Source organism: Erythrolamprus reginae, chromosome 9 (genome assembly GCF_031021105.1).
Source record: "Erythrolamprus reginae isolate rEryReg1 chromosome 9, rEryReg1.hap1, whole genome shotgun sequence".
NCBI lineage: Eukaryota > Metazoa > Chordata > Lepidosauria > Squamata > Dipsadidae > Erythrolamprus > Erythrolamprus reginae.
The window spans coordinates 51,417,877-51,489,965 of record NC_091958.1 but is presented as its reverse complement, the minus strand read 5'-3'; positions in this window follow the sequence as shown (position 1 = coordinate 51,489,965).

Below are 72,089 nucleotides of genomic sequence, written 5' to 3'. Positions count from 1 at the left end.
AACCAGTCATTAAGTACTTAGCTAGCAGCTGTGAAGAAACTTCACATCCCTTCTTCTTCCAACGAAGGGAGACACACACACACACATGCTGCTCTGCTTTGGTTTCAAAGGCATGAAAAAGCAACAAAGTCCAGCACACAAGATTCCTGACGAAACTGCAACAGATATTCTTCCACAATGGCCAAACCCACATGCTGCTATTTATAGCAGCAGCCCTAATTACTGGAGCCCCACCCAAACACAGGTGGCCTCCCTTATTTCCTGTAATATGTTCTTACTTGGTCTCTTCTACGCATAATTCTGCGCTTGTGTGGATCCAACATGTCATCATCTGAAGCTATAGAAGATAAGGAAGATTGACTGCCTTGGCTGTGTGCCAAGCCCTCCTCTGCTGAGTCACTCCCATCTTCTTCTTCGTCCGAGGAAACTAAACTCTGAACTGATTCTGTCGGCAATAACACAGGCCTGTGACCTGTTGAATTTTCCCCTGCATCCACCTCCCCATTCCCTGGGGCAGGAGTTGGGCCAGAGCCAACCACAACACCCCCCACAAAAAAAATTATAAACCCAACATTATCTCTACAGTACTTTAAAGTGCCCCCCCCCCGAAAGCTTACAGAGGTAGATAAGAGCGAGACTGGGATTAGCTCAAAATTTTGCTGCGTGTCCCATATGAAATATTAGATGCCTGGACTTTGCAGATGTGGGTTTTGATGAAAAGAGCCCAAACTGGGCCTTGTAGCTGGTTTTTTGAGCCAGGGGGGATGAAAGCGAGGAAAGAGGGGCATCAAACATTGCATCTCATGCATGGCGGTATTGAAAGGCGCAAGCGTTCATAAAATGTGTCCGTCAGAAACGTTGCTGTCAGATGCCTGATTTATCTTATTTGCTACCCTAGAAGAATGCAGCTCCTTTTCTACCACGTCTGGGATGAAAGCCAGGGATGCTTTTCCTTTGATGAAGAAAGTCTTCCGTGTGGAATGTGGAAGACTCTCTCAAGAGTTTTTCCGTCCGAATCTTTTGCTCAGGCGTGGAGATCTGAAGATTGAAGGTTATCGCTTTGCTCAAGATTCCCTTTAGGTTATAGATGGGAGGGAGGGAAGGGAGGGAGGGAAGGAAGGAAGGAAGGAAGGAAGGAAGGAAGGAAGGAAGGAGAGGAGAAAATATAGGAAGAATAGGAAGAAAAGATGAATAGAAGGGAAAGGAAGGGAAGGGATGGAGGTCATTGGAGGGGGGAAGGAAAGAAGAAAGGAAGGGAAGGAGGGAGGAGGAGAGAGAGGAAGGAAGGAAGGAAGGAAGGAAGGAGAGAGGAAGGAGAGAAGCAGGGAGGGAGCAAGGAGGGAGAGGAAGGAAGGAAGGAAGGAGAGGGGGGAAACATAGAAAATAGAAGATTGACGGCAGAAAACGACCTCATGGTCCATCTAGTCTGCCCTTATATTATTTCCTGTATTTTATTTTAGGATGAATATATGTTTATCCCAGGCATGTTTAAAATCAGTTCCTGTGGATTTACCAACCATCTCTGCTGGGAATTTGTTCCAAGCATCTACGACTCTCTCACTCAAATAATATTTTCTCATGTTGCTTCTGATCTTTCCTCCAACTAACCTCAGATTGTGCGCCTTGTTCTTGTGTTCACTTTTCTATTAAAAGGGGAGGGGAGGGAGGGAGGGAGGAAGGAAGGAAGAGGAAGGAAGGAAGGGAGGGACGGAGGGAGGAAGGGAGGGAGGAGGAGAGAGAGGAAGGAAGGGAAAGGAAGGGAGGGAGGAAGGATGGAGGGAGGGAGGGAGCGAGGGAGGGAAAGGAAGGGAGGAAGGAAGGGAGGGGAGGAAGGAGAGGGAGGGAGGAGAGAGGTAGGGAGGGAAAGGAAGGGAGGAAGGAAGGGAGGAGGGAGGGAGGGAGGAGGAAGGAAGGAAGGAAGGAAGGAAGGAAGGAGGAAGGAAGGAAGGAAGGAAGGAAGGAAGGAAGGAAGGAAGGAACCATCATAGGTTTCTCAAAGCTTTGGATTGGCCAATGTGGCTTATACCCAGGAGAGGTTTCCTTAACTATGAAAGAAATATAATGTGACATATTTCTGGGCAAATCTTACTTGGGAAGGCAGCTCCCTTTGGGATTTGTATCTATTGTCTCGTACGACAAAGAAAGTCATTAATGATACCAAGACCCCCCTATAGGGTGCTGATAAGAAAAAATTATTTGGAGCCGGTCTGGTCCTGGCGAGAGAAAAAACCTCAACGATAATGTCGGAACAAGGCATAGCGAGAACTTCTAAATGAGACGATGGGCACCGTGCCCAATTTATTAAGGGACTCCCAAGGGCTCTGTCCCCTGTAATTAATGAAGAACATTAATCTATCAGGGAGACCATGATGGGCCAGAAGAAAGGGATAATTATGAAGGGGTTTTTTTTCCCCCTCTCCCTGCCAGAGAAAACATTCAATTTCTAGTGATAATTGCCCTGGGATTTAACCTTATTGGTTGTCCAGGAGATTGTAAGCCACCAAGGGTCCATGCAGGAACTTCAGTAAGGAAGGATCAAGCTATTGAATCGGTCCTTGACTTATGGACACAATCGAGCCCAAAATTTTATTTATTTTATTCATTTATTGGATTTGTATGCCGCCCCTCTCCGTAGACTCGGGGCGGCTAACAACAATAATAAAAGCAGCATGCAAATCCAATACTACAACAACTAAAAATGTAGGTCGCCAAGCCAGAAATGTGTTTAGTTTTGCCCCAATTTATAAACCTCCTTGTTTAACTCCTCCCATTAAACCGCTCGGAGTCTTCGGAGAGGGGCAGCATACAAATCTAATAAATAATAAATAATAAATAATAAATAATAAATAATAAATAATAAATAATAAATAATAAATAATAAATAATAAATAATAAATAATAAATAATAAATAATAAATAATAAATAATAAATAATAAATAATAAATAATAAATAATAAATAATAAATAATAAATAATAAATAATAAATAATAAATAATAAATAATAAATAATAAATAATAAATAATAAATAATAAATAATAAATAATAAATAATAAATAATAAATAATAAATAATAACATAATAAATAATAAATAATAAATAATAAATAATAAATAATAAATAATAAATAAATAATAATAATAATAATAATAATAATAATAATAATAATAATAATAATAATAATAATAATAATAATAAACAAATCCTATGTTCAGTGAAGGGCTGCAAAAAAATTTACTACCATGCCATGGGCGTGGCTTGTTTTGTGGGTGTGGCTTGCTGGAAACGTGACCAGGTGGGAGTGGCTTGAGGATCATGTGACCAGGAGGATGGCTTAAAGGTCATGTGACTGGCTAAAAGGTGATCAACTTGATGTCACTCACGTCAAGGGTTTGGGTTAGGGTTCCTGGCCTCTCCTCGCCTCAAAGAGACACAATTTCCTTCTCTATTTACTATTAATGAACATCCAAAATATACTATTTAATTCTATGTACATATGCCATATGTGTACATACATATTACACACAGGCACACAAAAATACACACACACACAGAGCTCCTCTAAAATTACAGTGATCCCTCGATCATCGCGAGGGTTCCGTTCCAGGACCCCTCGCGATGATCGATTTGTCGCGAAGTAGCGGTGCGGAAGTAAAAACACCATCTGCGCATGCGCAGATGGTGTTTTTATTTCCACCGCAGCAGCGAGGAGCCGAAGATTGGGTTTCCCCGCCGCCTCGCTGCTGCTGCTTGTCCGCGCGCGTGCCGCCCGCCCCCCCCGCGCTGTTGCTGGGGCCGCTTCTTAGCTGAGAAGCGGCCCTGGGGTTTCCCCGCGCGCGCAGCGCTTGCCGCCCGCCCCCCCCGCGCTGTTGCTGGGGCCGCTTCTCAGCTGAGAAGCGGCCCTGGGGTTTCCCCGCGCGCGCGCGCGTGCCGCCCGCTCCCCCCTGCGCTGTTGCTGGGGCCGCTTCTCAGCTGAGAAGCGGCCCTGGGGTTTCCCCGCGCGCGCGCGTGCCGCCCCGCCCCCCCGCGCTGTTGCTGGGGCCGCTTCTCAGCTGAGAAGCGGCCCTGGGGTTTCCCCGCGCGCGCGCGTGCCGCCCGCCCCCCCCGCGCTGTTGCTGGGGCCGCTTCTCAGCTGAGAAGCGGCCCTGGGGTTTCCCCCGCGCGTGTGCCGCCCACCCGCCCACGCCGTTGCTCGCGCCTTACCGGGGCAAGAGGGGGAAGACCCAGGGAAGCTTCTGCCCGGCGGGGAAACTCCACCATCTACGCATGCGTGGAAGGGCACGCATGCGCAGATGGTGGAGTTTACTTCCGGGTTGAAAACTCGCGATATAGCGTTTCGCAATAGGTGAGATCGCGAAACTCGAGGGACCACTGTATACACATTCAACCACATTTACTGAGATAGGAAAAACATACCCAGAGCCCAGAAGGGGGAAAAAGAAGAAAAATTCAAAAGTTTTCTACCAGTTCTGCGTACCTGACCATACCTGTAGGAGCCCATATTTCTCACCAGCTGGGAAGATTACCAATGGTGACCCCCTCACTTGAACCCAGGACCATCTTCAATACATGTTGGTTTCCCTGAACCTTCCAGAGTGCAAAAAATATCACAACGGCAAACCGGAAGAGCCTTTTCCAAACTCCCAGTTTGTCTGTTGGGCAATATATTTTTTTTTTTTTTGCCTCCAGGGAAGCGTCCGGAGGGTGAAACGGCCTTTTCCAAGGCTGAAAATCAGCTAGCCAGTGCACGAGTGCGCGCCCGAGTGGACACAGGGCAAAGTCTCGTGTGCCCTCCAATATTGCTCTGTGTGCCACCCTCTCTCCCTCTCTCTTCCTCCCTCACCCTCTGTCCCATCCTTATCCTCCCTCCCTCTTCCTCCCTCCTTCCCTCTCTCTTCCTCCCTCTCTCAATCTCTCTCTTCCTTCCTCCCTCTCTCTCTCCCTCTTTCTCTCTCCCTCTTTCTCTCTCCCTCTCTCCCTCCCTCTCTCTTCCTCCCTCTCCCTCCCTCCCATCCTTATCCTCCCTCTCTCCCTCTCTTCCTCCCTCACCCTCCATCCCATCCTTATCCTCACTCCCTCTTCCTCCCTCATTCCCTCGCTCTTCCTCCCTCTCTCTCCCTCCCTCTCTCAATCTCTCTCTTCCTCCCTCCCTCTTTCTCTCCCCCTCTCCTCCCCCCGCTCTCTCCCTCCCTCTCTCTTCCTGCTTCTCCCTTCCTTCCTTCCTCCCTCCCTCTCTCCTTCCCTCCTCCTCTCTCTCCCTCTCTTTTCCTCCCAACCCCATCCTCTCTCTCTCCCTCCCTCTCTGTCCCTCCCTCTCTCCCTCTCTCTTCCTCCCTCTCCCTCCCTCTCTCCATCTCTCTCTCCCCCCCCCTCTCTCCCATTTGTTTTTTAATTACAGATTGGCCTATAGAGATGTTTAGCCATGATTATTTGCTCATTCAAGGCAAATTTAGTTTTAAAAGTCTGCGGGGTTGGAGGGGTTTGGGTTTTTTGTTTATTTTTAATCCTTGCCAGACAAAATAACTATGACGGGGATCCTCCAGCCCCTGGATTATGGCGATAACACTATGAAAATGCCATTTGCATTTGCCTTCTTTTCCACGGTGCCACAAACCCACGCATGCAAGGAAATTAAAATTCAAAACTTAATTGGATTTTCATACTCCTTTTAAACAGGTAATATTGTTTCTCTCTCTCTTTCAAAGCATCGCTTCCCAACGCGGGGATTTAAAATCCGGCTTTGTTGAAGGGTTAACATCCTGTGGAACCGAATGCTTCATTTAACTCCATTAAGAACCTATCTCACCCGGCTCTTTTTGGAGCAGATATATTGGCCGCGTTGTGGTATTTCAGTTCCACCCCATAAGGAAAAGGCAAAACCCTCCAGTTCTGATCATTTAATTCCCAGGGACTTATATTTCCAACACAGGCAATTCAGCTGGAAGAGTGGGTGAAGAAAGGATAAAATTAAGAAAAGCTTCCTTTTATGGTTTTTTTTAAAAAGATAGCAACATGTTTTTTTTTAAAAAAGGGTTCATTGATGTTTTCTCTTGCTTCGTTTGTCCAAAGTTATAGCACCAAGTTCAATTGCACTGAATATCTCAGTTGTGTGACTCCACTAAGGCCCTGCAAAAAATGAGCTGTATGAAAACTTACTCTTGGCCATTGGACCAGCTGAGTACCAGATTTGAAATGTATCTGGACAACAATATTGTTTCTTGTTGTACATACTCCTGATCAGTTGGAGGATGATGAAGATATTGAGGACTCGGATTCAGATAGTGTTTATGAAGTATTTATTTATTTTATTGTATTTTATTTATTTATTATTTAGATTTGTATGCCGCCCCTCTCCGCAGACTCGGGGCGGCTCACAACAAAGTGAAAACAATTTACAACAAATCTAAATTACTGTTTAAAAATATTTTAAGTAGTGGGGGCCCCGGGGTTACAGATAGTAGAACAGGTGGGAGGCCAGCCACAGGATGGGGCTATGAGTTCAGGATCTAGCGAGGGAGAATCATACGCTCGCTGGGTTAACCCTAAATTCTGAAGGGCCCAAAAACGTAGAGAACAGGTGTCTGGAAGAAGATATTAAGGAGAGGAATGGGTTAAATATTGTAGTGATGTATTCGGCATGTCAGGGGGTCAGTGGAGAAGAAGGGTGGAGTTTCAACATTGCTGAAAAGAATAATGGATGTGTTTTTACCACGCTAAAGTACAGGAGAGCAGAGAAATAAACGGAGTTGCTTTATTCATGAAATGATGCATTTAACAAGAGTTATTTGTAATTACTAAATTTCTACCAGATACCAGAACAGTTTCTCGGACTGGCTTAGGCTGCCTTCATCCAGCTCTCACTGAGCATTTGACTCACATTGCTGTCTGCTATGACCTAGCTAAAATTAATAATAATAATTGTTGTGGTTAGCTCTGCCCCAGCTCCTGCCCCAAGGAACGTGCAGGTGGATGTGGGGGAAACATCCACATGCCGCAGGGCTGTTTTGCTCCCGATGGAATCTGCTGATGAAGCCTCCTCTGACCAAGGCAGCATGAGTGACAGGGAAGAGGGGAGTTTGACAGACAGCCCAGGAGGAGATCAATCATCTGTATCATCCCTGGATTCTGAACAAGAATTAATGACACATCCACGCATGCGTAGAGTGATGCATAGGAGACAACAACTGAAGGATTATTGAAGTTGAAGCTTCTAGGTGTTGGCCATGTTGGCTAGAAGTGGTGAACCACCGAACATTTGGATGACGTCCTGATCCTGGATCAAAACTGGAGCCTCCTCAGGTTTTCTGACTAATGTGTTTTTCAGAAGACCTATTTTCCTGAAGCTCAAGTCTTTGTTTCTTGTCTTGACTTCTGGAAAAACACTGAACTTCTACATGACAGATACCTGAAGACAGCTATCCGATTCTCATCATAATGTTCTCAGGTTCTCCAGGCTAAGTAGACACAAAGTCCCCAAGACCTTCAGGGGATGTTCCCTGGACACTTTCAGGTTTGCCAATGTCCTTCCTAAAATAAACAATGCCTACAATATTCTAGAGGCCATCTGACCTAGATGCAGTCTCAGATGCTGCTTCCTCCTCCTCCTCTTTCTCCTCTTTCTCCTCCTCCCCTTTCTCCTTCTCCTCTTTCTCCTCCTCTTTCTCATCTTTATCCTCTTTCTTCTCCTCTTTCTTCTCCTCCTCCTCCTCTTCTTTCTCCTCATCTTTCTCCTGTTTCGCTTTCTCCTGTTTCTCTTTCTCCTACTCCTCTTGTCTCCTCCTCCTCTTTCTCTTTCTCTTTCTCCTACTCCTCTTTCTCCTTCTCCTCTTTCTTCTTCTCCTCTTTCTCATCTTGCTCCTCTTCCTCTTCCTCTTCCTCCTCCTCCTCCTCTTTCTCCTCTTTCTCGTTTCTCCTATTTCTCTTTCTCCTCCTCCTCTTTTGTCTCCTCCTTCTCCTCCTCCTCCTTTTTCTCCTCTTTCTCTTTCTTCTCCTCCTCTTTCTCCTCCTCCATTTCCTCCTCCTCTTTCTACTCCTCCTCTTTCGTCTTCTGCTTCTCCTCTTTCTCTTCCTCCTCCTCCTCCTCTTTCTCTTTCTTCTCCTCCTCTTCTTCCTCCTCTTTCTACTCCTCCTCTTTCTCCTCCTTCTCTTTCATCTTCTTCTGCTCCTCCTCTTTATCTTCTTCCCCCTTCTCCTCCTCCTCCTCTTCCTCTTTCTCTTTCTTCTCCTCCTCTTTCTTCTCCTCCTCTTCTTCCTCCTCTTTCTACTCCTCCTCTTTCTACTCCTCCTCTTTCTCCTTCTCTTTCATCTTCTTCTGCTCCTCCTCTTTATCTTCTTCCCCCTTCTCCTCCTCCTCCTCTTCCTCTTTCTGCTTCTCCTCTTTCTTCTCCTCCTTCTCTTTCTCCTCCTCCTCTTTCTCCTCCTTCTCTTTCGTCTTCTTCTGCTCCTCCTCTTTCTCTTTTTCCTCCTCATCCGCTTCCTCTTTCTCTTTTTTCTCTTTCTCCTTCTCCTCTTTCTCCTCCTCCTCTTTCTCCTTCTCCTCTTTCTTCTCCTCCTTCTCTTTCTCCTCCTTCTCTTTTGTCTTCTTCTGCTCCTCCTCTTTCTCTTCTTCCTCCTCCTCTTCCTCTTCCTCCTCTTTCGTCTTCTTCTGCTCTTCCTCTTTCTCTTCCTCTTCCTCCTCCCCATTCATATCTATTATACTAGGAAAAATATTTGTCTATTTATGAATTACATTTCCAAGGGGGTGTGCAGAAGGGGTTTACATTACATTTCTTCATGGATGGCTTCGTGCAGTGTGCTGAATTACCAAAACACAATTGCTGTATTCTAATATGATACTATGTGTGCAACCAATAAACCATATTATGACTTAATGGAGTGGCTCATACACGACTTTCCACAAGAGAACGAGCCACAAAACGCCAAAACCCACCGTGGCCCATAATAGACTGTTTTACGTGCGTGCACCACGAAAGGGGGTGGTGGTGTTTGAGATGAGATGGAAAAAAAGGATCAAATAGAATGGAGTTGTCTTTATACTCTAACTTTTAATTGCCCTATTTACATAATTCCATTAAGCATGAAATGATATTTATAACTTTATCAGGCAAGTTGAAAATGGAAGGTTAGATCATAAATCCTGACAGAATTTTTCTAACACTATTAATTATATTCCACCACAAGATTAGAGATAATATTAACAATTTATATATTAGGATAAAACAGATGGTATTGTGCCTGAGTTAAGAAACACTCCTTTTCAATAGGGAAAACGCTTGTTTTGAAGAAGTAGGTGAAAATGTGAGAAGGGGAGGTGGAGAAGGAGGAAGAGGGGATGAAGATAAGAAGGAGAAGGAAGAAGGGAAAGGAAAGAGGGAGGAGGGAGGAAGCTGCAGGGTATCAATAGGGAGAAAATCCCATTTCCTTTCTAGTACTGATGGTGTTAACTAGTTGGGTAGTGAAACATCTGCCAAGCTCAGAGATCATTAAGGACCTCACGTATGAGAATAGAATAGAATAGAATAGAATAATAGAATAGAATTCTTTCTTGGCCAAATATGATTGGATACACAAGGAATTTGTCTTGGTGCAGATGCTCTCAGTGTACATAAAATAAAATATACATTTGTCAAGAATCATGGGGTATAACACTTAATGATTGTCACAGTGGTCAAATAAGCAATCAGGAAACAATCCATATTAATATAAATCTTAGGATATAAGCAACAAGTTACAACAAGTTGAGAGATAATAATAATAATAAATAATAATAATAATAATAATAAATGTATTGTCATTGTCAAAAACAACGAATTGTCATTGGCAACGAAAGTCGTGTGACACCCAGAGACCAGTCCCAACATACATAAAATCAGAATAGGTAAATTTAAAAATAGAATTAAAAATAGAATAAATGTCCACCCACTACAACTTCCCCACCCTGAACCACTCAACCATCTACATGACAAACCGAGTAATATTGTCCAACAGTTCACTGATGGTGACCCTTTAGTTCGTTGTTAAGTACAAGTATAGCTCTGGGATAAAAACTATTCAGGAAACATGTGGTCCGAGTTCTAGTTGTTCTATCTAGTTGATTACCAAGAATCCCACAGATTAACATTCACAGATTACCCACGCAATCTGTCGCCATTTGCAATCCTTTCGGCGGGACCCCAGCCTCATTGCCTCACTAAGGCTGGACCTGTACAACTACTCTTTGTATTTATTTTACCAGTAGCGTTTCCATCATGTTGTGGTTGGCTCTGGCCCAGCTCCTGCCCCAGGGAATGGGGAGGTGGATGCAGGGGAAAATTCAACATGTCACAGGCCTGTGTTATTGCCGACAGAATCAGATCAGAGTTTAATTTCCTCGGACGAAGAAGAAGGTGGGAGTGACTCGGCAGAGGAGGGCTTGGCACACAGCCAAGGCAGTCAATCTTCCTTATCTTCTATAGCTTCAGATGATGACATTTTGGACCCACGCAAGCGCAGAATTATGCGTAGAAGAGACCAAGTGAGAACATATTACAGGAAATACTGTGTTTCCATATTACAAGGCCACCTGTGTTTGGGTGGGGCTCCAGTAATTAGGGCTGCTGCTATAAACAGCAACATGTGGGTTTGGCCATTGTGGAAGAATATCTGTTGCAGTTTCGTCAGGAATCTTGTGTGCTGGACTTTGTTGCTTTTTCATGCCTTGGAAACCAAAGCAGAGCAGTGTGTGTGTGTGTGTGTGTGTGTGTGTGTGTGTGTGTCTCCCTTCGTTGGAAGAAGAAGGGGTGTGAAGTTTCTCCCCAGCTGTGGGCTAAGTACTTAATGACTGCTTAAGGGAAATTGTACAGACTACCTGGTTGTTTTGGAAAGAGTGCTCTTTGCAATACAAAAAGAGTGCTTAGTTTATTTTGACTTTTGTGATAAAGAACATTGTTTTGAATTTTCAAACCTGTGTGTGTGTCTGAAATTTGTACCGTTGAATTTTCAGGAGGGTCCTATCAGAGAGCCCGGCAGAACACATCCCTACTCCGTGTACCAGCGGTACTTAAAATGGACCTTCCGTCGCCTCGGCGAGAGATGACTTCATTGCTCTTCAAGCATCTGCAGAGATTTTGCAAACCTTGAGAGAATCCCCCGCTGTTCTAAACAAAGTGAGACAACTTCTTTTAACATTCTGTTTCAAATCCATCTATGAGAAGAGAAAAGGGTTGTTGGGGTTGTTTTTTGTTCTTAATAACTGGCATTTATCTGGTTATTCCTGCTCTTCTTGCCTTCTGTCCTTCTTGGACATCTTTGATTTAATGTATGCATGAAAGGCTGTTTTAAGGAGCTTAGCTTAAACCAAAAAATAAGATACAGAGTTGAGGAAGAATATTTTGACTTATTGTTCTGCCGGGCTCACGGCACGAGCCCCCAATTAAGAGCAAAGGTAGAAAAAGCAGACACACACACACACGTGAAAAGTCAAGAACACTGTTTTTATCCAAAGGAAAATAGAAGCAAATCACCCATTGGGTAGTCAAAGGGCTCACCTTCAAAGCAACAGACTTGAATGCGGTGAAAAACAATAAACAAACACAAAGCAATTAACAAGTAGCTGTGAAGACGTCACAGCCACTCTCCTTCAAACGTTTTCAAACTCACATGTTTGACTATGATTTAAGTTCAGAGTCGTGGTATCAAAGCAAAGAGAGTCCTGGGAGAATCCTGAGATGAAAGCCACTTCCGCTGTCACCGAACAGATAAACTCCCACACTCTGAAGCCAAAACGCTGCCAATTTAATGGCAACCCCAATTAGTTGAACCACACCCAACCACAGGTGAAACTCCCTTATCATCCTGAAATATTTCCGCAGCTGCTCTTTCCTAGTTATTGCCCTACGGCTGCGTACGTCAATGAATGCCTCTCCATCTGAATCCAGTGAGGATAAGGAGGAGGATGAATTGCTCCCTAATGGGCTGTCTGCCATGACCCCCTCTGCGGGTCCCATTTCAAAGTCACACCCTGCTTCCGACTCTTAGCTGTCCGCAGCAGTCGGCAGTAAAACAGGCCTCTGACACTGGGAGGATTCACCCACATCCACCCCACAGTCCTTGGGCAGGAGCTGGCCCAGAGCCAACCACAACACCTATTTCACAAATGTATCTCACCATCAAGCTAGCTAACAAAATGAAATTCAATGGTTAAAAAAAGTAAGGCGCTACATTTAGGCAAGAAAACCAAAATGCACTGATATAGTATATGTTGTACCTTGCTCAACAGTGTTGTGGTTAGCTCTGGCCCAGCTCCTGCCCCAAAGACTGTGGATGTGGGGGAGACATCCACATGCTGCAGGCCTGTTTTGCCCCCGGTGGAATCTGCTGATGAAGGCTCCTCTGAACAAGAAGACATGAGTGACAGGGAGGAGGAGAGTGGGGCAGACAGCTCAGAAGGAGATCAATTATCTAACTCCTCCTTGGATTCAGAACAAGAGTTAATGATACAGCCACGCATGCGGAGAGCGATGCATAGGCAACAACAACTGAGAGATTATTATCAAAGAAAATGAGGCCACCTGTGGTTGGGTGGGGCTGTGGTAATTAGTGAGGCTGCTATAAATAGCAGCCTGTGGGTTTGGCCATTGAGGAGGATTATCTGATCGTTGTGTTTCGTGACTGCTTTACTGACTTTGACCTTTTGTGTGCTGATTTTTCCCCGCTTTGAAACTAAACCAGGGCAAAGTGTGTTTCACTTTGTGAAAGAAGAAGGACTGTGAATTGCCTCCCAGCTGCAAGCGAAGTATCACAGAACTGATAAGGGACTTGTACAAATTACCAGTTTGTTTGGAGACGAGTGCTCTTTGCTATACCAAAAGAGGGCTTGGTTTAAGTGAATTTTCATTATAAAGAACATTGTTTTGAATTTTCAAACGTGTGTGTGTCTGAAATTTGTACCTGTGAATTTTCGGGAGGATTCTACCAAAGAGCCCAACAGAACAAACAGTAGTAACTGTTCCCATACGATTTAACCAACTTGTGTTTTGGCTCCTTTTGGGAAGTAAAACCATTTTCAATCAGGACCTGGTAGTCTTCCCTACGCTCTGCCAATACAGCTGTTTAAAAAGGCTAAATTTCGATACTATTCAAGTTTCCCTTTCGCAGAGGTTATTATTTCTTTGGCTGGAATCCAAGAATTAAAATGTACTTAAGCAGTGTTGTTAAGTACCCTGACAGCAACTGTGCAAACATATTTTAATGGCAAGCGCCCTAAACTGATTATTAAAATTTTAAAAGCTGCTCTTTAAGTGCCGAAAACCCATCAACCCAAATTGATCTGTCACCTTCAGAAAGACTGAAGGATAAGAACTGTCGTTTCTCTTTGTAAGGGAGACTTCTCAAATTCTCCTCTCAATTTCTGAACCGAGCTAGCCGTCCCCAATCGCTAGGCTGCGTTTCAGTTCCGCCGTAATTCCTTTCTTTAAACAAGTGCACTTTTTATCTCTTCAACAGTAGAGACCTTCAAATTTCTATCATATCTCAAGACCTAAAATGGTCACCTAACATCAAAAACATCATCAAAAAAGCACAACAAAAAAGGTTCTTTCTGCGCCAGCTCAGGAAGCTCAAACTGCCCAAGGAGCTGCTGATACAGTTCTACAGAGGAATCATTGAGTCTGTCGTCTGCACCTCTATAACTGTCTGGTTTGGTGCTGCAACCCAACAGGACCGACACAGACTTCAGAGGAGAATCAGAACTGCAGAAAAAACAATTGCTGCCAACCTGCCTTCCATTGAGGACCTGTATACTGCATGAGTTACAGGACACAAATTGTTTCAACTCCTACCCTCAAAACGTCGCTACAGAGCACTGCACACCAAGACAACTAGACACAAGAACAGTTTTTTTCCGAACGCCATCACTCTACTAAACAAATAATTCCCTCAACACTGTCAGACTTTCTACTAAACCTGCACTTCTATTCTACTAGTTTTTCTCATCATTCCTTTCACCCATTTCCTCCCATGTTGACTGTATGACTGTAATGTGTTCCTTATATCCTAAGATTTTTATTAATATTGCTTCTTCATTGCTTATTTGACCCCTATGACAATCATTAAGTGTTGTACCACATGATTCTTGACAAATGTATATTTTATTTTATGTACGCTGAGAGCATATGCACCAAGACAAATTCCTTGTGTGTCCAATCACACTTGGCCAATAAAAATCTATCTAACTATCTATCTTCATCTTTCAGTTTGCGAATCGCTATAATCTTATGATTCGAATGGACAATAGTTCCCAGGATTCCTTGTGACAAAGCCATTGTGGGGAATTCTGGGAGTTGAAGTCCACCCATTTGGAAGGGGTCCAGTTTGGAAAAGGTGGGATGTCGAATCTTCATTTGTCTTCATCTCAGTTAAGCCTCCAGCCCTGAATCACGGGCTAAGATGGTTCAAGTTTTAGACTGACCTTTTTCTAACAAGATTCTCCTGTTGTGGAGCCACAAGAATGGATTATCAACCACTAAGCTGGAGGTCTAAGGAGATTCTTGGTGCTTTTGAAGCTTTTTTCAAAAGGTGAAGATTAGAATAGAATAGAATAACAGAGTTGGAAGGGATCTTGGGGGTCTTCTAGTCCAACCCCCTGCTTAGGCAGGAAGCCCTACACCACTCCGGACAAAGGGTTACCCAATATCTTCTTAAACACTTCCAGTGTTGGAGCATTCACAACTTCTGGAGGCAAGGTGTTCCATGAATTAATTGTTTTAACTGTCAGGAAATTTCTCCTTAGTTCACATCTAACTTCTCACCTAAGAAATGATGAAGCTTTTTGGATGAGAACCAAAATGTTTTCTTCTTTCTTTCCCCTGGCTCAGCTGATAAGGGAAGAGAATTTTTTTCGTAGATTTTCATGGGTACAGGTATGACGGTCTTGGTATATTCGGGTTTCTTCCTGTGTAGGATTTGGAAATTTCTGGCGACGTTTCGACGAGGTCCCACTCGTCATCTTCAGGCTGGTGTTTCTGTCCTTGTTCTAAAGCGAACACTGGGAGACCTGAGCTGCCTTCCTTCTATAAATACTGGTGGCTGGGTGTGGTTTGATGGCTCAGCAATTGCCTGCTGTGTAGAAACTTCCTGGTGAGTCAGTGGGGTAACACCTGGGGTCGTTGATTTAACTGAGGTATGCTGATTAATGATTGTGGATTAGGGGTGATATCCTGAGTAGTTGGACCTTGCAGGCTACTCCCCAAAATATGAACAAGCGGGATGATATCTCCCGCCTACCAGACATCTGGAAACCAGCCCTCATTAACAAACATATCCCAGCCATAGAAACTGAAACCAGACTCACATTGCAAAACAACCAAGTAGCCTGCAAGCTCCCACTAGAACTACCCAGCCACCAGTATTTATAGAAGGAAGGCAGCTCAGGTCTTGCTGTGTTTGCCCTAGAACAAGGACAGAAGCACCAGCCTGAAGATGATGAGTGGGACCTCGTTGAAACTTCGCCAGAAATTTCTAAATCCTACACAGGAAGAAACCTGAATATACAGTCATATCTCTCTCTCTCTCTCTCTCTCTCTCTCTATATATATATATATATATATATATATATATATATATATATATATATATATATATATATATATTTTCATTCCCCATCTTCAAGCAGCTACAAATATGAACTTTGCACCAAGTTAACAGTCTGACAATGAGATTAGAATGAAGGAAACTGCAAAGCAATTACATATCTAGGTATTATGCTAATACAATTACTGAAACTGCTAGCCCAAAACTGTTGATAAATTAGATAAGCAAAGGAGGCTGACCTGAAACTGTATTTTAAATAATGCCATATCAACCATTCTGTCTGGCGTAATTGCTCTCCTGTGACCCAGGTTCCATTAAAAGTAAATTCCTTCTCAGAAAAGAAAAATATATGTTCGGCACACAATGATTAATATAACAATACCTGCTCTTCTCTGCTGGCAACAATGTTATATCAAACACACAAATAAAGAAAATGAACTTGCCCAAGAAGGTGCTAAAAACTTACCAGGTGCTGTCATTTTAATAAATTGCATTATAAAATGTTAAAAGTTCAGAATCCTCGGTTGACCTTTTCGATAAAACATTTCCTACACATTTACCATCCGCCGAGAGAAAGGATGCAAGTATTATTAATACTCTTCCCAACCAAACAAGACTACGGTATTTCAGGTTTTCAGAAATGCGTTTTCTGCTTGAAACCCATTGAAGGATTCCAGGAGCTGATGATTTGAAGACCAATGTAAATAATTGGAGAAGGGGGTCCATTGATATGTTTGACAAAGGTTACTTTCTCTCTTGCTGAGGCTCCAAGCCAAAGCTTAAGAAAGATGGTTTCCTCCTTGGGATTATAGACCAAAGAAAAAATAGATAAAAATAAATATTATTTATTAATACATGTATTGACTGCAACTAGGATGGCAATAGCCCAACATTGGAAACAACCCAAAACTCCTGATGATGCCTTGATATTAAAAAAAAAAATTAGACTGCAGAATCGGGTGCATTAACGCTCAAATTAAAAAATAAAGAAGACTCTGACCATGATAAAACTTGGAAATGCTTTTATGATTGGTTTAAGAGAAGAAACGAAAACATACATTGAAATACAATAATAATAATACTTTCGTTCCTTTTTTTTGATATAACAAATTACAAAGTAATTTTTCAGGAAAAATTTGTATGAACTTAAATAAACTAAATATGAATGTACGAAGGCGGTTAAGAAAGTAAAAATAATGAAAAATATATGGATAACCAAAAGGAAAAAATAGTGGATACCGATGAGGATATACTTCACCAGAAGATAATTTGAAACTATAAGATGACTTATAACCTTCCCCCTCACAAGGGAATTTAAATTTAAATAATATATATTATGTTTATTGTTATTGTTATTATTGTTTAGTGTATTTAAATAAGTAAATAACTATATTACTAGGATTATTATTTTTTGTTGTTTGTTTGTATGTGTTAGTTTCGTTTTGTTTCAATTTATGAATCATCTTATATTTCTGTAAATGTGTATACTGTACAGTAGCCCCTCACCTATCGCTGGTGTTACGTTCCAGACCCGACCGCGATAGGTGAAATCCGCGATGGGGAATTTATCGACTGATAGTACTTATTTAAGTATTTATATTGTAATTGTTTGTATTTAAATACAGTATTTACAATTTTAGATTTTTTTTTTTTTTTTAAAACCTGCCGATTGAGTTCGGCGGGCTGTTTAAATCTGCCGATCGACTTCCTCAGAAACCTGCGAACCAGTGAAGATCCGCGAATGATTTTTCTCATTAATATTTCTTGAAAACCCGCGATGAAGTGAAGCCGCAGTAGCTGAAGCGCGGTATAGCGAGGGACTACTGTATATGTATTTTAAATTAATAAAAATATTTTTTTTAAAAAGAAAAAAAAGAAAGATGGTTTGCCTTCTAAAAGTCCAACTTCTGAAGCTAAGAGTATCTACTGGAGATTTCTTTTGAAAACAGAATTGTAACACAGTGGTACCTCTGCTTAAGAACGCCTCTACTTAAGAGCATTTCTAGATAAGAACCGGGTGTTCAAGATTTTTTTGCCTCTTCTTAAGAACCATTTTCTACTTAAAAACCCAATCCCGGAAAAATTTCCCAGGAAATTTGAGAGCGGTACAAAGGCCCGGCCAGTTTCCTGCCATTCCCCCTTTAATCCCGGCCATCTTGGGCTTTTCTGGGCTGCCAGAGGAGCCTTTCGGTGGCGCTTAAGGAGGCTTTGGCAGCCCAGAGCAAACGAAGCATTTTCCTTTCTCTGGGCGCTTGGAGAGGGAATAAACCTCTGCCAGCAACCAGAGAAAAGAAACGCTCCCTTCGCTCTGGGCAGCGACTGTTCTCCTCGTCCTCTTCCTCCTCCGCCTCCCACCCAAATTCCAAGCTTTTATTTCTTTCCTAATGGGTTTGCACGCATTATTTGCTTTTACATAGATTCCTATGGGAAAAATTGCTTCTACTTACAAACCTTTCTACTTAAGAACTTGGTCACGGAACGAATTAAGTTCTTAAGTAGAGGGACCACTGTACAAGACAACAAGTATAGTATAAACATAAATATGAACGTAGTAAAAGGGTACGAAAAATTGAGACAGTAAGACAGGGACGGTAGGCACGCTGGTGTACTTATGCACGCTCCTTACAGACCTCTTTAGAATGGGGTGATATCAACAGTAGACAGTTTAAGGTTAAAGTTATGGGTTTGGGGGATGTAACAACAGAGTCGGGTAGTGCATTCAGGCATTGGCCACTTTGTCTTATTTGCGTTCTTCCTGCCTACCTGATGTTCTGTCGGTCTCTCTGGTAGACTCCTCCCACAAATTCACAGGTACAAATTTCAGACACATACACGTTTGAAAATTCAAACCAATGTTCTTTATAATGAAAATTCACTTAAACCAAGCCCTCTTTTGGTATAGCAAAGAGCACTCGTCTCCAAACAAACTGGTAATTGGTACAAGTCCCTTATCAGTTCTGTGATACTTAGCTTGCAGCTGTGAGGCAGTTCACAGTCCTTCTTCTTTCACAAAGTGAAACACACTTTGCTCTGGTTTAGTTTCAAAGTGGGGGAAAATCAGCACACAAAAAGTCAAAGTCAGTAAAGCAGTCACGAAACACAACGATCAGATAATCCTCCACAATGGCCAAACCCACAGGCTGCTCATTATAGCAGCCTCACTAATGACCACAGCCCCACCCAACCACAGGTGGCCTCATTTTCTTTGATAATAATCTCTCAGTTGTTGTTGCCTATGCATCGCTCTCCGCATCCGTGGCTGTATCATTAACTCTTGTTCCGAATCCAAGGAGGAGCTAGATAATTGATCTCCTTCTGAGCTGTCTGCCCCACTCTCCTCCTCCCTGTCACTCATGTCTTCTTGGTCAGATGAGCCTTCATCATCAGATTCCACCGGGGGCAAAACAGGCCTGCAGCATGTGGATGTCTCCCCCACATCCACAGTCCTTGGGGCAGGAGCAGGGCCAGAGCTAACCACAACACCTGATATTCCAAGTTCCATTGAAGGGAATCTTTCAGGATTTGAACTATGGGGACTTTGGTGCTCTCTGATTTTGGCTCTTTCCTTGCTGATGTTTTATGACCCTACTTGGTAACATCACCAGTGCTAAAAGGAAGTGAAGTTTGCAGAGTGTGGAAAGGAGGAGGAAGAGGAGGAGAAAGAGATGGAGGAGATAGAGGAGGACTGTGGGACCCTTGACATTTACTGAGCTCGGTAATTCTCTTAGACATTTCATTACCCTACTAGACAACACCATCAGTGCTGAAAGGGAGTAGGGTTTGCTCTTACTGTTTGCTCCACCAATGTTGCTCTTGATTAGGCTGTTGCTTACTATTAGCTTGCTTGTCTGTATTGAAGTTCCTTGATTGGGACTTTGTTCCCTTGATTGTTGGTTTAGTGTTTTTCTTGGGGTTAATCTCTGCTCATAGGGGTGTTGATTGCTCCATATCCTCTGCTTCTCAGAGGATTGCTCCTGGGACTCCAGACTACAATCCACCACAGCCATCAACAAAAGGGAGTATTAGTGGACTTTTCCCAAGATAAGATATTGGCCTAAAATTCATCTCTAAACACAGGCTGTACATAATGCAATTCAGCCAGGCAAAACGTGAAGGCCGCTGAAGTGTTTCACCTAAGCTTGATGCGAACAGAGTCAACAGTTCAATATCTGAAGCCGATATTTCATCTCTGGAGGAGTTTGAGCGATAATGCCAAAGATTTTGTTCATCCAGAACTAGTCAGAGAATAGCTCTGTTTCTGTCGAATGCTATTATTTCCCCTAACTTGTCACCACTGGGGTTGCTATGACATTCCTTTTAATAACTTAGTTATTACTGTATTTATAGTCCCTCGGTAAAAATGCCATATGGGTGCTCTCCTCCTCCTCTTCTATCCTTCTCCTTCTTCTCCTTCTCCTATTCTATCCTTCTTCTTCTTCTTCTTCCTCCTCCTCCTCCTCTTCTATCCTCCTCCTTCTCCTTCTCCTATTCTATCCTTCTTCGTCGTCTTCTTCTTCTTCCTCCTCCTCTTCTATCCTTCTCCTTCTTCTCCTTCTCCTTCTCTTATTCTATCCTTCTTCTTCTTCCTCCTCCTCCTCCTTCTCCATCTTCTCCTTCTCCTATTCTATCCTTCTTCTTCTTCTTCCTCCTCCTCCTCTTCTATCCTTCTCCTTCTTCTCCTTCTCCTATTCTATCCTTCTTCTACTTCTTCCTCTTCCTCCTCTCCTTCTTCTTCTTCTTCTTCTTCTTCCTCCTCCTCCTCCTCTTCCCCTTCTATCCTTCTCCTTCTCCTATTCTATCCTTTTTCTTCTTCTTCTTCTTCTTCTTCTTCTTCTTCTTCTTCTTCTTCCTCCTCCTCCTCCTCCTCCTCTTCTATCCTTCTCCTTCTTCTCCTTCTCCTATTCTGTCCTTCTTCTACTTCTTCCTCTTCCTCCTCCTCCTCTTCCTCCTCCTCCTCCTCCTCCTTCTTCTTCCTCCTCCTCCTCCCCTTCTATCCTTCTCCTCCTCCTATTCTATCCTTTTTTTCTTCTTCTTCTTCTTCTTCTTCTTCTTCTTCTTCTTCCTCCTCCTCCTCCTCCTCCTCCTCTTCTATCCTTCTCCTTCTTCTCCTTCTCCTATTCTATTCTTCTTCTACTTCTTCCTCCTCCTCCTCCTCCTCTCCTTCTTCTTCTTCCTCCTCCTCCTCTTCACCTTCTATCCTTCTCCTTCTCCTATTCTATCCTTTTTCTTCTTCTTCTTCTTCCTCCTCTTCTATCCTTCTCCTTCTTCTCCTTCTCCTATTCTATCCTTCTTCTTCTTCTTCTTCCTCCTCCTCTCCTTCTTCTTCTTCTTCTTCTTCTTCCTCCTCCTCCTCTTCCCCTTCTATCCTTCTCCTTCTCCTATTCTATCCTTCTTCTTCTTCTTCTTCCTCCTCTTCCTCCTCCTCCTCTTCTATCCTTCTCCTTCTTCTCCTTCTCCTATTCTATCCTTCTTCTTCATCCTCCTCCTCCTCTTCTTCTTCTTCTTCTTCTTTATCTCCTGCTTCTCCTTCTTCTGCTTCTTCTGCTTCATCTCATTCTCCTCCACCACCTCCTTCTCCTCTTCTATCCTTCTTCTCCTTCTTTTCTTTATCCTTCTCCTTCTTCTCCTTCACCTCTCTGGAATCCCCACTCCCTGCTAATACTGATGATGTTACCTAGTTGGGTAAGAAAATATGTGCAAGAAAACAAACAAGCTCCAAAAGTACCATGGACCCAACCATCCTTCCATTCCTTCTCCTTCTCTTTCTCCTTCTCCTCCTCCTCCTCCTCTTTACTATCCCCATTTTTCTCTTTCCCTATTCCACCTCCTCCTCCTCTTTTCTGATTGCTAAAGTTCTCCTTCTCCTATCATAGGTTCCCTTATCTCTTTGACAGCTTGTGTTTTAAAAGCTGCCTCCCAACTTTGGGTTCAAAGCTCCCACCTCTGAAATCGTTGCTCGTACAGCCTATTACTTTGTCTGTTGTACTCAATATCCAGCAAATAACCTATCAGTTCCCATTACTCCAGGGTACAGAAACAAGTTACTTTTCACCCTTCCTAGGAAATGTATCTGGAAGAAAAAGAAGATCAAAGCAATTCCCCAGAGCTACCAACTCCAGCTTGAAAAGTTACTTTCGAAATTTCTTTTCTTTCTTTATCACCAACGGCCTTAAATTGTTCAATGTTAAGTGCTTCAGCCACAACAATAGAATGAATGAGCTGGAAGGGATCTTGGAGGTCTTCTAGTCCGGTGTTTCCCAACCTTGGCAACTTGAAGATATTTGGACTTCAGTTCCCAGAATTCCCCAGCCAAGGGAAAGCGAAAAACAGCAAAATGGACCAACTGGAAGTCTGGAAATCAAACAGCTGGATAAATAGAAGAAACACAATTCACTGTTTGTTTATCTATTTGATATTTCTCCTGCCTTTACTACGTTAAAATTCCCTTGTTTTTAGACTCACTGCAAAGCTCTTTTGGCTTCTGCCAACATGCCCTCCCAAGTTTAATTTGTGGGATTCTCCTCTACATAACCTCCTCTACATAACCTACCTGTTATTGAACTATTACTTCCTCACTACTTTCCGTTGCAAAGTGCCTTTGAAAAAGCATAGGTTTGCACATGGATCCGGGTTGATGGACAGGCTCGGAAAACGTGAATTTGCCATGTTTGCATTAAACTAAGTGAGTATCTGCCTCTATTCTTTGGCAATTTGATCCTGACGTCAAGTCAAATTGGATGCTTTGCTTATCAATGAAATCGACAATCTGAATCTAATTGATACAGCTCCCTTGAACAGTTCAGCTTGCTATTGCTTTAGAGGTTGGTTGAATGTTCTCTCTCCCTCTTTTCCTCATCATCGTCTTCCTCTTCCTCCTCCTACAACTTCATTTCCATTATTCATTTTCTATCTATCTATCTATCTATCTATCTATCTATCTATCTCTAATTCTATCTCTCTATCTCTCTATCTCTCTATCTCTCTATCTCTCTATCTCTCTATCTATCTATCTATCTATCTATCTATCTATCTATCTATCTGTCTGTCTGTCTGTCTGTCTATCTCTAATCCTATCTATCTATCTCTCTATCTCTCTATCTCTCTCTATCTATCTCTAATCCTATCTATCTACCTGTCTGTCTGTCTATCTATCTATCTATCTATCTATCTATCTATCTATCTATCTATCTATCTATCTATCTATCTCTAATCCTATCTCTATCTATCTATCTATCTATCTATCTCTAATCCTATCTCTATCTATCTATCTATCTATCTCTAATCCTATCTCTCTATCTCTCTATCTCTCTATCTGTCTTTCTGTCTGTCTGTCTATCTATCTATCTATCTATCTATCTATCTATCTCTAATCCTATCTATCTATCTACTATCTCTAATCCTATCTCTCTTTCTCTCTATCTCTCTATCTATCTCTCTATCTCTCTATCTATGTTTCTCTCTATCTATCTATCTATCTATCTATCTATCTATCTCTCTATCTATCTTTCTGTCTGTCTGTCTGTCTGTCTATCTATCTATCTATCTATCTATCTCTAATCCTATCTATCTATCTACTATCTCTAATCCTATCTCTCTCTCTCTCTCTCTCTCTATCTATCTATCTATCTATCTATCTATCTATCTCTAATCATATCTATCTATCTATCTATCTTTCTATCTATCTATCTATCTGTCTGTCTGTCAGTCAGTCAGTCTGTCTGTCTGTCTGTCTGTCTCTAATCCTATCTCTCTCTATCTATCTATCTATCTCTCTCTCTATCTATCTATCTATCTATCTATCTATCTATCTCTAATCCTATATCTCTCTATATATATATATCTCTTTCTATCTTTCTGTCTGTCTGTCTATCTATCTATCTATCTATCTCTCTATCTCTATCTCTCTCTATCTCTTTCTCTCTCTCTCTCTCTCTATCTATCTCTAATCATATCTATCTATCTTTCTATCTATCTCTCTATCTCTAATCCTATCTATCTATCTATCTATCTATCTATCTATCTATCTATCTATCTATCTATCTATCTATCTATCTCAGGCAAGGCAACATGGGCAACAAAATAAAATTAAGAAGCCACCAAACTCACCCCACAATTCTCTGTCCATAGTCCTGCAACATTTCCAAAGGTTGACCAGAAATCCAACTTGATTGTTTCGCAAGAAGCGAAGGACTTATGCTAAGGAAGAGAAGAAGAGAAGTCTTTCTTATAGGCTGAGAATTTCTTCCTTTGCAGTAGTCCCTTCCCTTCCCTTCTTCAAACCTCTCTTTAGTTACATATTATTTTCCAAAACAGCAGAAGTAGCTAAGGCTGACGAGAAGGAAATTACTCTTGTTTCTTCAGTGGCTGCAGGAATATTCCATCAAGAAAAATAATAGCTTCCAGGGTTCCTAATCAGCACTTATTTCATCATTAAATAATTGCCCGTGGTATTTCTGAGATATGCTATATTTGAGATCCGACCTATCTAGGAAAAATGCATAATTGCTGCAGCAGTGGGAGTAGTCGATAATTAAGTTTGAATGGACCAAACTTTTTTTCCTTCAGGGTCATGGCAACCTTTCCATAAATGGGATTTCTGGAGTGTATCAAGCTCTTAGTAGATCTACGCGACACTCCTCTTTTTAGACTTTAGTTCAACATTCAATATTATCATACCGGAGACTCTTCTAAAGAAACAAAATCATTTAGTGGTACCTGAATACACTTGTAAGTGGATCATAAGCTTCCTAATAGTTGCAGCCCTATTTGGACAGGGAGTCACTGCTCACAGTCGCTCATTTATTTATTTTTATTTATTTATTGGATTTGTATGCCGCCCCTCTCCGCAGACTCGGGGTGGCTAACAACAGTAATAAAACAGTATATAACAATAATCCAATACTAAAAACAGTTAAAAACCCATTATATAAACACCAATCATACATACAGACATACCATGCATAAAATTTTAAAGGCCTAGGGGGATAGATAGATAGATGATTGATAGATAGATAGATAGATAGATAGATAGATAGATAGATAGATAGATAGATAGATAGATGATAGATAGATGATAGAGATAACAATTATGTGATTGAATTAATTTATGTCTCCTCCTAACGCATCAAAAACATCAACAAAGCCCCCCCCTCAAACTCAACATAACATTGACTTAAATTTGCTTCCTTTCAATGAAAAAAATGTAAACTTCTCCAGAACTTCCATTCCTGAACAGAAAGCACCATTGTGTTTGTGCAATTCGAACATGGCTTCCACCCAGCTCGTTCATGGATAAACAACACAACCTGGGCCTTTACTTGTTGTGTGTGTGTGTGTGTGGTGTTTGTGTGTTCCTTAAACCCCCTACCTATCGCTACTCAGAAGAAATAAGCAGTTAGCTCAAGAGAAGCTCACTTCTTCCACTCTCAAAACGCAGAGACCCGGAACGCAGCCACTTCGAAAGGTCGAGGGCCAACCTATTTTTGTTATTTAATCTGCAGGGTGTAGTGGAGAAATGATTTCATCGTTCACAACAGGAGATTCCATTCTTGAGAGACTGAGGTAATGCTATGCAACAAAGGCATCCGGCAATTCTTTCACCTCACTTCACGGCCACCTGGTTTGGCTAGATTATATACACAGCCAGCTTTCAAAGAATCAAAATCAGAAATGCGGGCACTGTCTTTGGTTAAAATGAACCCCAAATAATCCCCGAACCCCCAAAAACCTTAACCTTAGATTTTCTACAGTCGACCTCTCCTCGTTTCTAAGAGGTCTGTAAGGGGCGCGCATGTCGCTTGGCGGGACCCAGGGGAAGAGCCTTCTCTGTGGCGGCCCCGGCACTCTGGAACCAACTCCCCCCAGAGATTAGAATTGCCCCCACACTCCTTGCCTTTCATAAGCTGCTTAAAACCCACCTCTGCCGCCACCTACCTGCCTATCTATCTATCTATCTATCTATCTATCTATCTATCTATCTGCCTATCTATCATCTATCTATCTATCTATCTATCTATCTATCTATCTATCTATCTATCTACCTACCTGCCTGTCTATCATCTATCTATATATCATCCATCCATCTATCTATCTATCTATCTATCTATCTATCTATCTATCTATCTATCTATCTAATCTATCTAATCTATCTATCTATCGCTCACTCTCTTTTTCTCAACTGTGTATTAGATAACAGATATAGGTGTAAATATGGTTAATAATACATCAAATAGGCATGAATAGTAGAGGATATTAAGACAGGGATGGTATGCATGCTGCTGTGCTTATGCACCCTCTTAAGAAGGGGGTCAGACCTCTTAAGAAGGGGGTCAGGTCCATAGCAGATAATCTAAGGTTAAAGTTTTGGGGGTTTGGGGAAGAAACCATAGAGTCGGGTACTGAATTCCAGGCCGAAGTCGTATTTCCTGCAATTGAGTTTGGAGCGGTTCACCATAAGTTTGTATCGATTGTATACTCATGTATTGTTATGGTTGAAGCTGAAGTAGTCATTGACAGGCAGGACATTGCGATAAATAATTTTATGTACTATGCTTAGGTCAGACCAAAGGCGGCATAGTTCTTAGTTGTCTAAGCCCAAAATTTTAAAAAAAATTTAATTTTTAAGAATCCCTTAAAAGTTTCTGGGTATAAACAGGTATAGAAACATAGAAGATTGACGGCAGAAAAAGACTTCATGGTCCATCTAGTCTACCCTTATACTATTTCCTGTATTTTATCTTAGAATAGATATATGTTTATCCCAAGCATGTTTTAAATTCAGTTACCATGGATTTACCAACCACGTCTGCTGGAAGTTTGTTCCAAGCATCTACTACTCTTTCAGTCAAATAATATTTTCTCATGTTGCTTCTGATCTTTCCCCCAACTAACCTCAGATTGTGCCCCCTTGTTCTTGTGTTCACTTTCCCATTAAAAACACTTCCCTCCTGGATCTTATTTAACCCTTTCACATATTGAAATGTTTCGATCCTGTCCCCCCTTTCCCTTCTGTCCTCTAGACTCTACAGATGGAGTTCATGAAGTCTTTCCTGATACGTTTTATGCTTAAGACCTTCCACCATTTTTGTAGCCTGTCTTTGGACCCGTTCAATTTTATCAATATCTTTTTCTAGGTGAGATCTCCAGAACTGAACACTATCACTTCCTGGAGGGGTCTGTAATATGGTAAATGATTTAGCTTTACTAGATAAATGGTCAAAGCAATGGAAACTGCAGTTTAATCTTTCCAAATGTAAAATAATGCACTTGGGGAAAAGGAATCCTCAATCTGAGTATTGCATTGGCAGTTCTGTGTTAGCAAAAACTTCAGAAGAGAAGGATTTAGGGGTAGTGATTTCTGACAGTCTCAAAATGGGTGAGCAGTGTGGTCGGGCGGTAGGAAAAGCAAGTAGGATGCTTGGCTGCATAGCTAGAGGTATAACAAGCAGGAAGAGGGAGATTGTGATCCCCTTATATAGAGCGCTGGTGAGACCACATTTGGAGTACTGTGTTCAGTTCTGGAGACCTCACCTACAAAAAGATATTGACAAAATTGAACGGGTCCAAAGACGGGCTGCAAGAATGGTGGAAGGTCTTAAGCATAAAACGTATCAGGAAAGACTCAATGAACTCAATCTGTATAGTCTGGAGGACAGAAGGAAAAGGGGGGACATGATCAAAACATTTAAATATGTTAAAGGGTTAAATAGGGTTCAGGAGGGAAGTGTTTTTAATAGGAAAGTGAACACAAGAACAAGGGGACACAATCTAAAGTTAGTTGGGGGAAAGATCAAAGGCAACGTGAGAAAATATTATTTCACTGAAAGAGTAGTAGATCCTTGGAACAAACTTCCAGCAGACGTGGTTGGTAAATCCACAGTAACTGAATTTAAACATGCCTGGGATAAACATAGATCCATTGTAAGATAAAATACAGAAAACAGTATAAGGGCAGACTAGATGGACCATGAGGCCTTTTTCTGCCTTCAGTCTTCTATGTTTCTATGTTTCTATCACGGTAGAGAGTTTTATTTTTCTTGAACAGCTTTTCTGTAAAAGTCAGTACTCTAATAAGAGTGTTTTGTATCTATCTAGGCCTTAGATGCCTAGATTCTATAGATAATTCTCACAGTAGAGGAAAAGAAAGCACTTGAAAATGTGTGTCTTTCCCCTTAGAAATATCTCAATTCCCACAATTGAGAATAAAAATCCCACACATTTGTCTCTCGGCAAATTCAAGCTTACAGGCTTGTGTTAGCTGCCCTTGCAAAGAACTGTCGGGAACCTCATTAACTTGTTACTCTACCAGATTAACCTATTAAGTAAAAACCAGTTAGCATCACCAGGGTGTCATGCAAAAATCTGAAAGCTGAAGTTCAAAAGACAACACATTTTGACAACTCAAGCAGCCAAGCCTAATTCATAGGTCCCTTTGTTAAAAATAATAATAATTCCGGAACACCAACCAAGCTGTTTCGGTATCATAGCAACTGCGGTTTCTCAGGGTTTTAATTTTTTGACCCTTTCAAAGTTCTCCCCGGCTATGTTTAAAATGCTCCATTACACACACCCTCCTTTTGTGCAATGTCCCACAAAGCTTTTCCAAACGTTATCGTGCAACCCTTTAATTAAATGAGGGGAAAGTACAAAATGAATGTATTATTGTGGCTGCCTAAATGCATCCGAGGAAAAGCAAGATGTAAATATGGTGTTGGCAACAAATGCCTGCAAACAATATCTATGAAAAGAAAACATGTAGACGAATGCCTTCCATTGAGGACCTGTAGACTGCACGAGTCAAAAAGAGGGCGGGGAAAATATTTACTGACCCCTCGCATCCTGGACATAAACAGCTTCAACTCCTACCCTCAAATCATCGCTACAGAGCACTGCACACCAAGACTAGATACAAGAATAGTTTTTCCCCTGAACACCATCACTCTACTAAACAAATAATTCCTCAACACTGTCAGACTTTTTACTAAATCTGCACTTCTATTCTACTAGTTTTTCTCATCATTCCTATCATCCTAGCGTTCGGAAACTTCAGATTGTGCAGAATATCCATATTACACCAACACTCCGCAGTCTGCATTGGTTGCCGATCAGTTTCCGGTCGCAATTCAAAGTGTTGGTTATGACCTATAAAGCCCTTCATGGCACCGGACGAGATTATCTCAGGGACCGCCTTCTGCTGCACGAATCCCAGCGACCAGTTAGGTCCCACAGAGTGGGTCTTCTCCGGGTCCCGTCAACTAAACAATGCTGCTTGGTGGGACCCAGGGGAAGAGCCTTCTCTGTGGTGGCCCCGGTCCTCTGGAACCAACTCCCCCCAGTGATTAGAATTGCCCCCACCCTCCTTGCCTTTCGTAAGCTGCTTAAAACCCACCTCTGCCGCCAGGCATGGGGGAATTGAGATACTCTTTCCCCCTAGGCCTTTACAATTTTATGCATGGTATGTCTGTACGTATGTTTGGTTTTATAATAAGGGTTTTTAACTGTTTTAGTATTGGATTATTATTATATGCTGTTTTATTGCTGTTGTTAGCCGCCCGGAGTCTACAGAGAGGGGCGGCATACAAATCCAATAAATAAATAAAATAAATCCTTTTCCTCCCGCTTAGGACTGTATGACTGTAACTTGTTGCTTGCATCCTAAGATTTTTATTAATATTGATTGTTTCTTCATTGCTTATTTGACCCCTATGACAATCATCAAGTATTATACCACATGATTCTTGACAAATGTATCTTTTTCTTTTATGTACACTGAGAGCATATGCACCAAGACAAATTCCTTGTGTGTCCAATCCCACATGGCCAATAAAAATTCTATTCTATTCTATTTTCCTTTTTTTTTAAGAAAAAAAGAAAACCTCCACTCTTGTAAAAACAGCAGACTCTGTTTCAGATTGTTTTTTTTAAATAAAAATACAGATATAGAAAATGGGTTGGAATAGAATAAACCCTTATAGTCAAAAACAATCATACAACCCAAATAGACCATACATAAATCACAATAGCTCAGGGGTCATATCATGATAGCTGAGGGATATATACTGTATATATATCCATCCTAAGATAAAATACAGGAAATAATATAAGGGCAGACAAGATGGACCACGAGGCCTTTTTCTGCCATCAATCTTCTATGTTTCTATGTTACAAGGAATAATGGGTGGAAACTGATCAATGAAAGATTTCAACCTGGAAATAAGGAGAGTTGGAAGGGACCTTGGAGGTCTTCTAGTCTAATCCCCTGTTTGGGCAGAAACTTGTGGTTTGCTCATTTGGGCTTTTTTTTTTTTCATCTGCAGGGAGTTGGATTAAAAGACCTCCAAGGTCCCTTCCAGATCTATTCTTTTTTTTTTTTCAGGCAAGAATTTTTTTTAAATTTTTCACTCCAATCATATATGCAAAATAACATACCATCAATATTAAAATACATTACAATAATTATTTATTTTAACTTTGGTCCATCCAATGCTGCCTCTAATACAATTGACATCTCGACAAGAATAATTACTCAAATTTCTTATGTGTATTTTAAGTGCTATTAACTAATACGTTTTTTTAAATTGCTTCTTTTCTAATCAGATCTAATCATTTAGGCCGTAGTGCTTCAATCTTCTCCATATATTCTTAACCACAATTTCATAATATTTATTACTAGTGATGGGCGAACCCAACGGTGTTCGGGTTCGGCAAATTCGGATGGACTTTACGCAAAATTCGGCTGAACCAGAACCAAACCCAAACCCGAACGGGGAATCCCACCAAGAGATTCCAGGGGTGGAGCTTTGATGTCATGTATACCGGCAGGAATCCAGGAAGTGATCGCCTTGGCCTCCTTAGCAACCTGCCAGTGACGTCAAGGCTCCGCCCCCGGAATCTCTTCGTGGGAGGGATTCCCCAGCTCTTTCAAAGGCAGGTCTTCACGTAAAAATAAACATTGTTATTTTTACGAAAAAGGATGCCGCAGCGGCTCTGCAAGCAAAGGGCTGTCCTTTCATGTAAAAATAAACATGGAATCCAGGAAGTGATCACCTTGGCGTCCTTAGCTGGTGACGTCAAAGCTCCGAACGCCGAACGCGACCCCGAACTTTGCCCGAAGTTTCAAAAAATTTCGGGTTCAGCATACCAAACACCACACAATTAGGTACGGACCGGTTCACCCATCACTATTTATTACCATTACTTTTATAATAACTGCCCTGAAAGATGAGAAACAAATAGTACTGTATTCCCAATCTATTCTTATTGATGGACTTCTCTTGTATATAGATGGTGAGACCACATTTGGAGTACTGTGTTCAGTTCTGGAGACCTCACCTACAAAAAGATATTGACAAAATTGAACGGGTCCAAAGACGGGCTACAAGAATGGGGGAAGGTCTTAAGCATAAAACGTATCAGGAAAGGCTTAATGAACTCAATCTGTATAGTCTGGATGACAGAAGGAAAAGGATGGACATGATCAAAATATTTAAATATGTTAAGGGGTTAAATAAGGTTCAGGAGGGAAGTGTTTTTAATAGGAAAGTGAACACAAGAACAAGGGGACACAATCTGAAGTTAGTTGGGGGAATGATCAAAGGCAACATGAGAAAATATTATTTAGAAACATAGAAACATAGAAACATAGAAGACTGACGGCAGAAAAAGACCTCTTGGTCCATCTAGTCTGCCCTTTTACTATTTCCTGTATTTTATCTTAGGATGGATATATGTTTATCCCAGGCATGTTTAAATTCAGTTACTGTGGATTTCCCAACCACGTCTGCTGGAAGTTTGTTCCAAGGATCTACTACTCTTTCAGTAAAATAATATTTTCTCATGTTGCCTTTGATCTTTCCTGAAAGAGTAGTAGATCCTTGGAAAAAACTTCCAGCAGACATGGTTGGTAAATCCATAGTAACTGAATTTAAACATGCCTGGGATAAACATCTATCCATTGTAAGATAAAATACAGGAAATAGTATAAGGGCAGACTAGATGGACCATGAGGTCTTTTTCTGCCGTCAGTCTTCTATGTTTCTAGATGGTGTTATTAATCTTAAGATCCTGAAACCCGAGAAAATGTAGGTCAATTCACGAAAGAACAGTTTTCCCAGGTGGACCAAACCCTGTCCTCGATGGACCAACCGTCCCGTTGAGAAGAAGGCAACCTGATCTCATCCTATCTTGACTCCATTCCACTTTAAAAAAAGTTATCTTCATTTTTTTTTGTTTCCCCAGCACGAGGCCAAAAAAAAAATTTGCAAACTCACATATTTCCCTATCGATCTGTAGGAATGGGAGGGCTCCACTGAACTGGAAGAGAGAACATATAGATTGGGCTTGCATTGCTTAATGAGACAGAAGACTCTGCCGGGGTTTCAGCCAAGTGGAAATATTCCTACATTTGCAAAGTAATTTTAAAAGCCGTGTCCAGTTCTCCTTGGGACTCACCCAACCTGCTGTTCGATGAAGTGCCCTGGGTTTTAAGTGCAAGCTGTTGGGAGGTATAAACCCGCGGTTCCTTATGCCTAATCCATTATAAATACATGCACATACAGTGGTGCCTCTACTTAAGAACTTAATTTGTTCCGTGAACAGGTTCTTAAGTAGAAAAGTTTGTAAGTAGAAGCAATTTTCCCTATAGGAAAAATCAATGTAAAAGCAGATAATGCGTGGAAACCTATTAGGAAAGAAATAAAAGGGTGGAATTTTGGTGGGAGGAGGAAGAGGAGGAAGAGGAGGAGGACAGTTGCTGCCGAAGGAAAAAGGTGAGGTGAGGGGAATTGAAAATATCCAAAACTTTAAGGCTTAAAAAAAAAAAGAGGGACTCTGAGGTGGTGAGGAGGAGCACGTGCCTCCCATACACCCGGCGCGAGGCTGCCTCCCATACACTGCGCCAGAGAGAGAAACCCAGGGGGAATGGCAGGAAGCTGACATATGTTTATCCCAGGCATGTTTAAATTCAGTTCCTGTAGATTTACCAACCATGTCTACTGGAAGTTTGTTCCAAGGATCTACGACTCTTTCAGTAAAATAATATTTTCTCATGTTGCTTTTGATCTTTCCCCCAACTAACTTCAGATTGTGTCCCCTTGTTCTTGTGTTCACTTTCCTATTAAAAACACTTCCCTCCTGAAACTTATTTAACCCTTTGACATATTTAAATGTTTCGATCATGTCCCCCCTTTTCCTTCTGTCCTCCAGACTATACAGATTGAGTTCATTCAGTCTTTCCTGATACGTTTTATGCTTAAGACCTTCCACCATTCTTGTAGCCCGTCTTTGCACCCCTTCAATTTTGTCAATATCTTTTTCTAGGTGAGGTCTCCAGAACTGAACACAGTATTATTCCAAATGCGGTCTCACCAGCGCTCTATATAGCGGGATCATTATTATTATTATTATTATTAATAATATTAATATTATTAATGTTATCATCATCATCATAATCATCACCATTATATTATTATTATTGTTGTTGTTGTTGTTGTTGTTGTTGTTGTTGTTATTATTATTATTATTATTATTATTATTATTATTATTATTATTATTATTTAGATTTGTGTGCTGCCCTTCTCCAAAAACTCAGGGTGGCTTACTGGAAAAATATAGAAACAAACCGTACAAAACAAATCTAATCCATTAAAAAAACTACAGCTAAAAACCCAATAGATTACTCAATCGGACAATCCAATCACACCATGCATCACCTTTATTGGTCGGAGGGGTGGGGAGATCTAACTGTCCCAGGCCCGGCAACATAGCTGAGTCTTAAGACTCTTGCGGAAGGCGAGGAGGGTGACATGATGAACAAAGTAAAGATTCCCCTCTCGTTCGCGTCAGCAATCGTTCCTTCTCACAAATTCATTCGCCGCCGGTCCACGGCGGCGATACAAAACCCCTTCCAAACCAGACCCGTGGATTAATGTCCCCTCGGCCTTCCCTTTCGAAAAGCTTTACTCAAGAGCAGCCAACCAGAGGGGTCCTTCTTCTTCTCAAGGGCAAACATCAAATGTCATTTTTCGCCCACCTGCCCCCCGTTTTCAGATAGGATACATTTCTTGATGGCGGGGCTCATCGCAAACCACTTTTCCGCATGGCTGACTCTCCGCCAGGGATACACAAAGGGTCAGTCGGCTGGGGGATAAAAAAATCATGAGTATAATAACCACGCCTGAGATGCACCTGAGGAAACTCGAAAGCGTCTCATTTGGCTGTCGAGACAGCTTTTTAGAAAGCGAGGAGGCCACGAGAGCTGAGCTATTTTCCAATTGCGTTTGAGGTCTTCTCAAAAACAGCTTTTTTGTGCCCTCCGTTTTATGTATATACAGTGGTACCACTACCTAAGAACGCCTCTACTTAAGAACTTTTCTAGATAAGAAAAGATGTTTTTGCCTCTACTTAAGAATCATTTTCTACTTAAGAAGCCGAGCTTGGAAAAATTTCCCAGGAAATTTGAGAGCGGCATAAATGCCCGGCCAGTTTCCTGCCATTCCCCCTTTAATCCCGGCCATCTCGGGCTTTTCTGGGCTGCCAGAGGAGCCTTTCGATGGCACTTAAAGAGGCTTTGGCAACCCAGGACGAACGGAGGGAGTCGTGGGCTTCTCCTCGCCGTCTCAAAGTCCCTCTTCTTTTTCAAACCCTGGCATTCTCCCCGGGTCTAAAAGGACCCGAAATGAAGTTTGGGCCCCTGTAAAAAAATTTCCCTGCATATCTGAAACTTGAAATTCCATGATTTTTTCTCATTTGAGGGGTTCTTTGTAAGGGTGGTGGGTTTTTTGGGCGGTGGGTGTATAGTTTTTGCTGGGCAAAAAAAATTACCAATGTTACCCTCCGGGTCCTTTTAGACCCGGAGTATAAAAGGATTGGTTCTAGCTACTGGAATGGTTTTTTGAATACTTTTTTGCTAGTATACTAATTTGAACATTTCTGAACAGAATGAAATGAAAAAATTAATGGAACTCATTACCGGACTCCATAGTGTCATCCCCAAACCCCCAACACTTTACCCTTAGATTATCCAAGGTTGACCTATCCAGATTCATAAGAGGTCAGTAAGGGGCAAGTACAAGTGCACTAGAGTGCCTTCCGTCCCCTGTCCTATTGCTCTCCTATATCTCCTATACCTTTCTTCTATTCCTATATCTCTTCTTCTATTCTTTCATTGATATGTTCTAATACTATATCTTCTTTTCTATTCTTCCTTAGATGTATTTTACTATGAGTATCTCCTCTATAACCTTCATTATGTATTTTACTATGTGTATATAGATATATACCCACTAAAACCCTCATTGTGTATTGGACAAAATCAATCAATCAATAAATAAGGTTGGGAAACACTGGTCTCGAAGACCTCCAAGGTCCCTTCCAGCTCATTCGTTCTATTCTATTCATCCTATCAAACTTTGCAAACAATAGCAGGGATTGTACAACAGGAGTGAGAGAGAGACCCCAGTTTCATTGTGACGGCTGTTTCTGTTCCTCTTCCTTTACTTGCCCAATCATATTTTCAAACGTTGGCGTGGACTCAGGACCCAAGACTCCAGAAAAAAAAAATATTGCACAATGGCACGAAGACAGCATTGATTCTTTTCACTCGTGGGCAGATGCTTGTCTTCTTCTTCTCTCTTTCTCTCTCTCTTTTATTATTATTATAATTCGACAGATGGGTTATTAAAAAAAAATTCAAAACTTTCTCGGAGCTATGATTAACATCCAGATTTAAACGCTACCACTGCCATCGCCGCCCCAAAAAGATCAGGGAAAGGATTTTACAACGTTCACCGTTCTTTCAATAGCGGTTTGACAAAAGGCACCCTGCTTTCTATTTTCTCCCTTTAAGGTTGGGAAAGAAAAAGAAAGCAGCATTCTTTGCGCAGATGTTCAGAGACAACCGGAGAAAAAAGGGATGCGAGAAAGTTCAAAAACAGGATAAAGAAGACACCCAGCCTTCCCTGTTGCTAGCAGAAGTTCTCCCTGAAATGTTAAACCTGAAACAGATGGAAGAAGAAGGAACTTGCCTCCTTTCCACTCCAGGTGGTGTTAAAGTTATGAATCGGTGGCTGAATTCCAATGAAAGAGAACTAACTTTTTTTTTAAAAAAAGATAAGATTATTAAGCATTGCTGAAGAGTTCTGTGTTAGCAAAAACTTCAGAAGAGAAGGATTTAGGGGTAGTGATTTCCGACAGTCTCAAAATAGGTGGTAGGGAAAGCGGGTAGAATGCTTGGCTGCATAGCTAGAGGTATAACAAGCAGGAAGAGGGAGATTGTGATCCCGCTGTATAGAGCGCTGGTGAGACCCCATTTGGAATACTCTGTCCTGTTCTGGAGACCTCACCTAAAGATATTGATGAAACTGAAGGTGTCCAAAGACGGGCTACAAAAACGGTGGAAGGTCTCAAGCATCAAACCTATCAGGAAAGACTTCATGAACTCAACCTGTAGAGTCTGGAGGACAGAGGGAAAGGGGGGACACGATCGAAACATTTAAATAGATGAAAGGGTTAAATAAGGTTCAGGAGTGGAGTGTTTTTAATAGGAAAGTGAACCCAAGAACAAGGGGGCACAATCTGAGGTTAGTTGGGGGGGAAAGATCAGAAGCAACGTGAGGAAATATTATTTGACTGAAAGAGTAGTAGATGCTTGGAACAAACTTCCAGCAGACGTGGTTGGTAAACCCACAGCAACTGAATGTAAACATGCCTGGGAGAAACATAGATCCATCCTAAGATAAAATACAGGAAATAGTATAAGGGCAGACTAGATGGACCATGAGGTCTTTTTCTGCCATCAATCTTCTATGTTTCTATAAGGAGGCGAGCCTGTAGTCTAGAGGCTAAAATTAATTTAATATTGGATCTTAAAATTAATTTAATATTGGATTTGTCTTGTATTGCTGTTGCTGTGAGCCGCCCCGAGTCTGCGGAGAGGGGCGGCATACAAATCTGATTAAACTAAACTAAACTAAACTAAGGCCACTGCCTTACAAGGCAGAGGCTGCAGGTTCAAATCCCAGTAAGGGTATGGCTGTCTGATGAGAGCAAATAAGCTCGAAGTAGATATATACTAGTCTCCCTTCCTTTTCATTATCAGCAAAAATGTGTTGTACTGTATGTATGTATGTATGTATGTATGTATGTATGTATGTATGTATGTACGTATATGCGTACGTATGTATGTATTGAAAGACTGCTAGTCTACTAAAGCACATTTCCTTCCTGAATATCAGTAGCTTCGGAGGTGATCGGTTTTTTAAAACTTTGCTTGTTAAACACACCAATTAATTGCGTTGCTGCAGTGATCTTAAACATAAAAGAGAATTAATCACCAGTTTTAGGGGAAAAGGAGTAGAACAGGCAGTTTGCACGTTTGACATATGTTAACCAGTTAACTCTCTCTTGCTGTATTCAGCAAAGTTAATCGTTAGCTTCAAAATAAACTCCAGGTGCTGCTATTAAAAAAAGGGGTGGGGGGAAGGATGGAGAGCTAAGGCCAAAATATCAAAGATGGATCTTCCAACATGGGCAGTATTTATTTTTGTTTGTCTGTCTGTCTGTCTGTCTGTCTGTCTGTCCTTCATTCATTCATTCATTCATTCATTCATTCATTCATTCATTCATTTATTCCAATACCCAAGGAAGGTTATGGAGAATATACTCGTAGTAAAAATATATTGAAGGAAGAATAGAAGAAAAGATATAAGAATAAAATATGTCAATGAAGAATAGAGGAAAAGATATAGGAGATATAGGACAGACAACTGGACAGGGGATGGAAGGCACACTAGTGCACTTATGCATGCCTCTTACACACCTCTTAAGAACCTGGAGAGGTCAATCATGGATGTTCTATGGGTACAATGTTGGGGGTTAGGGGTTGACACTACGGAGTCCGGTAATGAGTTCCATGCTTCAACAACTCGACTACTAAATTCGTATTTTTTACAGTCAAGTTTGGAGCGGTTAATATTAAGTTTGAATCTGTTGTGTGCTCTTGCGTTGTTGTGGTTGAAGCTGGAGTAGTCATTGACAGGCAGGACGTTGCAGCATATGATCTTGTGGGCAATACTTCGATCATGCTTAAGGTGTCGTAGTTCTAACCCACCATGCACAGTTGGAGAAATTGATGTTCAGGGAATGTTTTTTCTTCATCTACTTTCCAGCTCCAAGTACTCCTGATTTTTTTTTAGGTTTTGACCTTTCGCACTGACCTTCTGAAAATGCCTTAATTTAGAAATAAAGCCATTCCATTATTCTTATGTCCTGAGCTCCAACTGAAAGCTTTTGTCCACCACTGTAATTTAGCGAAAAGACTATGTTTTAGAACTACACCGAAGGGTTCTCATTACAGCCAGATATTCGTGACTTAAAGAGCTCTTGAGCTTGCCCGCTCCACTTCAAAAGCATTAAAGAGTCTATAATAATGAAAGTCTTGAAGGCGGGTGAGGGTGGATATGTCCAACCTGCCTGCTGATCGCTTTTGATCTTCTGCAACCTCATGGTGGCCACAGGAAAGCAAGTAGGATGCTTGGCTGCATAGCTAGAGGTATAACAAGCAGGAAGAGGGAGATTATGATCCCGCTATATAGAATGCTGGTGAGACCACATTTGGAATAATACTGTGTTCAGTTCTGGAGACCTCACCTACAAAAAGATATTGACAAAATTGAAGGGGTCCAAAGACGGGCTACAAGAATGGTGGAAGGTCTTAAGCATAAAACGTATCAGGAAAGACTTAATGAACTCAATCTGTAGAGTCTGGAGGACAGAAGGAAAAGGGGGGACATGATCGGAACATTTAAATATATTAAAGGGTTAAATAAGGTCCAGGAGGGAAGTGTTTTTAATAGGAAAGTGAACACAAGAACAAGGGGACACAATCTGAAGTTAGTTGGGGGAAAAGATCAAAAGCAACATGAGAAAATATTATTTTACTGAAAGAGTAGTAGATCCTTGGAACAAACTTCCAGCAGACGTGGTAGATAAATCCACTGTAACTGAATTAAAACATGCCTGGGATAAACACAGATCCATCCTAAGATAAAATACAGAAAATAGTATAAGGGCAGACTAGATGGACCAGGAGGTCTTTTTCTGCCGTCAGACTTCTATGTTTATATGTTTCTATGTTTCTATGACCACGGGAAGGGTGGGTTCTAGCTTGCCTTGTGGCTGGTTCGCTTCCTCCCATGGCTCCATCTGCAGTGCTAAGAAATTTAAAAAATCCCCCCCCCCAAAAAAGCCCAAAACAAGATGGTGACACATGTGCAGTGCCAGAAATAGCAATAGCAATAAGACTGATATACCATGTCATAGTGCTTTTACAGCCCTCTCTAAGTGGTTTACAGAATCAGCATACAATGCCGCTTGGCGGGACCCAGGGGAAGAGCCTTCTCTGTGGCGGCCCCGGCCCTCTGAAACCAACTGCCCCCAAAGATTAGAATTGCAACCACCCTCCTTGCCTTTCATAAGCTGCTTAAAACCCACCTCTGCCATCAGGCATGGGGGAATTGAGATCCTCTTTCCCCCTAGGCCTTGACAATTCTATGCATGGTATGTGTGTATGTATGTTTGGTTTTTATATTAATGGGTTTTTAATCGTTTTTAGTATTGGATTACTATTGTACACTGTTTTATTGTTGCTGTTAGCCGCCCGGAGTCTCCGGAGAGGGGCGGCATACAAATCCAATAAATAAATAAAATAAATATTACCCCCCAACAATCTGGGTCCTCATTTTACCCCCTTGGAAGGATGGAAGGCTGAGTCAACCTTGAGCCGGTGGTGAGATTTGAACTGCTGAACTACAGTTAGCCCTTAGCTGAAGTAACCTGCAGTGTTGGCACTCTTGCCACTGTGCCACTATATATATGGAACTATGTATACTGCTCAAAAATAAAATAGAGGGAACACTTAAACAACAGAATATAACTCCAAGTAAATCAAACTTCTGTGAAATCAAACTGTCCACTTAGGAAGCAACACTGCTTGACAATCAATTTCCCATGTTGTCAGCACATTCAACTTTGTACAGAACAAAGTTTTCAATGAGAATATTTCATTCATTCAGATCTAAGATGGGTTCTTTGAGTGTTGCCTTTGTTTTTGTGAGCAGTGTATATGCACCACTATATCCTGATGGTTTGCAAGTCATATCTCCTGAAACCTCTTAAGAAACTTGTGTCGATGTTTGCAAAAATGTGTATGGGGAAATTGATTCCCCTGGGCCGTTTCTGTTTTATGTATGGTTTATATGAGATGTATGATTGCTTTTTATATTAAGGGTTTTTAAATTGTTTTAATCAATTGGATTTGTACTGTTTTATTGTTGTGAGCCACTCTGAGTCTTCGGAGAGGGTCGGCGTACAAATCTAATTAATAAATTAATAAATAAATGAAAATGCAAAATCACATCCATTCATCTAAAGATGCCTTCATTTAAGGATTATCCCTATAACCTTTATAATGCCTTGGTTAAGGCCACATTTGGAATACTGCATTCAGTTTTGGTCGCCACAATGTAAAAAAGGTGTTGAGACTCTAGAAAGAGTGTAGAGAAGAGCAACAAAGATGATTAGGGGACTGGAGGCTAAAACATATGAAGAACGGTTGCAGGAACTGGGCATGGTGAGTTTAATGAAAAGAAGGACCAGGGGAGACATGATAGCAGTCTAATATCCAATACTTCAGGGGTTGCCACAAAGAAGAGGGCGTCAAGCTATTCTCTAAAGCACCTAAAGAAACAATGGGTGGAAACTAAACAAGGAGAGGCACAACTTAGAACTAAGGAGAAATTTCCTGACAACTACAACAATTAATCACAGCTCACATTAGAAAAACATCTCTCAGCTGTGGCGAGGGGGGCGTTTGCCCAGGTTCGCCTGGTGCACCAGTTGCAGCCCTATCTGGACCGGGACTCATTGCTCACAGTCACTCATGCCCTCATCACCTCGAGGTTCGACTACTGTAATGCTCTCTACATGGGGCTACCTTTGAAGAGTGTTCGGAAACTTCAGATCGTGCAGAATGCAGCTGCGAGAGCAGTCATGGGCTTACCTAGGTATGCCCATGTTTCACCATCACTCCGCAGTCTGCATTGGTTGCCGATCAGTTTCCGGTCACAATTCAAAGTGTTGGTTATGACCTTTAAAGCCCTTCATGGCATTGGACCAGAATATCTCCGAGACCGCCTCCTGCCGCACGAATCCCAGCGACCGATCAGGTCCCACAGAGTGGGCCTTCTCCGGGTCCCGTCAACTAAACAATGTCGGTTGGCGGGCCCCAGGGGAAGAGCCTTCTCTGTGGCGGCACCGGCCCTCTGGAACCAACTCCCCCCGGAGATTAGAACTGCCCCTACTCTTCCTGCCTTCCGTAAACTCCTTAAAACCCACCTTTGCCGTCAGGCATGGGGGAACTGAAACATCTTCCCCTGGGCATGTTTAATTTATATATGGTATGCTTGTGTGTATGTCTGTTAGTATATGGGGTCTTTTAAATCTTTTCATTTTAAAATTGTTAGATTATTTATGATTTGTTTCCACATGTTGTGAGCCGCCCCGAGTCTTCGAAGAGGGGCGGCATACAAATCTAAGTAATAAATAAATAAAATAAATAAATCAGTGGAACAGCTTAATAAAAATTAATAATAATTTATTAGATTTGTATGCCGCCCCTCTCCGAGGTGCCTTCAGAAGTTGTGAATGCTCGAACACTGGAAGTTGTGAAGAGGTTGGATAACCATTTGTCTGAAGTGATGTAAGGTTTCCTTCCTCTGTTATTCTATTCTATTCTATTCCATTCCATCTCTTAATGATACCTTTATCTTTATCTTGGGGTTTAGCCAGGTTGACTGTTCCACATCTCCTAAGCCCTTATTTTCCAAAAAAAAGCTCTGGATCAAACTTAAACTATGTCAATTGAGTAGATCTGTGTGTGCAACCTTGGCAACTTTTAAGAGCTGTGGACTTCAACTCCCAGAATTCCCAGCCAGCCATGGGATTCTAGGAGTTGAATTTTGGGAGTTGAAGTCCATAGGTTTATAAATTGCAAAGAATGGACACCCTTTAAGCGAATGGCTCCAATGGGCATGAGTTTGGATGTATGTAACGGGGAACATAAAATAATAGAGTTGGTTGGGATGTTGGAGGTCTTCTACAGTTCTACAGAGGAATCTGCACCTGTCTGTCATCTGCACCTCTATAACTATCTGGTTTGGTTCTGCAACCCCACAAGACCGACACAGACTTCAGAGGAGAATTAGAACTGCAGAACAAAACAATGGCTGCCAACCTGCCTTCCATTGAGGACCTGTGTATTGCACAAGTCAAAAAGAGGGCGGGAAAAATATTTACGGATCCCTCGCATCCTGGATATAAACTGTTTCAACTCCTACCCTCAAAACGTCGCTACAGAGCAGTGCACACCAAGACAACTGGACACAAGAACAGTTTTTTCCCAAAGGCCCTCACTCTGCTAAACAAATATTTCCCTCAACACTGTCCAACTTTTTACTAAGTCTGCACTTCTATTTCTACTAGTTGCCACAGGTTCGCCATCATGGAATGACCATCCTAGACAAATGACTGTCCAGTCTCTTTTTGAAAGCCTCCAGAGATGGAGCACCCACAACTTCTAGAGGCCAGCTGTTCCATTGGTTGATTGCTCTCACTGTCAGGAAATTAGGTTGCTTTCCCCTTTGCTTAGTTTCCATCCATTGTTTCTTGTCTTGCCTTTGGGTGCTTTGGAAAATAGTTTGAAACATGAGCCTACTCGACCCACCAAAAGTTGGGAAACAGGCCATGTCCAACCTCCAGAGGGGATGGGCAAGGCTGTTTTCGCCCTCCCCAATCATTGAATTATGAACGTGAACTCATAATTATTAATTCATGTGAATTATGAATTATGAACTCACGCACGCACAATAGTACACACCCAAGCTCTTTTGGCACCTGAGGAAAAAGAGGTTCACCATCCTTGTACTTGAACTTTATTATTTATTATTATTTATTTATTATTTATTCTTTGTCCAATACACAATACATATGGAAGAGAATAGACATTGGGTAGTATATATAAAGATAATATGTAGACAAACATGTTTGTCTATTTTATGAAAAATTAATAAAAAGATTATAAAAAAATAATAATAAAGATAATATGTAATATAGAAGAGAAAGTATATGAGAGGAAGAAAATATATATGATATATGACATAAAGGAAAGACAATTGGACAGGGGACGTTAGGCACACCAGTGCACTTATGCACGCCCCTTACTGGCCTCTTAGGAACCTGGGGAGGTCAATCGTGGAGAGTCTAAGGGAGAAATGTTGGGGGTTGGGGGTTGACACAATTGAGTCTGGTAATGAGTTCCACGCTTCGACAACTCGATTGTTAAAGTCATGTTTTTTACAGTCAAGTTTAGAGCGGTTAATATTAAGTTTGAATCTGTTGCGTGCTCTTGTGTTGTTGCAGTTGAAGCTGAAGTAGTCATTGACCGGTAGGACATTGCAGCATATGATCTTGTGGGCAATACTCAAATCGTGTTTTAGGCGCCATAGTTCTAGGCTTTTTAGACCTAGAATTGTTAGTCTATTTTCGTAGGGTATTCTGTTTCGAGTAGAGGAGTGAAAGGCTCTTCTGGTGAAATATCTTTGGACATTTTCTAGGGTGTTGATGTCTGAGATGTGGTATGGGTTCCAGACAGATGAGCAGTAGTCTAGGATGGATCTGGCAAAAGTTTTGTAGGCTCTTGTGAGTAGAGTGAGATTGCCTGAGCAGAAGCTGCATAGGATCAATCCCGAGAATGAAGAATGGGTGGGAAAGAAACTCAAAATAACTCCATCTTGATTCTCACTCTGAGAAGCTTTTAGAAGACAGGTGCACAAAAATATATGTAGAATGACACACGTGACGTTGAACGATTGCTTATAGTTTTAAATTCGGTTATCTTCTTTACGGAGAGCAAGCTGCGACGTGTTTACATTTTGGATGTAATTTTATTTCTCCACTCAGTCATTTCCACCCCACACAAGCAGTAATTAGCTCATGTGCCGGCAGAATAAAGTTATTCCAATAAATAATGGCACTAAACAAGGTTGTCTAGATTTTCTACTGCACTTAATCTCCTAAATATAATTGGCACAGGCGTTTAGCAAGAATATGAATATTCAGGGTCTTAAAACAGTCAATGGGCAACTCTGTTTGCAAGGTTAGAAAGAGACGGAGAGGTTTAGGGAATGCTATTAGTGTAAAAATAGTTTTAGGTTTTGTTTTTTTTAAATTTCTCTCTTTTACCCAAACTTGAACTTTCTTGCTTTATTATTGCTTAGACTTTTCCCTGCTTATCTTGGACCATTGTCCGGACTTCAGTTATTTTTGGGCTAAAGTACCAGTGATGGAGTGAGCCTTAATATAACTTCATTGATGGTTGGGTGCTACTGTCAGTCTTCCCAACTTAGAAACATAGAAATATAGAAGACTGATGGCAGAAAAAGACCTCATGATCCATCTAGTCTGCCCTTATACTATTTTATCTTAGGATGGATATATGTTTATCCCAGGCATCTTTAAATTCAGTTACTGTGGATTTATCAACCATGTCTGCTGGAAGTTTGTTCCAAGGATCTACTACTCTTTCAGTCAAATAATATTTTCTTATGTTGCTTTTGATCTTTCCCCCCAACTAACTTCAGATTGTGTCCCCTTGTTCTTGTGTTCACTTTCCTATTAAAAACACTTTCCTCCTGGACCTTATTTAACCCTTTAACACATTTAAATGTTTCAATCATGTCCCCCCCTTTTCCTTCTGTCCTCCAGACTATACAGATTGAGTTCATGAAGTCTTTCCTGATACGTTTTATGCTGAAGACCTTCTACCATTCTTGTAGGCCGTCTTTGGACCCGTTCAATTTTGTCAATATCTTTTTGTAGGTGAGGTCTCCAGAACTGAACACAGTATTCCAAATGGGGTCTCACCAGCGCTCTATATAGCGGGAACTTGAGGGCTTAGCAAAGAAAGACTCTTAACTCCATTGTTAATGAAAGTCCACTTTACCAGAGCAAAGTGGTTGTTACAGGATAGCAAAGCTGGATCTAAATTTTTGTGGCCCAAAGCATCTAATTACCTTTTCCCTTCTCCCCACCTCCCTCCCTCCCTGATAATCTCTACTTGTCCAGTTATATTTTAACCAATTATTTTGGTAACAGTCCATGGCTTGCAGAGCCGGATGGTGTTGTGTTACATTGTGTGACCTTGGAACAGCCAGTGGCTCTCAACGGATGGCACCATGTCTACTTTTGATTCCTCTGATGCTAACATCCCCCTGCAATTCCTCCCCTCGTTGTGTTTGGTGGACTGGCAGCTGGCGAAGCATGTCTGTCACATGATGACAGTCCCAACATCCACTGTGTCAGGTAATCCTCAACTTACAACAGTTTGTGATGCCCTTTCGTGACCTTCTGATAAGCTACGTTGATGGGGAAACTTAATGGTTGTGTTAACTTAAGAACTGCAGTGATTCACAAATGGGGTGAGGAAAGTCATAAAAAATGAGGCAAAAACTCACTTTAAAATTTTTTCACTTAACAACATAAATTTTGGGCTCAGTTGTGGCCGTAAATTGAGGATTACCTGTAGTGGGGAATTGGCAAAAATATGAAGGCACACAATTCTAGATTTAGTTAATATCAGGACCACGGAGAGCTCCATATAACAGCGTCATAGGTTGTGGACAATCTGAAGAGGGTGGTAATTCCCACTCATTCAATTTATTACACTAGTGATTTAACTATGGTTGTTCATTTATAATTTGCTGCTATTTATTTATCTCTATTCTAGGCTAACATCCACCAAGCTCCCTAACCTAAGAGACTTTTAAAAAAAAGACTTAATTTTAAATCAAAAACATTAAGTAGACAGCTGTTCTATGGCCTAGCAAAATTCCAGCTTCTAGCATTATTTTTATTTTCAGGAACGGATAGATATAAAATATTGTCTTGTGCAGAGATGAACAGACTCACGATGGAATTAAAAGACAAAAATGAACCAGAATACTTTAAAATCTGGGTTAAGTTATACTATCAGTGGGGATTTAAGAGGAATGTTGGGATTATAACATAGCGATAAATTGGAGATGTATAGGTTTTTATATTATCAAGGAAGAAAAATGGAACTAACACTGTATATAAAATGGAGATATATCTATATAGAGAAAAAAGACCTATATTTAGGAAGAGAAATAACTCAATGAAAACATGTAGACTGGAATATTAAGTCATGTGATATTAGGGTTTTAGATTCATTGGATTTCTGATATGCTTATTTTTTGTATTTTGTATTTATCGTGTTGTGAGCTGCCCTGAGTCTTCGGAGAAAGGTGGCATAGAAGTCCAATCAATCAATCAATCAATCAACCAACCAACCAACCAACCAACCAACCAATCAATCAATCGTCCATGTCTTTATATTTTTATGTTTGTTTTTTTAAATTGGATTATAAATAAAAAAACTTTTTATTAAAAAAAGGTTTTCCAAAGCTCTCAGAATCCCTCAAAAGTCCAAATGTATACTTACCCCAGGAAAAATGGCCCATCCCTGAAAGAAGTCCACAAACATATTTTTAAAAGCATCTCTAAGATGTTCCTGTTCCTGGCTGAGATGTCCGTTTTCTTTTATTATTGGTGGTTCTAGTGATGGAGATCAGTGAAGGGCTGCAATTTTTTTACTACCACACTGTGGGTGTGGCTTATTTTGTGGGTGTGGCTTGCCAGCCATGTGGCCAGGCAGGAGTGGCATGACGACCATGTGACTGGGGGTGGCTTAAAGGTCACGTGACTGGCTGAACGGTGGCCAACTTAACGTCACTCACATCAAGGGTTTGAGTTAGGGTGCCTGGCCTCTCCTCACCTCAAAGAGATACAATTTCCCTCTCTACTGAACACCCAAAATATACTATTTTATTCTGTGTATATATGTACATACATATTACACACAGGCACATAAAAATATACATTATCTACTATATAAACTGTATGTACACACACGCAAATAAAAGTTCTTCTAAAATTATACACATTCAACCTCATTTACTGCGATAGGAAAAATATACCCAGAGCCCAGAAGGGAAAATAGATTAAAAAAATCACAATTTTTCTATCGGTTCTGCTTAACTAACCAAACTTTTTCTACTGGTTCTGCGTACCTGATCATACCAATAAGAGCCCATCACTGAAGTAGATACTCCATGGATACACCAATCAGTCTAAAATTCTCCACGGAAAGTCTTCTTTGAACCCTTTGGCCAGTATTCAGGTTTTCACAACTTTTCACTGCTAAGGTTTCCTCTTCCTTTTTTTTCTCCATCTGGTCCTGCCTCTTTGTTGGGCTTCCCATGGTGTGACCAACTGGCTCGCTAGCAGAGTCCAAAGGAGACTCTGGAGTCTAGAAAGAACAATGGACATTACAGCATTTTCCTTCTGTTAGACCTTTTCCAAAGGAACTCCATATCCTACCTGTTCTGTCGGGCTCTCTGGTAGAATCCTCCCAAAAATTCACAGGTACAAATTTCAGACACACACACATGTTTGAAAATTCAAAACAATATTCTTTATCATGAAAATTCCCTTAAACCAAGCCCTCTTTTGGTATAGCAAAGAGCACTGGTCTCCAAACAAACTGGTAATTGGTACAAGTCCCTTATCAGTTCTGTGATACTTAGCTTGCAGCTGTGAGGCAATTCACAGTCCTTCTTCCTTCACAAAGTGAAACACACTTTGCTCTGGTTTAGTTTCAAAGCGGGGGGAAATCAGCACACAAAGATCAAAGTCAGCAAAGCAGTCACGAAACACAACAATCAGATAATCCTCCACAATGGCCAAACCCACAGGCTGCTATTTATAGCAGCCTCACTAATGACCACAGCACCACTCAACCACAGGTGGCCTCATTTTGTTTGATAATAATATCTCAGTTGTTGTTGCCTACACATTGCTCTCCGCATGCGTGGCTGTATCATTAACTCTTGTTCTGAATCCAAGGAGGAGCTAGTTAATTGATCTCCTTCTGAGCTGTCTGCCCCACTCTCCTCCTCCCTGTCACTCATGTCTTCTGGGTCAGAGGAGCCTTCATCATCAGATTCCACCAGGGGCAAAACAGGCCTGCAGCATGTGGATGTCTCCCCCACATCCACAGTCCTTGGGGCAGGAGCAGGGTCAGAGCTAACCACAACACTACACAAGAGAAAGAAAAAAGAAAACTGATGCCAAACCAACAAATAGACCAAGCTACTAAGTGTGAAATCCAGGCATTGGGTTGGCAGGCGAGTCAAATTAAGAAGAAAGAACTCCCTGGAGTAAAGTTTGCATAGGAAACCATGAGTAACATACACCAGCTGTGCTCAGGATGCTAAGCCAAATTGTGATTAATTTGTGGTTTAGTGTGGCAGGAGGAACAAGCCAATATTTGTTTGTTTATTACGGAGCGCATAAGACTTTTTTTCCATCTGTGGGACAAAATATTCTTTTAGATGTTTTTGGTTCTAGAATATGCAGTCAACTTTTCTTTAAAATGTATATTGCTGTTTTGGTTCTCCGGGATGAATATAAGAGAGGCCATTGTTTAAAATTTTCCACAGGAAAACAACTCAGCTATTTGTCATCGTCTAGCTACATCCAAACTTCCGAGGTAGTGCCAGGTGTGTTTTCCACCCCAAGAGCTATTGCTATTTAAAATCTTATTTCTTTCATTTTCAGCATTAAAGCCCTGATGTCAAGTTTTATTTCTATTTTTTTATAAAGAAGACACTTCAACTGAATGCGGCATCTCAGCTTCACTTTGCTTGAACATAACTTGACAGGAGAAAAAAAATATACAGTGGTACCTCTACTTACGAACTTAATTTGTTCTGCGACCAGAAAAGTTTGTAAGAAGAAACAATTTTTCCCATAAGAATCAATGTAAAAGCAAATAGTGTGTGCGACTGGGGAAACCACAGGGAGTGTGGAGGCCCTGTTTCCTCCCAGGAGATTCCTAGTCACAATTCAAAGTGTTGGTTATGACCTATAAAGCCCTTCATGGCACTGGACCAGAATATCTCAGGGACCACATTCTGCCGCATGAATCCCAATGACCAGTTAGGTCCCACAGAGTTGGCCTTCTCCGGGTCCCGTCAACTAAACAATGTCGTTTGGCAGGACCCAGGGGAAGAGCCTTCTCTGTGGCGGCCCCGACCCTTTGGAACCAACTCCCCCCAGATATCAGAGTTGCCCCCACCCTCCTAGCCTTTCGTAAGCTTCTTAAAACCCACCTCTGTCGTCAGGCATGGGGGAATTGACATGTTCCCTCCCCCTAGGCTTATAAAATTTATGCATGGTACGCTAGTGTGTATGATTGGTTTTAATTTGTGGTGTTTTTTTAAAAAAAATTAATTTCAATATTGGATTTGTCTTACATTGTATTGCTATTGCTGTGAGCCGCCCCGAGTCTGCGGAGAGGGGCGGCATACAAATCTGATTAAACTAAACTAAACTAAACTAGAGAGGCCACACGGAGGCTTCTCCCTGCCTTTTCCGGCCCTGTTTCCTCCGAGGAGATTCCTAGAGAGGCCCCACGGAGGTGCTACTTTTTGGATTCAACCACTCAATTTTGAACAATGTATATTCCCATCTCTATCAATAAGCCATCTTTTTCGCAAGCATACGGCTTTTCGGCTTTTAAAGTGGAGAGGATTGAAAGCTACGTGGAACCCTGGAAGGTTATTAAAACAAACAGGACGTTTTATAAGTTCACGTTGGCTTAATCAGAGGGATGATGGGGCAGTTATTGGATTTGATTGATTGTGAAGTCTGCCGACAGCTAATTCACAGCCATTCCCTCCGTGAGCCCAGGTTGGTGATGTGACCTGGTTGTTAATTACAGATTTTTTTAAAAAATTAGGCTCTTGTGACTTGCAAACGCTTAAACTGGGAATTCTGTTTCTCTCTCAAAAGTCCACGTCGTCAGCCACTGAATGGAAAATAAAATTGCTTCTGAATCTGACCCAGTTCTGAGCCAATTCAAGGTTGTCCTCTTGAAATTACAGTGATACCTTGTCTTACAAACTTAAGGTTCTTAAGGTGAAAAGTTTGTAAGACAAAACAATGTTTCCCATAGGAATCAATGGAAAAGCGATTAATGCGTGCAAGCCCAAAATTCACCCCTTTTGCCAGCCGAAGCGCCCGCTTTTGCACTGCTGGGATTCCCCTGAGGCTCCCCTCCATGGGAAACCCCACCTCTGGACTTCTGTGTTTTTGCGATGCTGCAGGGGAATCCCAGCAGCGGAATCCCAGCATCGCAAAAACGAGCGCTTCGCTGGCAATGGAAGTCTGGAGGTGGGGTTTCCCAGCGAGGGGAGCCTCAGTGAAATCGCAGCATTTCAAAAACACCGAAGTCCTCGAATCCCCACCTCCGGACCTCTGTGTTTTTGCGCTGCTGGGATTCCCCTGAGGCTCCCCTCCATAGGAAACCCCACCTCCGGACTTCTGTGTTTTTGTGATGCTGCAGGGGAATCCCAACAGGGAAATCCCAGCATCGCAAAAGCAAGTGCTTTGCTGGCAACGGAAGTTCGGAGGTGGGGTTTCCCATGGAGAGGAGCCTCAGGAGAATCCCAGCAGCGCAAGAACGGGTGCTTCTCTGGCAACGGAAGTCTGGAGGCGGGGCATCCCAGGGGCGGCGATGGGTTTGTAAGGTGAAAATAGTTTGTAAGAAGAGGGAAAAAAATCTTAAACCCCGGGTTTGTAAATAAAAACATTCATCATCATTCACTCAACCAAACATACTAAACATTCATTGATTAAGGGGGCTATGACCTACCGTAGATCTAGATTGCTTTAGAAATGTGATGGAAAGAGAGTAGAGGTTTTTTTTTTTTTAAAGAATTGCAGGAGATGACTAGACCGAAACTGGGAGGGGTCAAATGCATTATAAGTCCCGAGTCCCTGCATGCCCCCAAGAAATCTAAGTCCAGTTCATTTTGATTGCTTTCTTCATTCCTGCTCATTTCCCTTGAGGTTTAGTAACTTGGATTCTTGGAGAGAGCCTGAGCTTGCAAGAAATCTTTATACTCATTTGAAGTGCCTGACAAGAATGTCGAGAGAGAAACCACAACCAAACTCCCAGCAGACCTAGTTGGTAAATCCACAGTAACTGAATTTAAAAACGCCTGGGATGAACATAGATCCATCCTAAGACAAAATACAGGAAATAGTATAAGGGCAGACTAGATGGAGCAGGAGGTCTTTTTCTATTTATTTTTTATTTTATTTATTTATTTATTTTGTCCAATACACAATGAGGGTTTTAGTGGGTATATATCTATATGCACATAGTAAAATATATCCTCTTTCTGATCAAGATCCCCATGGACACTTGGTGGGCCACTGTGGGCCATAGAATGCTGGACTCAATGGGCTTTGGCCTGATTCAGCCTGGCTCTTCTTATGTTCTTATGATACTGCAAAATCTCCATTCCCTCCCCTCTCCAGGGGAAGGATACTGAAAAATATTCATTGCTTTTATTTATTTATTTATTTATTTATTTTGTCCAATACACAATGAGAGTTTTAGTGGGTATATATATATATATATTTATAGAAGGAAGGCAGCTCAGGTCTCGCAGTGTTCGCCTTAGAATAAGGACAGAAACACCAGCCTGAAGATGACGAGTGAGTCCTCGTCGAAACGTCGCCATACATATATATATATATATATATATATACACATACACACACACACACACACACACACATAGTAAAATACATGATGAAGGTTATAGAGGAGATACTCATAGTAAAATGTATCTAAGAAATAATAGAAAAGAAGATATAGGAATAGAACATATCAATGAAAGAACAGAAGAAGAGATATAGGAATAGAAGAAAGGTATAGGAGATATAGGAGAGCAATAGGACAGGGGACGGAAGGCACTCTAGTGCACTTGTACTCGCCCCTTACTGACCTCTTAGGAATCTGGATAGGTCAACCGTAGATAATCTAAGGGTAAAGTGTTGGGGATTTGGGGATGACACTATGGAGTCCGGTAATGAGTTCCACACTTCGACAACTCGGTTACTGAAGTCATATTTTTTACAGTCAAGTTTGGAGCGGTTAATATTAAGTTTAAATCTGTTGTGTGCTCTTGTGTTGTTGTGGTTGAAGCTGAAGTAGTCGCCGACAGGCAGGACGTTGCAGCATATGATCTTGTGGGCAATACTTAGATCTTGTTTAAGGCGTCTTAGTTCTAAACTTTCTAGGTTCTAAGAGTCCTTGCAGAGGGCGGCATATAAATCTAATTAATACACCCAATTAATAAATTAATAAGATAGCCAGATGACCACAGAAGTGCCTTCTGGACAAGATAGCTCCCTCAGCTGAAAAATGGAGATAAACATTGTCCCCTAGAGTTGAAAATATCTGGAGAGGGGATACCTTTATAATGTTCCCTCGATTTTCGTGGGTTCGAACTTCGCAAAAAGTCTATACCACGGTTTTTCAAAAATATTAATTAAAAAGTACTTCGCGTGGTTTTTTTCCTATACCACGGTTTTCCCCACCCGATGACATCATATGTCACCGACAAACTTTCATCTGCTTTTTTAATAAATATATTTTTTAATAAACTTTAATAAATAAACATGGCGAGTAATAATCCAAATGGTTGCTAAGGGAATGGAAAATTGCAATTTAGGGGTTAAAATGTTAAGGGAAGGCTTGTGATACTGTTCATAGCCAAAAATAGTGTATTTACTTCCGCATCTCTACTTCGCGGAAATTCGACTTTACCTATTTTATAGCCTTGAGGAATGCAGTTACTCAAATAGTTACCACACCAGATGGAAAAATAACTCATGGGTGTAAGGCAGTTCCCCTGCCCCCACCCAAAGATGGAAGAACTGGGGAATGTAAGTTTTCATAATCAGGAGGGAAAAAAAAACATTTTTAGCCATTGAAGCTGCTGATAGTTGCACTTTCCAGAATTTTGCAGCAATTATAAAAAAAAAACCTACCAAAATGGTATATAAGATAATATGTACAGGGAAAATGGAGTAAACGAAGCTACCTGGGAAAGAGAGGGATTTTCCCAGGGAATTTATTTCTCATAAATAAAATACTTGCATAAACCAGCATTTTTTCCCCCTGCATAATGTGGAGAAATCTTGCATGCAAGCAATTGCCTGCACGTATTCACACGCCCCTTATTGAATTTATAAATAGGGGTCAAAAGAAAACATGGTTGCTAGGATGATGAAGCTGGTGTAAATGAACTTGATTCGTCGCAGCTCCTCCGTTTCCTGTATCCTAATTTTTATTCATAATCCGGCACTAGAAACACTCCCACCGTTCACTCAAAATATTCCTAATGGTGAGGGGGGGAAAATACCAAAGATTAAAGCGGATAAATGTAGCCGTCTATTATGCATTCTGCTATTTAAATAGAGCTAAACCTCCACATCTTCACATGCTGGAAGCTTGTGAAATCTTACTTGAGCCGATGGACGGAATCTTTCCGAGTCTGCGGAGAGGGGCGGCATACAAATCTAAATAAATAAATAAATAAATAAATGAATGAATGAATGAATGAATGAATGAATGAATGAATGAATGAATGAATGAATGAATAAATAAATAAATAAACAAACAAACAAACAAACAAACAAACAAATAAATAAATAGCCCGAAGAGCTAACAGAGTGGAAACTGAGGGCTAAAATGGTAGAGTTTGTCCCCAGTTCATTCCTCATTAGTGATGTCAAAATGGCCCCTTACTGTTGTGGTTGGCTCTGGCCCAGCTCCTGCCCCAGGGAATGGGGAGGTGGATGCAGGGGAAAATTCAACAGGTCACAGGCCTGTGTTATTGCCGATAGAATCAGATCAGAGTTTAGTTTCCTCGGACGAAGAAGAAGGTGGGAGTGACTCGGCAGAGGAGGGCTTGGCACACAGCCAAGGCAGTCAATCTTCCTTATCTTCTATAGCTTCAGATGATGACATTTTGGATCCACGCAAGCGCAGAATTATGCGTAGAAGAGACCAAGTAAGAACATATTACAGGAAAGAAGGGAGGCCACCTGTGTTTGGGTGGGGCTCCAGTAATTAGGGCTGCTGCTATAAATAGCAACATGTGGGTTTGGCCATTGTGGAAGAATATCTGTTGCAGTTTCATCAGGAATCTTGTGTTGCTGGACTTTGTTGCTTTTTCACGCCCTTGAAACCAAAGCAGAGCAGCGTGTATGTATGTGTGTCTCCCTTCGTTGGAAGAAGAAGGGGTGTGAAGTTTCTCCACAGCTGCTGGCTAAGTACTTAATGACTGCTTAAGGGAAATTGTACAGACTACCTGGTTGTTTTGGGAAGAGTGCTCTTTGCAATACAAAAAGAGTGCTTAGTTTATTTTGACTTTTGTGATAAAGAACATTGTTTTGAATTTTCAAACGTGTGTGTGTCTGCAATTTGTACCCTTGAATTTTTGGGAGGCTTCTATCAGACAGCCCGACAGAACACTTACTCTATGGGGTTTTGGAGAGGAAGCCTTCATAGTAAGGCTGTGGACAGCCCCCCTCTCCAAGAATTAAATATACAGTGGTAGCTCTACTTATGAACTTAATTTGTTCGTGACTAGGTTCTTAAATAGAAAAGTTTGTAAGAAGAAGCTATTTTCCCCATAGGAATCAATGTAAAAACCAAGTAATGCATGCAATTGGGAGATTCCTAGAGAGGCCCCATGGAGGCCTCTCCCCACCTTTTCTGGCCCTGTTTCCTCCCAGGAGATTCCTAGAGAGGCCCCACAGAGGCTTCTCCCTACTTTTACGATTACAGTTTTGGAGGCTCGAGTTTTATGGTTCTTGAGAAGAGGTTAAAAAAAGCTTGATCGCCCGGTTCTTATCTAGAAAAGTTCATAAGTAGAGGCATTCTTAGGTAGAGGTACCGCTGTATACACATCATTAATTCCCAGATTGGAAAACTTTAGGCATGAAGATCAAATTGGAATTCAAAGGCAGAATTTGAGTTGAGATTAAGGCCTGTCCATAATTCCAAGAATGTACTTGTCATATTGTCAGGGTACTTGTCATCTGCCAAATAACCACCATCCTTTGGCTGGATTGCAAAATTATTTTTGAAAAAAACAAAAACAAAGTAAAAAATTAAAAAAAGCAGAATTGCAATAAAAGTAATGAATAATGTACATTACGACAGTAATTTTTGTTTTAATTTCATGGGAAGGACATTAAATTTTAATAGTGAAATGAAAATGAACCCCAAACCTATAATAATATTTTGGAACAAGAAAAATGCCATAACGTGGTGATGATACACAACGATATGGCACCAAACCTTACAGAAGATGAGTTCTAAATTTAAAAGAAACCAGAAGCATCTGTGGGATGGCATTGTTCATTAAAATTATTTGCTTTGAAATATTATTTTGAAGGTTGGCTCCTGCGTCTATTCTACCCGTTGCAAATCTTGGATATTTGCAATGGTGGCTTGGATATTTAAAAGTGAGAGACTTTCTGTGGGACTCCTATTAGACTGCACTACTCCAGGATTAAGTTGGGGTGCCATGAACAGAGATGGGTTCTTGCCAGTTTGGACCAGTTCTATAGAACCAGTAGTGGGAATTTCCCCCGCTCACCTAACTGGCAGCAATGGCCAGCAGGACACAGCCCTAAATTGTGAGATTCCATTTTTTTTACTACTGGTTCTGTAGGTGTGGCTTGGTGGGTGTGGTGTTGCTTTGCGGGCGTGGCAGGGGAAGGATACTGAAAAATCCTATTCCCACCCCACTCGAGGAGAAGGATGCTACAAAATATCCATAGATGTGGGTGGGGCCAGTCAGAATAGATGTGGGTGGGGCCAGTCAGAATAGATGTGGGTGGGGCCAGTCAGAGGCGGTATTTACAAGTTCTCTGAACTGCTCAAAATTTCCGCCACCAGTTCTCCAGAACTGGTCAGAACCTGCTGAAACCCACCTCCAACTTAAACATGAGACTCTTTCTGGAAGTCCTATTAGGCCCTTTTGGAAGAAAAATCCTGGTCCAGTTCCAAGCTGGGAGAAAGGCTCTGGAAACAAAATGGAGGTTGATTGGAAAGAAAGTTTATTGATGATCGGGACCACACAGCATGCCGTTCTGGGACAACTGAAAATGGAGTTTAGAGTGGGTGGATTTTATACCTTCTGGGTTCCTATGGGGTCACGTAGGGGTCACGGCTGGCTCTATAGGCAAAAGGGGAAATGCAAATCCTAGGCGTCGGTCTGAGCTCATTTTTGTCAACCTTTGGCTTGAATTGTGATGCTTATTGTGTTGCTTATCAGAAGCTTCTGCCTGACCCAGTCTTTCTGAATGGATTACCAAATCTGCATTTCTATAAAGTTTCTGCTTGGGGCAGGAAAGCTGGGGCTGATTTCTGCCTCCCTTAAGGTGTTTTTCCCCCCATTTCTCCTTTAGGGGAAATATTCTATCCTGACTTTCTTACTATTCCCAAATACAGTGGTACCTCTACCTAAGAATGCTTCTACTTACGAACTTTTCTAGATAAGAACCGGATGTTCCAGATTTTTTTTGCTTCTTCTCAAGAATCATTTTCCACTTACAAACCCGAGCCTCCAAAACTGTAAACGGAAAAGGCAGGGAGAAGCCTCCGTGGGGCCTCTCTAGGAATCTCCTGGGAGGAATAAGGGCCGGAAAAGGCAGGGAACAGCCTCTGTGGGGCCTCTCTAAGAATCTCCTGGGAGGAAACAGGGCTGGAAAAGGTGAGGAGAAGACTCCATGGGGCCTCTCTAGGAATCTCCTGGGAGGAAACAGGGCCTTCACCCTCCCTGTGGTTTCCCCAATCGCACACATTATTTGCTTTTACACTGATTCCTATGGGAAAAATTGCTTCTTCTTACAAACTGTTCTATTTAAGAACCTGGTCACGGAACAAATTAAGTTCGTAAGTAGAGCTACCACTGTATTGTGAAAGAAGGAGGGAGAAAAGGTTGATGTCACTAAATTGTAATTGTTTCCTGACTAAGTTCCCCTATTTAAAGAGGAATTAGGAAACCCAGTAATTGCTTTATAATGTGGGTGCAAATTTTCCTTCCGCTTGAAGATTTACATCGCGCAATAAACGAAGATAAGGACCTAACCACGATGCAGAGTGAATGCATTTGAGAGTAAATAAACATTACTGATGGTATAAATGTCTTTCTGGAGAATCTTAATAATTGCAAAATTTTGTTCATTAAAGTCAGACACCTAATTACTAACGGCTCTGTTAAAACAATGTTTTGGTAGAACTGAAATGTGAGCTTCTAATTTATTTACCTATTAAAATCTTTATGCGTCTATTACTGGCCCTGATGTTTGGCTGTTTCAAACTATAAAGGCAATTCTTTGACAGGAATCCCAGATGCTAAGTAGAATTTAATTTAGTTAAATGGCATATTCTATAGATTGACTTCTTCGGTGGTGGCCCACAAAGGAACACAAAGGAGGCCATTAATGCTTGGGCAGATATTGTGTTTATGTTCAGCAGCCCCCAAGTAGTGTTAACGTTAACCATTGGAATTCAACCGTAGGCCTCAAATTAGTTACAACCCATCCCTATGGATGCAACGAGTTAAATGGGACTTGCTCCCAAGAAGTTAGTATCTGCTTACTCAGAAATTAATTCCAATGTTTAGAAATTTATATTGGATTGATCTTCAGTTTATCTATCTATCTATCTATCTATCTATCTATCTATCTATCTATCTATCTATCTATCTACCTACCTACCTACCTACCTACCTACCTACTTACTTACTTACTTACTTACTTACTTACTTACTTATTTAATTTGTATGCCGCCCCTCTCCGTAGACTTGGGGTGGCTCACAACAGTAATAGAAAAAACAATGTAGAATACAAATCTAATAATTAAAACTAAAATCCCATAATTTAAGAAAACATACACACAACATACCATACATAAACAGTATAGGCCTGGGGAAGTTATCTCAGTTCCCCCATGCCTGACAGCAGAGGTGGGTTTTAAGGAGTTTATGAAAGGCCAGGAGGGTGGGGGCAGTTCTAATCTCAGGGGGGAGCTGGTTCCAGAGGGTCGGGGCTGCCACAGAGAAGGCTCTTTCCCTGGGCCCCGCCAAACGACATTGCTTAGTCGACGGGACCCGGAGAAGGCCCACTATGTGGGACCTAATCGGTCGCTAGGATTTGTGCGGCAGAAGGTGGTCCCGGAGATATTCTGGTCCGATGCCATGAAGAGCTTTATAAGTCATAACCAACACTTTGAATTGTGACCGGAAGTTGATCGGCAACCAATGAAGTTGCCATGAAGTCTTCATAGCATTCCTTAAGTACCTACTCATCCAATGTTTGATTATGAGAAGAATAGAAAAAATAGTGTCCCAAAGGCTACATTGAATGGGGAAGAAAGAATAATAGAGTTGGAAAGGACATTGGAAAATTTTTTGGTCCAAACCCCTACTCAAGAAAGAAACCCTATTATCATTTCAGACAAATGGTTATCCAATCTCTTCTTTAAAACTTCTAATGTTGGAGCATCCACAGTTTCTGGAGGCAACTCATTTCACTGATTAATTGTTCTTTATTTATTTTTTTATTTTTTATTATTTAGATTTGTATGCCGCCCCTCTCCGCGAACTCGGGGCGGCTCACAACAAGGCATAACAAATCGTAACAAATCCAAATAAATTAAATATTTAAAAAAGTTTAAAAAGAACCCCAATATACTAACAAACACACACACAAGCATACCATACACAAATTGTACATGCCCGGGGGAGATGTTTCAGTTCCCCCATGCCTGACGGCAAAGGTGGGTTTTAAGAAGTTTACGGAAGGCAGGGAGAGTAGGGGCTGTTCTAATCTCCGGGGGGGAGTTGGTTCCAGAGAGTCGGGGCCGCCACAGAGAAGGCTCTTCCCCTGGGGCCCGCCAACCGACATTGTTTAGTTGACGGGACCCGGAGAAGGCCCACTCTGTGGGACCTAATCGGTCGCTGGGATTCGTGCGGCAGGAGGCGGTCTCGGAGGTATTCTGGTCCAATGCGGAGGTATTCTGGTCCAATTCTGGTTCTTCCTGTAAGGAAATTTCTCCTTAATTTTAGGTTTCTTCTTTCCTTGATTAGTTTCCATCCATTGGTTCTTGTCTTGCCTTCTGGTGCTTTGGAGAATAGGTTGATTAAAATCTCTAATACAATGGCGTATCAGGACCAGCAAACACAACCATCTACTATGTTTTCTCTCTCCTTTCAGACAGAGCTGTGATTCTCTTAAAAAGCAGTTGAAGGAAATAACTTCAGCTAAAATTGGTCAGCTGAACTCAATTTAGGAGGGAAGAAAAGACCTGTTTGAACAGCCAGATAGCAGCAGGAAGCCACGATTCCTCTCTGTGTGTGGGCCAGTTGTTTCTCTGCACCAAGTCATCATATCGTTGGTTTGGTTTGAGGCTCAGCATGGCTTGTGAACCCAATGTGTAGCTGGTAAATAATGGTTCACGCTTTAGTGTGTTGCGCAAACTATGAGAAGCCAATGGTTGGAGTCACGTTTAGACGGATGGATTAAACTTGAAAGCTTTGTACTGAAGTAGCTTCTTGACCTTCTATGGCTTCAACTGTTCTAGAGCTATTGTTGTTGGCTCTTCTTACCTCTCCTATTAAAAATATGGGAGCAAACAAAATTTGCCCGGCTTCCCTTCTTAAGTGAGCTGGCATATAAATAACATCAGCCAATATTTAAAGAGCAGTTAAGTAGTCGGTGCTACTTCAGTAATTTGAATGGATTTTTTTTTTAATAGACTCCGGCATCATGATTAAATAGTTAAGTGGCTCTGATGCCTACATCCCCAGTGGTGTTTTCAGCGTTTCATTGATATGTGCCAGGGCATTCAATGGTTGGCTGCCTTAATCAATAGTTCAGGCACTAAGGGAAAGGTCCCGAGTGTTGAAAAAAAGAAAGAACGAAAGAAAATTGGGAGGGGGGAAGAATTGAGAAGACCGCGTGCTAGTTTGGTTGCAGGTTTGAGTCCAGCCCAAGAGAATGGCCAATTTTCCATCAAGGGAACTCCATCAACTATCAGTACTTGTTTCTCCTCCTCCTCCTCCTCCTCCTCCTTCCTCTTCCTTTTCTTCTCCTTCTTCTTCTTCTTCTCCTTCTTCTTCTTCTTCTTCTTCTTCTTCTTCTTCTTCTTCTTCTTCTTCTTCTTCTTCTTCCTCTAGTCTACGGAGAGGGGCGGCATATAAATCCAATAAATCTAATCTAATCCTCTTCCTTTTCTTCTCCTCCTCCTCCTCCTTCTTCTTCTTCCTCCTCCTCCTCCTCCTTCCTCCTCCTCCTCCTCTTCTTCTTCTTCTTCTTCTCCTTCTCCATCTCCTTCTTCTTCTTCTCCTCCTCCTCTTCCTCCTCCTCCTTCTTCTTCTTCCTCCTCCTTCTTCTTCCTCCTCCTCCTCTTCTTCTTCTTCTTCTTCTTCATATTTTTATTTATTAAATTTGTATGCCACCCCTCTCCGTAGACTAATTCTTCCTGTTATTATTATTATTATTATTAGTATTAGTATTAGTATTATTATTATTAGTAGTATTAGTATTAGTATTAGTATTAGTATTAGTATTAGTATTAGTATTAGTATTAGTATTAGTATTATTAGTACAGTATTATATAATAAGAACATTGTGAGTAACTGTGTCTTTCCAGTTTTCCAAATAAGAATCTTTCATAACTTTACCAGGAGCTGGGCAATAATAAAATAATAATAAAATTCAGACCTTTTTTGGAGGGGAGTGGGGTAAAAACATTAAGAAATATTTCTACCCCGAAGGAAAATAATTCCTTTCAAGAGAAAGGAATCCTTCACTTGGGGAAAACCCAGACTATCTCAGAACATTGTGAACATGAGGGTGTGTTGTGCATGCCAAAATGCTTTTGACAATGCTCAGGAAATGTCCATGGCAATATCTTGCAGGGTCTTTTTCTTTATAAATATTCTTCCAACCCCCCCCCAAAAAAGGACGAAGGGTAAAAAAGAGAGAGAGAGATAGAGATTTGTCGGTGTCAGCAAAATTCCAGAACACCACGAAACTTTTTTGCTGATTAGATTATAAAAGCTTCACTTTCCTCGCAGTTCCCTGAGGTAATTAGCAAACAGACTAGTGATTTTTAAATATATCTTTTTTTCGCCTGTCTGATAAAAAGGGCATTCTCTGGGCTCCAAAGACTCCGCTCAGCTTGAAAAGCAAGGACTTGGAGGAGAATCTCAAAAAAAAAAGGCAGTTGAAAGAGTAGAAATTTCTCCTGTGAAATGAAATGGAGGGGAGGGAGGGAGAGAATTGGGATCGACACTGCGGAGAGCTAACCACCGTTTCTTTCAAATGCCATTCATATTTGGGAGTCACATCCTGAATTAATTAACCTGCACAAGAACACAACAATTGCTCCTTGCAAACATCTGGTCAAGGTTGGTTCAGACTTTCAGGGGTGGGTTATGGATCCTTTTGCTGCTGGTTTGCTCAGGGTTGCGAAAAATAGCCTCTGAGCATAAATAGCATTTCTCACACTGCTTCGCATATTTGTAGAAAATAATAAAGGCGAGAAGATCTAAAGGTTCGCCTGGTGCACCAGTTGCGGCCCTATTTGGACAGGGAGTCACTGCTCACAGTCACTCATGCCCTCATCACCTCGAGGTTCGATTACTGCAACGCTCTCTACATGGGGCTACCGTTGAAAAGTGTTCGGAAACTTCAGATCGTGCAGAATGCGGCCGCGAGAGCCATCGTGGGGCTTCCTAGATTCGCCCACGTTTTTGCAACACTCGGAGGCCTGCACTGGCTGCCGATCGGTTTCCGGTCACAATTCAAAGTGTTGGTAATGACATTTAAAGCCCTACATGGCATTGGGCCAGAATACATCCACAACCGCCTTCTACCGCATGAATCCCAGCGGCCGATAAGGTCCCACAGAGATGGCCTTCTCCAGGTCCCGTCGACCAAACAATGTTATTTGGCGGGCCCCAGGGGAAGAGCCTTCTCTGTGGCAGCCCTGGCCCTCTGGAACCAACTCCCCCCAGAGATTAGAACTGCCCCCACCCTCCTTGTCTTGCACAAATTACTTAAGCCCCACCTTTGTCGCCAGGTATGGGGGAGTTAAGTTATCCTTTCCCCCTAGGCTATTACAAGTTATGCATGGGATGTTTGTGTGTATGTTTGGTTTTTTATAATAAGGGTTTTTTAGTTGTTTTTATTAATTGGATTGTTCATGTTGTTTTACCACTATTGTTAGCCACCCCGAGTCTGCGGAGAGGGGCGGCATACAAATACAATAAATAATAAATAATAATAATAATAAATAGATTCCTTCACTGAGAACAACCAGATTGGAGCTGCAAAGCTTTGAGTGACCACTAAAAGGTACATGGACCCCCAACTTTTTCCTCCCATCTAGGGGTCAGCTGGGTTTTTACACCTCGCACCTGGTAGACTGTGATCAACCTTAGGTGGTTGGGTCTCCACTAATACAAATTCTGAGAACATTCAGGGCCACCACAGAAGATCAAGCAACTTGATCAAGATCAAGCAGAAAAAACAATTGCTACCAACCTACCTTCCATTGAGGGCCTGTATACTGCACGAGTCAAAAAGACGGCGGGGAAAATATTTACTGACCCCTTGCATCCTGGACATAAACCTTTCAACTCCTACCCTCAAAACGTCGCTACAGAGCACTGCACACCAAGACAACTAGACACAAGGACAGTTTTTTCCCGAACGCCATCACTCTACTAAACAAATACTTCCCTCAACACTGTCAGACTTTCTACTAAATCTGCACTTCTATTCTACTAGTTTTGCTCATCATTCCTACCATCCTTTTCCTCCCACTTGGGACTGTATTACTGTAACTTGTTGCTTGTATCCTAAGATTTTTATTAATATTGATTGTTTATTTGACCCCTATGGCAATCATTAACTGTTGTACCACAAGATTCTTGACAAATGTATATTTTTCTTTTTTTTTGTACACTGAGAGCATCTGCACCAAAGACAAATTCCATGTGTGTCCAATCACACTTGGCCAATAAAATTCTATTCTATTCTATTCTATTCTAACTTCTGAGCCCCTGAGTTTGTTGCCAACATCTTGGCCAATCTGACCTCCCATGTCTCTTTCCCATTTTAGAGAACTTGGTGCAAAGCCGCTCTGAGGCCTCGGAGGGGGGCGGCATACATAGAAACATAGAAACATAGAAACATAGAAATCTGACGGCAGAAAAAGACCTCCTGGTCCATCTAGTCTGCCCTTATACTATTTTCTGTGTGTTTATCTTAGGATGGATATATGTTTATCCCAGGCATGTTTAAATTCAGTGACTGTGGATTTATCTACCACGTCTGCTGGAAGTTTGTTCCAAGCATCTACTACTCTTTCAGTCAAATAATATTTTCTCACGTTGCTTTTGATCTTTCCCCCAACTAACTTCAGATTGTGTCTCCTTGTTCTTGTGTTCACTTTCCTATCAAAAACACTTCCCTCCTGGACTTTATTTAACCCTTTAACATATTTAAATGTTTCGATCATGTCCCCCCTTTTCCTTCTGTCCTCCAGATTATATAGATTGAGTTTGTGAAGTCTTTCCTGATACGTTTTATGCTTAAGACCTTCCACCATTCTTGTAGCCCTTCTTTAGACCCATTCAATTTTGTCAATATCTTTTTGTAGGTGAGATCTCCAGAACTGAACACAGTATTCCAAATGTGGTCTCACCAGCATTCTATATAGCGGGATCATAATCTCCCTCTTCCTGCTTGTTATACCTCTATCTATGCAGCCAAGCATCCTACTTGCTTTCCCTAGTCTAATATAATAAATAATAAAATCTAATAAATAATAAAATCTTCCTCGTTGTTCTGTCGAGCTTTCTGGTAGAATCCTCCCAAAAATGCACAGATACAATTTCAGACACACACACATTTGAAAATTCAAAACAATGTTCTTTATACCGAAAATGCAAATAAACAGAGCACTCTTTTTGTATAGCAAAGAGCACTGGTCTCCAAACAAATGGGTAATTTGTACAAGTCCCTTATCAGTTCTGTGATACTTAGCTTGTAGCTGTGAGGCAATTCACAGTCCTTCTTCTTTCACAAAGTGAAACACACTTTGCTCTGGGTTAGTTTCAAAGCCGGGAAAAATCAGCACACAAAGATCAAAGTCAGCAAAGCAGTCATGAAACACAACGATCAGATAATCCTCCACAATGGCCAAACCCACAGGCTGCTATTTATAGCAGCCTCACTAATGACCACAGCCCCACCCAACCATAGGTGGCCTCACTTTCTTTGATAATAATCTCTCAGTTGTTGTTGCCTATGCATCGCTCTCTGCATGCGTGGCTGTATCATTAACTCTTGTTCTGAATCCAAGGAGGAGCTAGATAATTGATCTCCTTCTGAGCTGTCTGCCACACTCTCCTCCTCCCTGTCACTCATGTCTTCTTGGTCAGAGGAGCCTTCATCAGCAGATTCCACCGGGGGGGCAAAACAGGCCTGCAGCATGTGGATGTCTCCCCCACATCCACAGTCCTTGGGGCAGGAGCTGAGCCAGAGCTAACCACAACACTCATCAATCTGAGAACATTAAAAAAAAACCTGGATTTCTAGCTTTTGTGTAGATATCTCAGCCATATTTCCTTGCACCGTTTCTGAACATTCTCCAGGCGTGTCATTCCAGCGACAGGGTAGCTTAGGCTAATGACTTTTTTTATTGAAAATACAAATTCTATCTTGTTCTAAATCTGAGGTCACTGTGTTCGCCTAGATAGCTGTCCTAATATTTAGTGGAGAAATACCAGGCAGTAAACGCAGGAAGCGAAATTGTCTGTTGACCTCGTAGACCAACAATTCTGTCATCTCCTCCACTTGTCTCCGATTGAACCAACCATTCGCTCCTTAAACATGTCAGCCATTCATTGAAGTTGGGTTGAGGAGCAGAGCTAATAAGAAATGACAGCTGAAATTCACTACATTTCAAGACCCGATAACGCTCTTTCTTTTTTAATTTAACCGGGCTTGTGGATTGATGGGAGCATCCACCACTGTGAGCAGATAAAAGTGGTGAAGCTGGGGTTCAAGTTACATTTATCTTTCATTAATCTGCAGTTTCCTTTTTAGAAAGAAAGGAATAGAGAAGGAAGAACGGAGGGAGGTGTTGTGGTTAGCTCTGGCCCAGCTCCTGCCCCAAGGACTGTGGATGTGGGGGAGACATCCACATGCTGCAGGCCTGTTTTGCCCCTGGTGGAATCTGCTGACGAAGGCTCCTCTGACCAAGAAGACATGAGTGACAGGGAGGAGGAGAGTGTGGCAGACAGCTCAGAAGGAGATCAATTCTCTAGTTCCTCCTTGGATTCAGAACAAGAGTGAATGATACAGCCACGCATGCGGAGAGCGATGCATAGGCAACAACAACTGAGAGATTATTATCAAAGAAAATGAGGCCACCTGTGGTTGGGTGGGGCTGTGGTCATTAGTGAGGCTGCTATAAATAGCAGCCTGTGGGTTTGGCCATTGTGGAGGATTATCTGATCGTTGTGTTTCGTGACTGCTTTACTGACTTTGACCTTTTGTGTGCTGATTTTTCCCCGCTTTGAAACTAAACCAGAGCAAAGTGTGTTTCACTTTGTGAAAGAAGAAGGACTGTGAATTGCCTCACAGCTGCAAGCTAAGTATCTCAGAACTGATAAGGGACTTGTACAAATTACCAGTTTGTTTGGAGACGAGTGCTCTTTGCTATACCAAAAGAGGGCTTGGTTTAAGTGAATTTTCATTATAAAGAACATTGTTTTGAATTTTCAAACGTGTGTGTGTCTGAAATTTGTACCTGTGAATTTTTGGGAGGATTCTACCAGAGAGCCCGACAGAACAGGAGGCAGAGAGGAAAGAAAGAAAGAAAAAGAGAAATAAAGAAAGGAAGAAAGGAAGAAAGGAAGAAAGGAAGAAAGGAAGAAAGGAAGAAAGGAAGAAAGGAAGAAAGGAAGAAAGGAAGAAAGGAAGAAAGGAAGAAAGGAAGAAAGGAAGAAAGGAAGAAAGGAAGAAAGGAAGAAAGGAAGAAAGGAAGAAAGGAAGAAAGGAAGAAAGGAAGAAAGGAAGAAAGGAAGAAAGGAAGAAAGGAAGAAAGGAAGAAAGGAAGAAAGGAAGAAAGGAAGAAAGAATGAAAGACCAACAGAGGAATGGTAAGAAGAAGAAGAAGAAGAAGAAGAAGAAGAAGAAGAAGAAGAAGAAGAAGAAGAAGAAGAAGAAGAAGAAGAAGGACAAGGAGGGGGAGGAGAAGAAGAAGAAGAAGAAGAAGAAGAAGAAGAAGAAGAAGAAGAAGAAGAAGAAGAAAAGATGTAACAGTGCCTTCATGATCAAAGGATTGATCGTATCCATGGGAAGCTACACAGATGTTTAAACACAATAGAGACTAAAATAAAGATTTCCATTCAATCTCTTTCAGTTCAAAATGTCCTATTCTTGTTGCTCTTCTTCAGGGTTTCTCTTGATGGAGCAGTGTTGAAATTTCTTTGTTATTGGTGAACAATAATGGGTGAAATAATGACAAACGGATGGAGATGGATGGCTTGATCAACAATCAGATGGAAGCTCAATATTTTCTGGATTCCAAAAGGAAGGAAGGGAGGGAGGGAAAGAAGGAAAGAAAGGAGGAAGGAAGGAAGGAAGGGAAGGGGGAAGAAAAAGAAAAGAAAGGAAAAGAGGAAAGGAAAGAGGGAGGGAGGGAGGGAAAGGGGAAGGAAGGGAGGGGAAGGAGAGGAAAGAAAAGGAAGGAAGGAAGGAAGGAAGGATGGAAGAAAAGAAAAAGGGGAAGGAAGAAAGGGGTAGGGGAAGGAAAGGAAGAAAGAAAGAAAGAAGAAAGAAAGACCAACAGAGGAAAGGGAAGAAGAAGAAGAAGAAGAAGAAGAAGAAGAAGAAGAAGAAGAAGAAGAAGAAGAAGAAGAAGAAGAAGAAGAAGAAGAAAAGATCTCACAGTGCCTTCATGATCAAATGGTTGATCTTATCCACGGGAAGTTACGCAGATGTTTAAACACAATAGAGACTAAAGTAAAGATTTCCATTCAATCTCTTTTGGTTCAAAATGTCCTATTCTTCTTGCTCTTCTTCAAGGTTTCTCTTGATGGAGCTTTGATGAGGGCAAACAATGTTTTGGGGGGCTTGTTTTTTAGTCCACATCTTCTCAAGACCTTAACTTCCAAGGCCCAAGAGAAAATTTCTCCCAGAAAGATACCAGTGGGATGTCTATGAAGATTCTTGATTATAGAATAGAATAGAATAGAATAGAATAACAGAGTTGTAAGGGACCATGAAGGTCATCTAGTCCAACCCCTGCTTAGGCAGGAAACCCTACATCACTTTAAACAATGGTTATCCAACATCTTAAAAACTTCCAGTGTTGGAGTATTCACAACTTCTGGAGGCAAGCTGTTCCATGGAAGTGTCAGGAAATTTCTCCTTAGATCTAAGTTGCTTCTCTCCTTGATTAGTTTCCACCCATTGCTGCTTGTCCTACCTTCAGGTGCTTTGAAGAATAGGTTGGCTCTTTCTTCTTTGTAGCAACTCCTGAGATATTGGAAGGCTGCTATTATGTCTCCCCTGGTCCTTTTTTTCATTAAACTAGACATACCTAGTTCCTGCAACCGCTTTTCATATGTTTTAGCCTCCAGTCCCCTAATCATCTTTGTCACTCTTCTCTGCACTCTTTCTAGAGTCTCGACCTGCTTTTTGCATCGTGGCGACCGAAACTGGATGCAGTATTCCAAGTGTGGTCCGATGTCATGTAGGGGTTTATAGGTCATTACCAACACTTTGAATTGCAACCGGAAACTGATCGGCAGCCAGTGCAAGCCATGGAGTGTTGGGGAGACGTGGGCAAATCTAGGTAACCCCATGATAGCTCTTGCGGTCGCATACTGCACGATCTGAAGTTTCTGAACACTTTTTAAAGGTAGCAACATGTAGAGAGCATTGCAGTAGTTGAACCTCAAGGTGATGAGGGCATGAGCGACTGTGAGCAGTGACTCCCTGTCCAAATAGGGCCGCAACTATTTCGCAAGCTCCTTAAAACCCACCTCTGTCGTCAGGCATGGGGGAATTGAACATTTTTTCTCCCTTCCCCCTAGGCTTATAGAATTTATACATGGTATGCTTGTTGGTGTGATTGGTCTCTTAAATTGGGGTTTTTTAGATTACTTTTTAATATTAGATTTGTTACATTGTTTTCTTTACTGTTGTTAGCCGCCCCGAGTCTTCGGAGAGGGGCAGCATACAAATCTAAATAAACTAAACTAAACTAAATTATTAGGAAGCTTATGATCCACTTACAAGTGTATTCAGGTACCACTCGATCGTTTTGTTTAGTTAGAAGAGTGTCCAGTATGATAGTATTGAATGCTGAACTAAAGTCTAAAAAGAGGAGTGTCACGTAGATCTACTAAGAGTTTGATACACTCCAGCCCCTTACTGACCTCTTAGGAATCGGGAGTGATCAACAGTGGAGGTTAGGGGATTTAACCGTTCCGAAAGTCTTGCTTGAAAACTGTGCTCCTCCATCTTGAACTCGATCAACTTTTGGATGTTTACCCGGACTGCAAAACGACACGGAATTATCCCCTGAAGGGAGCAAAGCTGATATAAAAGAACAGCCTAGCTCAGAAATGAAGGCTTGCCCTATTGAGCGGCGACATAAAAGAGATTTCTGATCCATGAAGCCAAACTATTAAACAAACACGACTGCAGAATGATTACAGCCTCCCATCAAAAGCTTCTGGTGGCTGCATCAAAGGAGGGGTGGTTATCTGCCAGCACTGTAGACGTTTTTTGACAGGACGGCTAATAATTTTCCCCTTCTAGCTACCATATCTGAGCATTTTCTCGGTGACCTTCAACACTGCATACAGGTGATTTAGGCCACGGGGCTGGTCCCGTTGTGGGACAATTGGCAGTTCTCTGTTAGCAAAAACTTCAGAAGAGAAGGATTTAGGGGTAGTGATCCAAATATTCTCTTCCTTTTTTAAAAAAAAATAAAGATAAACTTTACTAAACAATTAAAATAAACAAAGTTAATCAACATGTTTAACATAAGTTGAGAATTTTAGGCTTACATTTCAGCAGTTTACCGTTCTTTCTTCTTTATATATTTTACATCAATTACTTAATATATTGATATACAGTGTTCCCTCGCTTTTCGCGGGGGTTGTGTTCCGAGACCGCCCGCGAAAGTCGAATTTCCGCGAAGTAGAGATGCGGAAGTAAATACACTATTTTTGGCTACGAACAGTATCACAAGCCTTCCCTTAACGCTTTAAACCCCTAAACTGCAATTTCTCATTCCCTTAGCAACCATTTAGATTATTACTCACCATGTTTATTTATTAAAGTTTATTAAAAAAAATATTTATTAAAGGCGGATGAAAGATTGGCGATGACGTATGATGTCATCAGGCGGCAAAAACCGTGGTATAGGGAAAAAAACAGCAAAGTATTTTTTAATTAATATTTTTGAAAAACCGTGGTATAGCCGTTTCGTGAAGTTCGGACCCACGAAAATTGAGGGACCACTGTATACTTAATAGGCTATGTTGGTTACATTCTGTAGTTGTCTTATCTCCTTTTACCAAATACAGTGATACCTCGTCTTACAAACCCCTCGTCATACAAACTTTTAGAGATACAAACCTGGGGTTTAAGATTTTTTTGCCTCTTCTTCCAAACTATTTTCACCTTACAAACCCAAGCTGCTGCCACTGGGATGCCCCGCCTCCGGACTTCTGTTGCCAGCGAAGCGCCCATTTTTGCACTGCTGGGATTCCCCTGAGGCTCCCCTCCATGGGAAACACCACCTCCGGACTTCCGTGTTTTTGCGATGCTGCAGGGGAATCCCAGCAGCGCAAAAATGGGTGCTTCGCTGGCAACAGAAGTCCAGAGGTGGGGTTTCTCAGCGAGGGGAGCCTCAGCGAAATTGCAGCATCACAAAAACACGGAAGTCCGGAGGTGGGGTTTCGAGGACTTCCGTGTTTTTGCGATGCTGCAATTTCGCTGTGGCTCCCCTTGCTGGGAAACCCCACCTCCGGACTTCCATTGCCAGCGAAGCACCCGTTTTTGCGATGCTGGGATTCCCCTGCTGGGATTCCCCTGCAGCATCACAAAAACACGGAAGTCTGCAGGTGGGGTTTCCCATGGAGGTGAGCCTCAGGGGAATCCCAGCAGCGCAAAAACGGGCGCTTCGGCTGGCAAAAGGGGTGAGTTTTGGGCTTGCACGCATTAATCGCTTTTCCATTGATTCCTATGGGAAACATGGTTTCATCTTACAAACCTCGTCCCGGAACCAATTAAGTTCATAAGACGAGGTATCACTGTATTCTCTTCCAACACTTCCTACCCTCTCCAGCCTTTTAAGCCAGCATTTCCTCCTAGCATTAATTCCAAGAATACTTTCAAACTAGTGGCATCTCTCTCTCTGGATCATTCTCTCCTAGCCTGAAACTTTAATCAGGGCCTTCTGCTACTTTCTTTAAATCCTCTCCTCCACCACCCTGGTCTTTGTTTTACCAACTGCAAACATGCAAAACAGCCTTTCAATTTGTCAAATGAAGCGAACCAACAATGGTTCAAACTCAACCCAGACAAGACGGAGTGGCTGTGGGTTTTGCCTCCCAAGGACAATTCTATCTGTCTGTCCATTACCCAGGGGGGGGGGGAATTATTGACCCCCTCAGAGAGGGTCCGCAACTTGGGCGTCCTCCTCGATCCACAGCTAACATTAGAGAAACACCTTTCAGCTGTGGCGAGGGGGGCGTTTGCCCAGGTTCGCCTGGTGCGCCAGTTGCGGCCCTATTTGGACCGGGAGTCATTGCTCACAGTCACTCACGCCCTCATCACCTCGAGGCTCGACTACTGTAACGCTCTCTACATGGGGCTACCTTTGAAAAGTGTTCGGAAACTTCAGATCGTGCAGAATGCAGCTGCGAGAGCAATTATGGGCTTCTCTAAGTATGCCCATATTACTCCAACACTCCGCAGTCTGCATTGGTTGCCGATCAGTTTCCCGTCACAATTCAAAGTGTTGGTTATGACCTATAAAGCCCTTTATGGCACCGGACCAGAATACCTTCGGGACCGCCTCCTGCCGCACGAATCCCAGCGACCGGTTAGGTCCCACAGAGTCGGCCTTCTTCGGGTCCCGTCGACTAAACAATGTCGTCTGGCGGGACCCAGGGGAAGAGCCTTCTCTGTGGGGGGCCCAACCCTCTGGAACCAGCTCCCCTCTGAGATTAGGATTGCCCCCACCCTCCTTGCCTTTCGTAAACTCCTTAAGACCCACCTCTGTCGTCAGGCATGGGGGAACTAAAACACCTCCCCCTTGCCCATGTTGTGTTGTTGATTGATTGACTGTGTGCCTGTTTTTTATATATATTGGGATTGTTTTAGGAAATTACTAATTTTAAATTGTAATTAGATTGGTGGGCATTGGATTTTTATTATGTACTGTTTTTTATTGTTGTTGTGAGCCGCCCCGAGTTTGCAGAGAGGGGCGGCATATAAATCCAATAAATCTAATCTAATCTAATCTAATGAAGCTTTATCAACCAGGGTTGGCTAAATTGGGGAAAAAACCTGTTCCTGTTTTCTGTCGGTCCCCGGCCAGCGAGGACCAAAAAGTTTGCAGGCTGTTGTTGTTGGGGTTTTTTTTTAACACGGTGTTTTGTTTTAATTAATGTTTCAATGCAGTTAACTAGCTCTGAGATGGACGGCATGCTTCGGCTGGTTTCTTTGGTGCTGCTCATTGCAGGGTTTTTGTCTGGCGCAGTGCCGGCCCTTTGACGATGTGCCTTGTGCATTGATTGTTCTCAGAAATGGAAAGTTGGAAGGGGTTCAAAGCCTGCAACCAGGAGGCGTCTCTGATGCATACAGGAATACGAGGATAAGCGAGGCTTTTAAGGAGGGTGTGTGTGGAAAACACAAAACAATGCACAAGAATTGTTAACTTAATCCTACGTAGCTTCTGCTCCAGTAATCTTACAATACAAACTAAAATCCCATTTTCCCTTTTTGTTGTTTGCTCTCCTCCCTCAACTCAGTCATAGAAACGTAGAAGACTGATGGCAGAAAAAGACCTCATGGTCCATCTAGTCTGCCCTTCTACTATTTCCTGTATTTTATCTTAGGATGGATCTATGTTTATCCCAGGCATGTTTAAATTCAGTGACGGTGGATTTACCAAGCCCCCTTGTTCTTGTGTTCACTTTTCTATTAAAAACACTTCCCTCCTGAACCTTATTTAATCCTTTAACATATTTAAATGTTTCGATCACGTCCCCCCTTTCCCTTCGGTGCTCCAGACTCTACAGATTGAGTTCATGAAGTCTTTCCTGATTGGTTTGATGCTTAAGACCTTCCACCATTCTTGTAGCCCGTCTTTGGACCCGTTCAATTTGATCCATATCTTTTTGTAG